Raw genomic sequence first — 72,089 nt, 5'->3', positions numbered from 1 at the left:
TGGGTCGGCGAGTAAAACAGCGTTACGAATGCTTGACCCAGTGCTACACTTGGGGCTTCGTCTCGCCTCGGGTGCTTTTCGCACTAGCCCTGTGGAGAGTCTGTATGTCGAGTGTGATAAGTGGAGCCTTGAGAACCAACGAACGTATATGGACTTGCTTTATGCTTTTAAAATTTCATCACTCAATAATCATCCTTTTTATCCTGTCTTTAACGACACATCCACATGTGTGCTTTTTGTAAATCGGCCATCCGTTCCTCTGCCCTTTTCATTTAGAGTGAGAGAGCGAGCCTCGGATCGGAGCGCTTCGTTTTTAGATGCGTACAGGTCATCCTTTGGTAACAGTTTACCACCTTGGCGAGTTCGCCCTGTGTCGTGCGACCTTTCTTTTATGAGACTTGACAAAAATCGTGTACCACGAGCTGCAATACTGCAGCACTTTCTGTCTTTGCAGTTTAAATACACATGTGCAGAATTTTATAGTGACGCTTCTAAAACCTCCACTATGGTGTCGTGCGCTGCTCATGGTCCAAATTTCAATGCAGCCAGAACCATGAGCGTGCACACAACAATTTTTTCAGCAGAAGCGTATGGAATTTCACTGATTCTACGACACATTCTTGAAACTCAAATTCCCAATTCCATCATTTATACAGATTCTTTGAGTGTTGTTCGCGCACTGTCATCGCACAAGCCCCCCAAAAACCACATAGTTAATCTTGTATTCAACACTATCATGTCCGTGTATGCACAAAAGCATGAGCTGGTCCTCTGCTGGGTCCCAGGACACGCAGGGATCGCTGGAAATGAGTTGGCAGACGAGAGGGCCACTGCTGCTGCACTCGGGAACACTGTAGACATTACAACGATACCCTACACAGACCTCAAGCCACACATAAGACAACACCTGCGCAGAACATGGCAAACACACTGGGACGAACAGACAGACAACAAACTACATGTAATAAAGCCCCACTTGGGATGGTACACATCTGACTCACACAACAGACACACGGAAGTCGCTTTGGGTAGGCTACAGATAGGGCACACGCATGCAACTCACTCGTATCTGCTGACGGGATCTCCTTGGCCCCAGTGCAGCAGGTGCGGAGAGGCCCTATCTGTAGTACACATACTAATAACATGCAAGGCACTTCACAAACACGACACAAACACTTCAGAGAACTCTACAGACAACATATCCCCCTACATCCATCGCTGTTTCTTGGTGACGATGCCATGGTTTCTGGGAAACGTGTCTTTGAGTATTTGTCAGACATTAAGTTTTTAAACCTCATTTCTTATCATGCATAATCAAAACAGGCCCTATACACCAGCCATGCTCATTCTCGTTTTGTGATCGTACTTTTGTTTTTGCTAAATTTACTTAGTGTTTAAGGTTTCACCCCTCATATATGACTATTGTTTTGGCGCTCTTTGCCCCAGTTGGCCTTGCGCCATAAACATACAACCATCATCATCAGCAGCATATGGTCTCAGTTCTTTGGTGTAACAAGCGGGCGGCAGTGCCCCCACTTTCGTTGCCCATAATTCGCAGTGACTGGGAAGCCGCGGAAAGCCAATGCCATGACCTGCTTGGGAAGCTTGCCCGGTCGCCCGGGCGTACAATAGTCTTATGTCGACAAGCAGATGTTCATGATGCCCACGGCACAGGGCTGGCTAGAGCGAGTCAAACGCTGGCTTTTAGTGGCAGAAGGTCGCCCATCTCGGGCATGTGGTTAACTGAATTCTTTTAGAATTTCCAAGTGCGGTTTTGCAGGCGAATGCATTGCGGAAATAACTGCGCCCAAGGGGCGAGCGAGCAGTAGAAGACAAAAATTATACCCAGTTCCAGTCAGTGTGAAATGTGCAGAAACCGGTTTTTATTCGGTGTGTTTTATGGTTCATTGGCGTGAACATATATGCTGCAATATGCGGCAAGTGCTAACAAACTGATCAGAGGAAGTGCCTCTTTCGGTGCCCGTAGATCCGCTGTGCTGACTTGTTGGTCTGAGGTATTTGAAAATGGATTGGCCGAACCTATGACGACGTCATTGCGAGAATTTGCAATTACATTATAGCGAGCTTTCTACACCAAACCTGACATCGAAACATCGAAACGCTGCACCCCGTATCCTTATAAAGAGGAACTGTATAATACGCACAAGTTACGTGTTAGTAGGCGTATGAGCAGGCATTTATTAGTAAAGTTGATGGGTAAAATTCAGAATTTCTCTTTCGTTGCAATAAGTAGAAACGTTTGTGTCCTTTCTGTCCGTCCCTCATTTCTCGTGCGATTTTAAAAAGGAACACGTGTCCTTTGTTTTTATTCGGTGTGTTTTTCACGTTTTTTTTGTTATCGGGGGTGGCTAATCGTGTCTTTATTTTCATATTTTTGCAGTTTGGTTAATCGCGTGGGGTCGTAGACTAGGTAGATTTCGTTGATATTGTTAGTTTTTTTTCTGCACGTATTCACTTGAGCATCTAACAGGTTAAAACCATTGCGGCAGATATAGGGTCGGTCAAGGTGGTGGAGGAGGGGCATCGCTGTAAACTTTTTAGCGGTGGGGTGGTCCCGAGGCCGGCTTCGCGAAGAAACGCCAAGGTCCTTCTTTTAGACGCGAAGCAGCTTATGGTTGAGCCTGTTCCCTCCACTCCCACTGCGCATGCCTGGCCAGGCACCGCTGATGATGACTGTGGCGGGATGCCTCTAGGGATTGGCCAACCAAAGAATCCATCACGAGATAGCTTGGCGTTCAACCCCCGTCATCTTCCCGTAGGACAACCTTGAGTACCCCCCCCTGCGCATGCCTGGCCAGGCACTGCTGATGCTGATTGTGGCAGGATGCCCCTAGGGACTGGCCAACCAAGAAATACATCACGAGGTAGCTTCGCGTTCAAACACCGCCGTCATCTTCCCGTAGGGGAACCCTGAATAGTATGCGAGGCATTCCTCCTCTCCTCTCCGGCATTCCTCTTCTCCTATCCTCTCCGAAGCTCCTCTCCTCTCCGGGATTGCGTAACGAATGGCAACACCTGCGGCTCCACGCGCGATAATGCGAAGCAGCTTAGGGTTAGAGACGCGACGGTAGCCGCTGCATACTCCGCTGGGGGCGCCACTGTAGCTCTGCGGTATAAATGACGCGCGCGGGCGCTCCGCTCCCCTCATTTTCCTCCCGCAACGCTGCGATCGAAATGCAAACCAATGGGAACTTGAGTCGACCCCATGGCTGCTCCGCATAATACTCAGGGTTCCCCTACGGGAAGATGGTGAAATTGTTTCCTTAAAAAAGTGAAAGAGGGCCCACCAGAGCCGGAGTGCGTCCGATGGGCCGATGTGCGATGGCGGATCGATCCACTCTGCATGGTGCGAGGTCGATGTCCGCCGCGGGACTGAAATGTTAATTTATTTATTTATTTATTTATTTATTTATTTATTTATTTATTTATTTATTGAGGGGTTTAACGTGCCGACGCAACTCAGGTGATGAGGCGCACCGTAGTGGAGGGCCCCGGATTAATTTTGACCACCTGGGGACCTTTGACGTGCGCCGAAATCTCGAACACACTGGTGTTTTGCTTTTCGTCTCCATCAGAAAAACGGCCGCCGCGGCCGGGAATCGAACCCGCGACCTCGTCCTCAGCAGAGCAACGCCTTAGCCACTGAGCCACCGCGGCGGGTTGACTGGAATACTCTTTCCCGTAGGGCTGTGCAGGCAGGGCAACACAGCAGGAGATGCTAAGTCCATTTCGAGGTGTTTCATAACCGGCTTTACCAGTACACACAAGTCGTTGCTTGGAAGGCATTGTTCTAGGGGCAATGTGAAACAAGGCCCCATTCCCATGGAGCGCTATAGGCCGAGCTGCTTTAAGTCGGCTTCGCTCATCGTAATCTTTGAGTAGCTTTTACATGCAATCTACATTTAAGTTCATCTGTGCACCTTGACAAATCATGCGTTTATTTTGCAAAGGAAGGCACCACGCCAAGTGCGTCCCACTTTCGCGTTGCTGTTCTTGCCATAAATGGTCAAGCACGAGAAGAAAATGATCGTAAAGCTTTTAGCACAAGCTTGGGGGCTTTTTACGACTCAATATTTTATTGATCTGCCGCTGCCACGAGTGGCACAGCCAGAAATAGTTTTTGGGGGGTGTTATACACCGGAGATAGAAAGCAAAGAGAGAGATCCTGCGTCCCAACAAAGTTTAATTCATTTTTACGCTGCAATAAACAGATACCCTTCTTATTTTTGTATTTACATTGTAGTGTATCGGATCAGTGTGTATACAGAAAAGGCGAAAACAAGGTCGAAAGGAAAGCCGAGCGAGAGATGCGGTGCTGAGAAAGTTTTTGGCGGCATTATGAAACTGAGACCCCCACCCTGGTTACGCCCCTGTCTGTCGCTATTGAGGAGGCGCGGACCATTTGTTACAGACCTGGCATTTTCAGAAGAAGGGTGAGCAACTACATTCAATGAGCGGGCACATCGACCGTATCGCTGCATCATACGAGCGAACACATCCGAAGTTAGATGTACTCGTTGGATGTGTGGCGCTCGCTGCTGCCCGGTTCTCATAGCGCCCACAGTTTCTGACCCGTCTTGAACCGTGGTGAAGACCAATCGTGTCTACGCATGATTACGTGACTCGTGATCAAGCCTTACGGGATCAAAGCCGCCTTATTGAAGCGGCAGTGGAATACGGTGCTAACTTGCTTTTCGGAGCCGTATGGAAGGGTTTTAGGCGTCTGAGCAGCCGCTGCCTACACCCCTCTTGTCTCTGACCCTCAAACATCCTGCAGAGCGTACCAAGCGGGTAGAACTTAACGGCACGCACTTGGTCTTTCTCCGAAAACTCTTCAGAAGCACGTCAAATTAGTGTGGAACACAGCCGTTCTGTTCTTCGAAGCAACCAGACGGCACACGCCTTGGCCTTCAAGAACGCCTGTCCCACCAGAAGGGTTTTGCACTGAAGACCCTGACCACAAACATGCTCCCTCCAGATCATATATTAAAACGGTTTATCTCTATCTTTCGCTCTCTCTGCGTGTGTTCCTTGTTTGCAAACATTCCATTAACCTTTTTGGCCAAAGTGAAGCATTCCTAGCCTGTTGCCCAATCCCCTGCGCATGAGCTGCTCGGCCAATTCGAACATGAACCAGAAGCTGAAGGGCACAATGAGGGTCTATTTCCATTGTGGGCGAATACCCAGACGTAGGATGGCCCCTGTCCTCTCAGCTCTGTTTTTTTTTTTGCTTTGCCGTGAACTGAATGCTTTAGAATGCGTCAGGTCCCAACAAACTGATCCGGGAAAGCGCCTATTTCGGTGCCAGTAGATGTGCTGTTTTGGTCTGTTGACTTGGTTTATTTAAACATACATTGACTATAGAGCTGTGACGATGTCAGTGCGACAATATGCTATGGAATTATACGCGAGCTTTCGAAATTAAACCTGTCTTGGAAACATCGAAAGACCACCTGTAGCCTCATACGAGTGATCTATGGTACGAATAGGGCGCATATTTTTACGTTCCAATTTACCACTACAGCTAAAACCCGATTTAACTAACCGAGAACACCGAATTATTTCGTTAAATAGAGAACTTCGTAAAATCGGCATAGTCAATTTACAAGCAGTTGACTCCATAAATTCGATGTGTAAAGACAGGCGCAACGTAATTGCGGTGGCCGCGGTTTTCGCCTGCCGATAATTTAGCAATGCACGAACAGTTCACGATAAAAATGATGATGATGTTTGAATGTCAATGGCGCAAGGCCAACTAGGGCAAAGAGCGCCAAGAAAGTCACGATAAAAAATAACAATCAAGCGCCACAGGTCATGCAAGAACTACTTTATTTTCTGGTAAAAAAGCCTGCTCTTTTCGCCTGCGTGCGCTTAGTTGGCGTTTGGCAGTCAGACTTTTCGTAGCACGCAAGCGCGTTCAACGCATCCTCGGTTACTTCGTTAGCCCCAGCAAAGCGCCTGAGCAAGTCAATATCGTCTATGAGCTGGTCTGGAGCGGGCACAGGCGATTCAGCAGCTTCTGGGTCGTCAGCATCACCTGACATCTCTGGTGCGCCGTAAAATAACTGTGCGATTTCTTCATCGTTCGAAACCTCCATCGGGTCGGCGTTGCCTCTGCGTCAGCGCTCAGGTAGTCTTGGAAGCCGCGAGCCTGCTTCCCGGAGCTTGGCGGGATTTCTTCTTCTTGCTCATGCTGAGGGCTTGGGGAACTCGAAATACTTTGTTAAATCGGGAATGGCTTTGAATCAGTTTCAATAGTTCGAGTTCATAAAAACAATGTGCCGTATCACCACATGCGGAGGAATCCGAATTTGTACGTTAGATCGCGAAATTCGTAAGAATGCGATGGAGAGGTTAGCTTTGTTTATTAACTTCCAAGGAGAGCCGCTCCGCACGCCTCTTAGGATGATATAATTTTTTATTTTTCCTATAGGCCATTGGATCACCAGAAGAGACATTTTGCACCTGATCCTCGGGTTTTTAAGGGACACACGCCTCAGTGACTCCTGGAGATTTCTCGCGTATAGCGGCACGAAGGTGTTGATAGGGGGAGCAATTGCGGGCATATCAGGCAAGGCTAGATCCACCCGTTAATAAGCATCATCACCACTACCACCACCAGATCAAGTTTTGACTGCATTGGCTGAGAAACTCTGGTTCACCGTGATTCAGTGTAACTCTCTAGCTGTTACCGTGCACAAAAGAAAAAGTCGCCGTGTGGAAGCTAATCTATTCCGTAGAGCTTCCTGAGCCCGCAGGTCATGGATTTTCCGTGGCCCGGGGGGATGTCTTAAGTTATCGACATCGGTGCTTTGCTGATTCGGTGGCCGAGCGCATACGTGGACGCTGTATTGCATTCGGGAAGGCTAAATCCCCTAGACCTGTCGAACGATGTGAATACTAGCCCGTATTGTATGGTAAGTGTGCAGGACTGCCTACCTGTGTTCATACCTTGGGCTTTGAAAATGCCATGAAGAAAAAATACAAGTTTTGTTTTATTCGAAAGATTTCTTGTTTTATAGTGCCCCCACTGCTTGACCGCCAGCAAACAATGCTTTATTCAGTGAGAAATTAAACAAGTTAAAAGAAAATATGAATTCTCCCGCTAAATCGTTTGTTTTGTTACGTCAGGGATGACGTATACAGGGCAGGTACTCAAAATGATTCTTAGTACGGTGACTACGGCTGCAGTAAACACCCAAACGTGTTTTGTGCCCGCTTACCGTCCGTCCTCCAAGTTAGAGGGCGATACTGCTCAGGACCGTCGTACGCTCTCGCTTTGTTTTTGGCCAGATTCACACCTGGCTAATTTTTGCCATTGTTGATGGTAATCGTTGCGTGAAATATTAAGTGTGCTCGATAATCAGAGTCACAGAAGACATTCTCGCGTATGCCAGTTGCCGAGTGTATACGCTCAACGCGTCGGACGGCTGTGCAGTTTTTACAACTATTCTGTGTGCAGTACGCACTCGTGCTTCTCTGTTTATGTGTTCTTTCTTAACTTCTATTGTTTAGCACACCATTAAAAAAGAACATGCATTAAATGTCAGCGCAAATAGATCGTTCCGAAAGCTTGTAAGCCCTGCCAAATTTGCCTTTGCTTTCGGGGGCCTGAGCCAATAGCACAGCTGCCCACAATACGTCATAGGTTACAGTGCGGGTAATATGAGCTGGTGGGTAGCCTGGTCCTTCTCCATGTTCCTAATTATAAAGCTTATTTGAGTGAAGTTCGCGATAAAGTGGTATCAGTGTATTTTAACGAAGGAATCCCTAAAATGAACCACCACGGAAAGCGCATGACGGGTTCCGTGCTCTACACCACAGCAACTACGCCTTTTAAATATAAACGCCAGAAGCGTTTTGAACAAAAGTGTTGAATTAGAAAGCGTTTTCTTGTGCCATAACCCCCATGTAGTTGTAGTAACCGAAACTTGGCTTAGGGAAGGCATTAGTGATGACGATATAGTTACTCCTCTCTACAAGGTTTATAGAAGAGACAGAGCCTCTCGTGGTGGTGGCGTAGCCGTTATTGTAGACAGAAACCTGTCTGTCACTTTGCTTGAACAGATACCTGACCACGAAAGCTTGTGCCTCAAAGTATATTGGTATGGATGTGCGTTTAACCTTATGCAGTTTATCGTTCACCGTCCGCTGACCCGGACTTTATGCCAAAGCTTCAGGATCACACAGTCAGGCTTTCTAAAAACTGCATAATCGTTGCCGGTGATTTTAACCTTCCACATATTGACTGGTCTAAGTTATCATCTCCTTCTCCATCTGACGAAATTATCTTCGACGAAAAGCAAAAACGCCCGTGTGTACGAGATTTCGGCGCACGATAAAGATCCCCAGGTGGTCAAAATTAATCCGGAGCCCTCCACTACGGCGCGCCTCATCGCCTGCGTTGCGTCGGCGCGTTAAACCCCAAAATCAATCAAATTATCTTCGATATAATGCTCGCCTCCGACCTTTGCCATGCGGTATACGTTCCAACGCGCGTTCAGGGAACTTCGTCCACTACACTCGATCTTGTATTTCACAACCGGTCATTATCTCATGTTCAGGTTAGTGTCGAAGAAGGCATCTCTGACCACAAGCTAGTATATTTTTCATGTCATTTGGGTAATTCTCACCCCCGCGTTTCAGAAAAATGAAAATTGGTTAAAAATTACTCCAGAGCAAACGATGAGTCTGTTCTCGACTACCTTGAATTGGCATTGGATGGTTTCACTCATACCGATGTTAATATCCTTTGGGACAAATTTAAATCAGCCTGTCATTTCTGTCTCGATAACTTTATTCCAAACCGCACCAAGATAGTACACCGCAGAAATCCCTGGATAAACCGCGACATAATTCACCAAATACGCAAAATAAAGCGACTTACAAAACACAAAAGTAATAACAAAGTAAACTTGCAAACCTTGCGACGAAGGTTGACAGCAAGTATACGTGCCAGTAAACAATTCTATTATTCTGAAATGGTTACAAAACTCTTAAAGGCTGACTCTGCAAAGTTTTCGCACCATCTTAAAGAAAATGGCAAAACATCGATTGATTACGTTTCGATCGACGGAGAAAAAATTGACGACCGCAAAGAACTTGCGCCGCATTTTAACAGTTACTTTCATTCCGTCTTTTCAAAAACCAGCCCATGTGACACATATCACAATAAAACGGACGACCTTAGCTCTGATTTCATAACCTATGAGGGTATCTTTTCGATGCTGTTGAATCTAAAGCCGAAATCGTCATGCGGCCCTGACTAAAGACATTTCTTCGCCGCTATGCTGAATCACTTGCACGTTTCCTTGTAATCCTCTTTCGGTTGTCTTTTTCGAGTGGTACTGTGCCCCTGGACTGGCTAATCGCTCGTGTTGTCGCTGTATTTAAAAAAGGTGATCAGACAAAAATCGAAAACTACCGTCCGATATCTCTCACGTGTACATCCTGCAAGCTGTTGGAGCACTGTATTGCAAATTTTATGATTACATTTCTAGAAGACAATAATCTTTTAACTCCGTTTCAACACGGCTTTCGTAAAGGCTTCTCGACCACCACCCAACTCATTTCTACCGTTCATACACTCGCGTCCACTCTCGATAAATCTGGTCAAACGGATATAATACTTATGGACTTCAGCAAAGCATTTGATCGGGTTTCTCATTCTGGTCTGATATTGAAACTTAACCGATTACACTTCCCTTCCAACCTAGTTAAATGGATATCGTCCTACTTAAACACGCGCCGTCAGTTCGTCGATGTAGATGGCCACTACTCTGACTTTCTTCTCGTTAATTCTGGCGTCCCACAAGGAAGCGTCCTAGGCCCGTTGCTTTTTTTAATGTACATTAATGATCTAACAGCCTGTATTGTTGAGAGCGTTTCTATTAGATTATGCCGACGATTGCTTAGTTTACAAGGAAATTAAAAATAGCAATAACCAGGTTGTTTTAAATGGTAGTATAAGGGCTATTTCTGACTGGTGCGATAAGTGGCACATGAAACTTAATCTCGAGAAAACAGTGTTCATGCGCGTTACCAACAAAAAATGTCCCGCTGAATTCCAATACCGCATTAATGACGTTGTAATTGCTCAAACTGAAAGCTCAAACATATCGATGCTGTCTGCGCATCTTCTCGTTGAAAACTTGGTCTCGTCAGACACAGGCTCAAATACTCGCCCCGGCATGTTAAACTGTTGGCTTACAACTCGTTAATTAGGTCTAGACTAGAATATGCATGTATTGTTTGGGACCCCTTCTATAAGAAAGATATTAACAAACTTGATCAGATTAACAGACTGGCAGTTCGTTTTACGAATAATCGTTATAAAAGGTCTGATTCTCCTACCGAACTAATGAACGCAAATGGAATTAGCTCCTTAGAATCTCCGAGAAAGCTTGCTAGGCTAAAATTTCTTTTTCATCTCTGGCATCAGGACTTAAAGCTCGACTCCTCTACCTACCTTCAGCCTTCAACCGCTAGACCCACACGACATCACCATTCCTGTAGGTTAACTCCCATTTTTGCACGTACAGATAAGTTTAAACATTCCTTCTTTCCAAGAACCATAACAGATTGGAATGCCCTCCCCAGCCACATTTTTCTTTCAAATGATGTACCCCGATCAATTGAAAATTTCCTTAACATGTAAAATTTCAGCTGTCTTGTGTTCTCCCCATTTCAGTTGCTTGTTGTATGGCATTATAAATGGTCTTCTTTATTTCCAGTTCTTCATGTTTTTCATGCATGCCTTGTATGCCAAACCTCAGCTTTACTATACCCTTGCTTTTTCCCTTGCGCTGCTTTTATTACTTATTCTTTACTTTTTGCTTGCAATGTTAATGTGTATCAGAATATTGTATCTGTACCCCACTACTGCTTGGGCCTCAAAAAGGCCTGCAGTATTTTGTAAATAACAAAAAATAAAAATAAAGACCTGGATTTTTTCTTCATGCTCTATTTACGGTGGGTATGGTTGAAATGGAAACTGGTGGTTGCATTTACGCCCTATCAGAATATTCCCGTGTCTTTTTACTCCAGAGGATGCTTGCAAACTCCCAGCACACCGTCAGGTTGGCAGCTGTTTAACGGGCTTTTAAATGACAACTTTGGTTAAAGTGTTAAGTTCGCATGCAACACGGTCAATGCCACACTTGGCTGTAGCTATTCGAACAAGCGAAGATCCATGCATACCTTGCGTAATACTTTGCGTTCCGACGGAGCAGTCAATGGCCAAGAAAGAATCTCTATGGCTTTAATGAGTTCAGGTGAACGCTAAGACAGCGATGTTTTGGCACTCATTTTGCAGACAACTATTTCTAACTTACTGTAAATGCAGTTTTCTTTGCTAATTTATACCGTCGTGCCCGTACTCTGGTCTTCAGCTATTTATAAATCACTGCAGAGTCGCTTGAGCGAAGGGCTCGTCCGCCACCAAAACGAACCCCAAACCGCCACGGTGGTTTTGCTTGCCCCGAGAAGTTTTTCAGTTCATACAGTTAAATCTTCCATGTTGGACCAACTTAACGCCGGATCAAGTGACAGTTCAAGTGTTCCCCCACGTCGCAGACAAAGTACGTTGGGCGCGACGAGGTGAATCAATGACAGATGCACCACAAACGTTAAGCACTCTCTCGCAAGGCGAGTTTGCGGCACAGTGCTGAATCTGAATTCGCACCCTCGCTAAGCTTGGCAGTTCGGGTATACGCCTAGTCGAGGCACAGCTGGTTCAGAACTTGCCGAAATCTTTTGTTGAGACCGCGGGGAAAGCTTAATTCGCGACGGGGGGCGGGCGGCGAATACCTGTTGCACCAGCATAATAGTGCGCGAGCGAAATTTCTCCGTGACTTTTTGGATGAGAATTTCAGGTCGAGTTGTATGTGATAGATTTTGGTTGAAGAGAGATTTGATGGTAATTGGCAACGTTCGAGACGTCGTGAAGCGTGAATGCCCGGCAACGTTCAAAGTGCGCCGTACGCGAAACGCTTCCTGAATGCGCGATGCTGGGCTGGGTCTGTGCACGACAAACGGACGGGCATTGCCCCTTGAATGAGGTACAGCTCCACTCATTCGCAGGGCGGAATGGCCGTTGACATGTACATTACTAGGCATGGCATGGTAGGCGGTGCAAGAAGTACCGTATTTTCGCACATATAACCTCCCCTGTATATAACCCGCACCCCCACTTTCCGTCGACTAATATAAAGTATATCCCCGCGTATTGCCCGCATATTTCATGCATAAAAAGGATGTACCAAATCTACTAACTCATGCAACATTTCACATTTGTTTAACACCTGTGCTACACGGCCGTTTCAAAGGCCTTCCGAAGGCCGTTGAACCAATTGTCTATCGGGTGTGCCATTGTAAATGCAGAGGGTGCACTTGCAGGCGAGCCTTCAATTGTCAATTGAAAGTCGCCGTGTAGCACAGGCATAAGCAAAATAACTTACCTAGCTGTCTACGTGACTAGATGACTTGCCGCATACATTTTTTCAGTTGGTAAATTGTTTAGCTGTGTTTGCAATATAAGCACTGTCATTGGGATAACAGTGGCTTAGTCACCATTACTGCTTTAGGGGCATCACGACTCAACGCGCATTGCGGTGAAGGTGCAACAGAGGAAATGCCGTGCATATAATCCGCACCTCTACTTCACCGCAGAAATGTTCGTATTTTTGGTGCGGAGTATACGTGTGGTAATACGGTAATAAGCTTTTCCTGAAATGTTTCCCTGCAGTGCTATGGCCCATAGTTGAAGGTAAAAACTCCCGTGCTCACCAAAGCACGGTCGCGCGCTTTCCCGGCAGTTTAGCACTAAGGCCACGTAGGCCTCCAAAAACTTATCACCTCCTGCCGTAACAGCGTTTTGCAGGAAAGACAAAACGACAATTGAGCTCTTTTTTTTTCATTTCTTTTGTGCGTGATGTCTACCGTCTCTTCTATTACTCTAAAAATATCAAATCACAAGCCACAGCCACGTCATCGTATGCCAGAGCACTTGGTGAAGTTCTCGGCCGAGGTGTAGTTATCGTAGACGAAGCTGCCCAGTTTCTCGAGCAGGTAGAGCCGACTGTACCGAGGATCCAGCTTAATGTCCACGCAGCCTCTTCGGAGGCTATCGAAATCGGAGTCGATGTCGTACACCGCGATGGCGTAGTTGACGTCCAGCGCGTTCCGCTTCATGTCGCAGACCTGCAAAGGAAGTGCGGGCACATTGCTTTCGCGTCGGTGGACGTGGTACACGCTATGCTTGCGGAGAATGTCTAGATGTCTTTTACTGCTCGTTATTAGATAAAACATCGCTAATCTGCTTTTCCGACAGCTTGCCACTACCTCTAGACGGAACTGCTCGACTGACTGACATGTTCTCTTGGCACAATGAGACGAACGGACGGAGCGACACGTAAATTCATCATAGCCCAGACAAAACTGCTGAAACTAGAGAAATGAAATTTCGGTAGTACATGGCTTTGGGGTCGAGGGGAACTAAGGCTGGATTTCCGGAAATTCCACCCCCAAAGTGGCAAAAGTTAAAATAGTGTTGACTAATTGATTAGTGATTATTCTCTTGTGTCGATTGAAACATCAAAGGGTGTTTTGCGGCTATATGTGGCCCGTCAAAACTTCAACAGCGGTTTCAGCATTTCGCCGTAACCAACCCGTATGGTGAGAATCTGCATTTAGGTATAACTTTTGTGTTTTTATATATTCCTCAATTAATGTTCTACCGAATGATATACAGAATTTGTTGTAGCTGGTAAATGTTGCTCGCACAAATCCGCAAAAACAATTTTAAGTTCACGAGGATGGCTTGATGGGCTAGTTGGTGTAGCATCATAAAGGGATGAACAGCGCCAACAACAAGGTTAACCTTGTAAACTTATTTAACAAGGTTAACAAGGTGCTGTTAACAAGGTTAACAAGGGGTTAACCTTGTGTGTCGTCATCTTTGTGGGCTGTTAACCCCTTTACAATTTTGAGGATATCACAACAAGGTACTACTGAAAGCGCGGGGGGATTTAAAACTTTTGGGGTAAAACATGATAGTGAAATGTGCCTTCATAGGAGCAGTTGAATGTTTATTGTGCGTCATTATGAACTTGCACGTCGCTATTTATATTTCGTCGGTTTGGCACCGTTATACGCATCAACGTTAGACACTGGATTGCGCCGGAGCATTGCGTAAATCCAAATGACACCACAGGCACTCGCAAACCGTCCGTGCGAACGAAACAAAACGGGTTGTCAGCGTTGTTGTGGTGAACACACGGTCCGGTGCAGCGAAAGGAGCAGCGGAAAGTGTCAAGGGCGCGATATCCGCATGTCGGCTTCTCCACAGCTTACGCTGCACGTCTCCCGTGCACGTAGGCGCTGGCATCGAGGCGACAAGTGGCGGCACTCATTTGCGTCATGATGATCTACTCCGCTTCACCTCTCCTAGATGGCAGCACCATCTTAAGGGAAAGATATAAGGCGCGTTCGTCTTCTTATGCACGCGTCTATTTGCAGCCGGAATCGCGTTTCATACCTCCCGTTTCGGCAAAAGAGTTCGTGGCTCGAATCCCGGCGCAGCCGCGTGAATCGAAGTTTTTCAGGCGATGTCATTTCGGTGAAGGATATGACGACAGTTATATCTTGGTGTACCCCGGCATAAAACACTTTCATGTCAGAAAACACCCCTCACGGAATGTCCAGGCCTACCAAGTGATATCATGCTGGTCCTGGACGCTTGAAATTTTGAGCACACATTCCTATCATAATGTATATACGCAGAATGGCAGAGTGGCTGATCATCCACTTTCTTCAGTCGATAACTTTTCACATGCCCAGGACCGGGATATCTGGAGTGTGGTACTTGGCAGTTGCTGCACGCGAATTCCTGAGTCAGGCGCTGATCGCTCAAGTGGTGTTCTGAACACTTTGCATAGGTACATCGACCACGGCAGGAGTTGTTTGCGTTCTCGAAACGCTTTCATTTGAAGAAACGGCGCTGGGTTAGGATATAAGCTATAAGCTCTGACAGAACAACGGATAAAGATTGTAGAGGTCGGAAATACACCAGTTGCGGAACTCTCCATGGGCCCCACGTAACGAAAACCCGGCCGCGGGTGGCACTCCCGCGCTGGTGGCAAACAGAGGCAGGCATGGAGATGGATGGATGGAAAACGTTTATTAGAGGGTGGAAAAACGAAAGGGGAATATAAAAGAGGAGCAACAAAAGAATAAGAAAAAATTAGCTGTGGCTTAGCTCGGCTATGCCAGGATATACGTAGCGTGAGCTAAGGTTCAGCAATCCAATCCAATCCAATCCAATCCAGTCCATTCCGGTCCAGTCCAGTTCAGTCTAGTCCCTGCTCTTCACGCATGCGCAGCACAGCTCTCCAGGAGCCACGCAAAAGCGCCTATCAAGCAGCTCCGGCGCAGTGTCAGACTTTGCTACTGCGCAACGGAGGCGCACAGCTGCGCACGCGCCGGCGCCAGTGCGTCTGCCGCGGCTATGACGTCACTAATCTGAAATTTGAAGAAAGAAAAGAAAACGAAAGAGAAGAAAAGAAAAGGAAAGAAAAGAAAGAACGTATACCTTGGTGCAGCCTCTTTCAGGAACCGTTCATTTGTGGAGCGGGGTATTGGGTTTTCTTCGTGGCGTACGTATAAAAAGCAGGGAACGGGTAGAGTCCTTCGGGGCTACCCTGGTACCTAATAAGGTCGCGGTGCTCTTTGCCTTGTCGACACACCAGGACGGGGCTGCACTAGGCACCGACGGCCCCCGTCTGCGCATTCTCTCTCTGCCTTTCAGCTATGCCACAGCAGGTTACAACGTGAGTGGGGCAGCTCGGAGTCCGCGGTGCCGCCAAGCAGCCAACATGAATACTCAAGGTGCTTTGCACGCAGCTTTTCGATTGGTCTTCTCCGGCTTTGGATTGCTATCTCAGTTCGCCTATATTTGACATGCGGCTTACGCGCAATGTGACACTGCACTGCCAACCACATTCAGTTCCCCATCCCAAACTTGAGCTGTACAACTCAACTGAAACGGTAAGGTGCTGCTTTAAGTGCGTAGTCATAAAACGATCGATGGATTGATTGATTTACTAATTGACTTATTCTATTGGCACTCCGCACTCCAGGCGTTACGAAAGGGTAGTGTGTGGACACGAACCTTGAAGCGCAGTTCCTTAGTGGTGTCGAACGTCATGGTGCGCTGTGCGTTCTGGTCGTAGGCGAGCGATGAAAAAACAGCATCGTCGTACTTGTAGTTGTTCTTCAGGTTGGTTTTACCAAGGAAAGTAGAGCGGTCGCAGGCCTGAAGAGAACAAAACAAGCGCGTAAGTTTTCTGTTTCGGTCATGCTGCACAAATGTGCAGCATATTGTGAATATCTGGGTGCCCACTCGAAAATAAAAGGTAGGACAGGGACACCCGGTGCAGTATGGAACAGCACGCAGTTTTTTTCCGGCAAAACACGTTGCGAACCTGCACACCTCAGTTCATCTCCGTAGTATACAATCGGTTGTACCCAGAACTATGGAGTGTGATACATCGATAACTCAACGTCATTAAAAGGGTTTTTTTCGCGCCAACCGCTCCCCCGTTCACGCACACCACGGTCGCAATCTGTGGTTCCTTGTTTTACAAGCACACGAATGGCGCTTGCGTGCCTATTTAAAAACAAATAAAGCAGTTTTCGCCTATGGGAAACCAGAGGGCATCTTGGCGTCCTTGACCACCGTTGTAGTGTGGCGTTATATCGGGAATCCGCAATTTAACACGCGATTCCGGTTCGCGGCAGCTTCGTGGGGCGTCGCGTGTTTTGTTTGGTACCAATGCGTTCCAGTGAAAGAAGCGGATGCAAGATGCTAGATTCAAGTGGAGGAGTAGAAATGGGTAAATAGAAGATATGAAAGATAGGTGTGTGGGAAAGGGAGAGCTAGGTAGCCAGTGAAAATTTTAACTGAACAAGAAGAGCGTGTGCCGCAGCGTCGGGAGATGAGATGAAACAAGGGAGTTTCTGGTGGAGGAGCGCATTCAAAAAGGGGCTTCTTGGCGATGGCGCCTGGGAGCCTTCACCGGAATCGTCCTCAACTAAATTACTCGCGCCAGATAACTCTCAGCTGCAAAAGTGCCACTTCGTCGCAATTAAGATTCGCCTGTGTACACGCCTCGTCATGTGAATATATGGTATTAAGGTTTCTCAGGGGTTCCTCGGTTATGTTCAGCAAAATGTGGGCACGTCCATGGACGTCAGAATAGTGGGGGCAGGGGGAGCGATGGCTAGCCCTCTTTTACAGATGGAACAGCACGGCTTCCCAGTTAAGGGACACGTGAAGACTGCTGCTGAGCCAATGACGGTCCACGAAAATATTTAGTTTAAATCTCGGTGGCGCCGCTCACTAATTAAACAAAATTTTTCGTTTTTGTGAATCACGCTCATACCGAAGCCCGGGAAGCCAGTCACCCTAGAAAATCTTCGTCCAATATCTTTAACATCTTGTGTAGGCAAGTTATACGAACACCTAGCAGCGTACCTCGAAAAAAACAGCTTACTTCCTCATACCATGTTTGGCTTCCGCGCACACCTATCCTCGCAAGACGTCCTGTTACAGCTAAAAGACGAAGTCCTTACACCGCTGAGCTCACAAACAAAACGCGCTATCCTAGCTCTGGACATTAAAGGCGCCTTTGACAATGTATCACATCAGGCTATACTCGAAGGACTCCAATTAACTAACTGCGGCACACGTACATACAATTACATACAAAATGTTCTTACCGATCGCACCGCCAACCTTAACCTCGGCCCCATCCGATCAGTCTGCTGTCGTGCCCGACCGCGTGGTACACCCCAGGGGTCAGTCATTTCCCCACTCCTCTTTAATCTTGCCCTGCTACAACTTCCGCCACTTCTACAACAAATTCCACACATACAACACGCACTTTATGCAGACGATCTGACTATTGGGACCACAGGGGGTTCGATTGGGGAACAGCAAGACGCCCTCCAAGAAGCCATTAACACGACCGACAACTACCTTACAGCCCGCGGCCTCAACTGTGCACCAGAAAAATCTGCCCTTCTCGTCCTCCAAAAACGCACGCAAGGCCGTAAACGACAGCCCCTCCCAGACCCACAATTGAGCCTACATGGCGCTCCAATCCTAACCACCCCTACAATTCGTGTTCTGGGACTTACTATCCAATCAGACGGCGCAGGCATTTCTACTATTCATAAATTACAAGGAACACTATTGCAAATCACGCACCTCATCAAACGCATTGCTAATCGTCGACAAGGACTGAAAGAAAATGAACTCGTGCGCCTAATTCAAGCCATCCTAATTAGCCGCATCACATACGGAACTCCATATTTGGCTCTCAAAAATAGTGAAATACAAAAACTCGATATAATCATCCGGCAAGCCTATAAATTAGCACTAGGGCTACCACCGACAACTTCCACTGCCAAATTACTACAGATGGGACTTCATAACACCTGGGACGAACTTCGAGAGGCACATCATGTCAACCAGATCGAACGGCTCAAGCTTTCACACACTGGCTGTCACCTCCTCCGTCGCCTCGGCTACCCACTACCTGCCACCCATCACCCCCGCCAACGCATCCCTCTCGAAATACGCGATTGCATCTCCGTCGCCCCAATACCCAAGAATATGCACCCCCTTCATAACCAGGGTCACCGACAAGCCCGGATTCGAATGCTTCGCAAGATGCTTCAAGTCAAGCCACGAGAAACCCGCTACGTTGACGCCGCCAAATATGCCGATAAACCAGCCTTCGCAATTTCAACAGTAGACCACTGAGGAATTGAATTGGCTTCCGCAACAGTAATTGGCAACGACTCCACAACTGCAGAAGAAATCGCAATAGCCCTCGCAGCCACTACATCTCAAGACATTATCACCATCGTCACAGATTCGCAAGCTGCCTGTCGCCATTACGCCGCCGGTCACATAGCTCCCTTAGCCCTCCGCATTCTACAGTCCATCCCTAACCCTCCTTACCTCTACATTCTCTGGACCCCGGGACATGAGTCTCTGGAGGGGAATGAGGCGGCTCATGCTGCCGCCCGCGCGCATATCTACCGGGCGTTCCCCTCCAACACTCCAGCATCACCGTCGGAAGTCCACCATTCTGTGCCTCAAAAATTCAACGACATCCTCGAACATTACCGCCTCGAACGCCGCATCTTTCCCCCACCCCACGACAAGTTGACTAAGGAAGAAGCCACCACGTACCGCCGCCTTCAAACCAACACCTACCCGCACGGCACCCTCCTCCACGCCATGCATCCCACCTCCTACTCCGCCACCTGCAAGTACTGTCCCCAACCCTGCACACTGTATCATATGATTTGGGCGTGCTCCCACACACCATCCCTCCCCCCTTCTCCCTCCCCCAACCATGAGCAGTGGGAAGGCATGCTAGCCAGCCCGGACCCCGGCGATCAACTTCGGCTGGTTGAAAGGGCCTGCCTGGCAGCGACCGCCCAGGGACTTCTGGACTGAGAAGACCCCCATTGCCACTACTACAAAGACTAATATTGAAATAAAGTTTATTCCTCCTCCTCCTCCTTGTGAATGACCCCCAATCGCAAAAAACAGTGAGTTTGATGTTACCCGTTTTCAGCAGATATATAGTATAAAGGCCTTCGTATGAAGCCTTTGACAAGATAATGTCCCAAATATTAGATGCCTGCGGTGTCAATCAAAGAAAGAACGGTGTATTGGCTTTGCCCTTTCAATCCAGATGATAATATCATGATAATAGCCACCTTCATCTGACAGTATGACCAATACTACTTTAAGGTTAGAGTCTAGGTTTCTTAGGAAAACCGTTTAGAAAACTTCTGTGTCCTAAGCGGTTTCCACCAACCGCATAATCACTCACGCTCTGACAAGTTGTCAGCAGTAATACAACGGTGCGGTTATGAACGAGGAAATATGCATGCGGCCGTGTCACACCACTGGAATTCTGTAGAATACTGCCACACCAAACCATCAGAAATATTCGGTAGAAAAGTGAACTAAATCATCCGTTGTGCATACACGTTCTTTAATATTGTAGCACACGTGGTTCTTTCGAATACACCAAATGTTAAACCGCAAGCTTACATAATCACAACACTGGCCTCACAAGCCCACTTTTAACGCATAGCATAACTACTTTTAACTGCTATGTGTATTTAACTCGTTCGCTTTGTCAATACCCATCGTGTAAGCTTACATTTGGTAGCAAAAACGTGCATCTCGCCGTGAAGTCACAAACAAGCTTTTTAAAGGTAAGCTTGCTATACCTCACTCATTGGCGTCGTTCGTTGCAGAAAACGCACTGGAGGAAAGCCAACTTTGTAAAATGGGTTTCACAAAACTACTACTACTATTACGGTGATGATGATGATGATTAGCGAAGACACAGCAAGAGCCTCATAAAGAAACGCTTCTTGTGTCATGAAGCCGACGTCTGTTCGACTGCACCATCCCGACACGGTCGAAGCAGCCTGGTCTTTGGTCTTTCACTGTAACTCAGGTAGCATGGGCGAAAGCTTCGTGTTTAACCATCTTTCTATTAAGAAAGGGGCTTTGCTTCTTTTACTGTGCTCTCCAGCACCTGTGATGCTGAATGAATATTTGATTGTATTTGATTTGGTTCTATGTTGGTGGGTTGATTGAGATTACGTATGTATACTAATCATTGTAGCGCCACTTTAAGGACCGTCAAAACGTAATAAAGAAATAAATGATGGCGATAATATTTCAGTAGCAACAACAATAATAACGTTGACACGGTATTGATTGATGAAATTGGTGTACAGTGTTGTGATCCAGGAACAGCCAAGCGAACAGACCGGGCTTCAAACACGCCCCGGGACGCGGCCGGCACAGTCACCACGTCAACCTCCTCTTCTACCAAAACCACAACGGGATGGGCCAATTCCTTTTCGTTAGAAACCCGGAAGACATCCCTCGCAGAAACTGCGCTGTAACACGTCCCCGGGGCGAGACGAAGCTCACGAAGTTAGTTGAAGTTGTCGGGGTTGGCAAGGCTTCAGGCGGGCGACGTGAACAATTTGAGGCTTGCGGTATCGATGGTCTTGTAACATCACTTTAGCTATTTTATAACTCAAGTAGCAAGGCGGCGCGCCTCTTCAGCACGACAGAGAGTCTGCGCCACAGAAACATCTTCATGGTGAGAAAAGGGCAGGATAGTGTCGAGGAAACTGCTTGGCAGTTCCATGTAGAGAAAAAGATAGGTGCGTATCCCGTGACCTCGTGCTTAGCAGTATTGTAAGCGTATGTAATGAAAGGTAACACATCGTCCCAGTTTTTGTGATCCGAGGATACGTAAATCGCCAACATGTGTGTCAGTGTACGATTTGTTCGCTCAGTCAGGCCATTGCTTTGCCGATGATATGGCGTGCTGTGTCGGTACTGTGATCCACAGAAACGAAGGAGCTCTTCGATGACATCCGCAGTGAATTGTCGCCTGAGATCACTTTTAACCACACGGGGTGCACCATGGCGCAGTATGATGAGGTGCAGGATAAAGTGTGCGAAGTCGGAAGCTGTAGCAGATGGCAGAGCAGTCGTTTCCACATATCTTGTCATGTAATCGACACACACAATTATCCACCGATTTCCGGCTACCGACTTGGGAAACGGGCCAAGCTAGTCCACTCCTACTTTTTCAAAAGGTGACGTAGGTGGACGCACCGGGTGCAAAGGCACTGAAGAAGGAACTCTGGGATGCTTGTAGCACTGGCACACCTGGCATCCGACGACGTACTGCTTCGTCGACTTCCGGAGCCGAGGCCAGTAGAAACGTTGACGGAGTCGGTAAAGTGTACGGGCTACGCGAAGATGTCCTGAGGTGACGTCGTGGTGCATAGAATGCAGGAAGATATGGCGGAGGCTGTAGGGAACGACAAGCAGAAAACGAGCACCATCGGAGGAATAATTCCGTCTCCAGGACAAACCATCTTGGACGAGGAACGATAATTCGATGATTCAGACGCCTGTGCGGGGACAAAATTAGCAGTGGCTTAGCTCGGCTATACCAGGATATACGTAGCGGGAGCTAAGTTTCAGCTGGTTATTCTTAGGTTTCCTGGGTTTCTTGGATTAGCTGAGTATCATGCTGACTGCTGCTAAAACGATTTCCTATCCAATCCAATTGAATCTAATCCAGTCCAGTCCAGTCCAGTCCAGTTCAGTCCCTGCTCCTTGCACATGCGCACCACGGCTCTCCAGGAGCCACGCGAAACGGCTATCAAGCGACTCCGGCGCAGCGTGCGACTTGGCTACTGTGCAACGGAGGTGCACAGCTAGGCACGCGCCGGCACCAGTGCGTCTGCCGCGGCTATGACGTTATTCCACTGGAATGCGCAGACCGGCGAATGTGCAGACCCAAATCTCTACACAGCCGTACACTAATTGGATTGGATTTAAATCTAACATAATCCAATTTAATCCAATCCAACCCAAGCCAATTCAATTAATTTAATCCAATCCGATACAAACCAATCCAATGCTCCTCGCGCGTGCGCAGAAAGGCCCTTCAAGGTCCAGGCGAAACTGCTCAACCTCGGCCAGTGTAGCTTACGCTACAAAATGGCTGCAAGCTGCAATCTTTTTGTTGCTCTTCCTGAAACACGAGCGCATCGAGGAGCGTGGTCGAAACGGAAGCTAATGAATGGACATGGTCTTGTTCGTCAGATGGCTGCGCTTGATAAAGGGACACTGAAGGGAATTTGTCAAGCTCCTGTTTTTGCTTGCGCTGCGTAGACTGGCTCAAATTAGCACACTTTTCATCGTTTATTCGGTTGACAAATCGGTAATTATTTTACAAAGTGCGAAAGAAGAAAAACTACCATGCGCGGTTTGCGGCGGCCGCACCAACTAAAGCTGTGACGTTAGGAGGAGCGGACACCGTGATTGGACGGATGCCCAAGGTGAGCAACCAAACAAGTTTCGGTTTCGGTTCTGTAAAACACAACCGTTGGCGTTGTTGGATGGGCATTCTCAATAACTCAGTAATCCTCGTACCGCGCTTCTGCCATGTTGTCAGCTGTAAAAATGCATAAGATAAGCCTCCCAGGACGGATCCGAATCGTAGCATTCACTAGCCGAAACCTACGCAGTGCATGAACGCCCTCCGCGTACCCGCAGACGCCCAAATGTCATGCGCTTTTCCCCCATATTTGGAGCTTGCCTCCCTCATGCCTGTGTCGTAAAAAGCGTGTTCACACCAGGCCAAGGGTCTGTTCATTCTGGCCTCTGCCCACTGCCTCAAGCAGTCGGTGCTTATGGCAACAGCACGCCAACGAGAACTCGCTAGCGCGCCAGTGCCAGCCTGCGCGCGTTTTGTGAACTAGTTCGTGGAGCCATGAACGTTGCGGCCCAAAAAACGGTGAACTCAATATAGAAAACATCGGCGGAAAACGAAAAAGTTAACTTAAAAGAAAAAACCACGTACCCGCGGGGATTCGAACTCATGACTTGCAAAATACTTGCGGTGGCATACTTAGCAACCCAGACCGCTCGGCCACGGAGCGGGCTCCGCTGGCAATGGTAATATAGGGTATATATTGTGCAACCAGTTTACACTTTTATTTAGTTTTGGCATTTCAAGCAGCTTAGGTGACTATTTGTTGTATTGCGCTCGTGCAGTAAGCGTCGCCCGAGTTTCCACAATAGCGCACGTTTAGCAATTGCATTTCGTAGACGGAAAAGCGTTCGCAGATGCGTAGTCGTGCTGCTGACCACTGTGCTTGTTCGCCCAGCGCAAAAAAGTGCTTCCCGCACCCTAGTTTTACGCTGTACGGTAAAAAATATCAGTTGATTTTATTTCCTTAGTACCTATATTGACTTCGCTGACTCTTCTCCCGCCTTAAAGAGGCCTTATATTTTCCTACTGGCATACAAGTCAGCGAAGCGTCGCATGTGCGCTTGTGCAGCGCTTGTGTGAAGCGACCTTGACTTGGAGCTAGATACAGTGTACAAACTAACCAAGTAAAGAAAGGCAAATTCTACCATTCACAAACGTGTCCTGGCTTCGTTTCAACTGAGCGAACGAATTGCGACGACCCGTCGGCGGCCGGCGGACGAAACGCTGGGCCGACTGACTCTGTCTGAAGGCCGGGGAGCCGTGCAGTAGCGCAGCCAATTGCCAGCTTATCCCCTCCTGACGTCAAACGAAAACGCCGCAGAAAATGGGCGAGCGTAAAGAGAGGAGGACAGCATTTTCGAATTAATTTTTCTACTAAATAAAATCGCGTAAACGCGCCCAGGGTGGTCGAAACATGGCCTGGGGACTCCGGACTACAATTTGCGCAAGTAATCCCGCAATGTTTACATATCACTTCAGTGTCCCTTTAAGGCAGGCGCGACAAACAGTCAGCGTCGGTGTGGCGGTGCCCGCTGTTGTAGACAACAGTGAAATAGAATTGCTGAAGCCGTAAATACCAGCGAGATAGTCGACCAGAATGATCGCGTAGTCCGGCAAGGGAGTGACGGTCTGTTATTATTGCAAAATGACGACCATAAGTGTAGAGGCGGAACTTTTGACTGGCCAGAGTCATCGCAAGGCATTCTATCTCAGTCACAGTGTAGTTACGCTCTGCTTTCGTGAGGGTACACACTAAACTTTTTTACACCCTTCTTGGTTGAAAATGGTGTAAAAATCTTGTCCCATGGCTAACATCCTTAAAAGGTATTTAAGGCAAAAAAAGGTGTACGGATGAAAAAAGGGTGTTGAGCTTAACACCCTGAAAAAAGGGTGTAGAGGATGCTCAATAGCCTAGAAGAAGGGTGTTGAGCTTGGTGATGGCATGCGCAGTGGCAATGTGAATCGGCGGAGCGTGTGCAGCATTTAACACAATCAATACGTGCAAGTTACAGCTGGAGCACAAATGAATTGAGCAAGAAAACCAACGGGATGCAAGCGGTACAGGGAGTGCATACTTACTTAGTACTACGTGTGCTGTTATTGCTTTTATATTCAGCAGAGGAAAGCCCTCTGATAGAGTCGGTGGGCTTGGCGCAAAAAACAGATATTTTAGCGCTAATTTTGGAATTAGGCGTTTTAATGTAAGCATACATAAATCAGCATGCGGATTCGAAGAACGTTTTAATCGCGAGGTAGTTATGCTCAATCAGTAACAGAATTTTATTAAATTCCAAACAAATATTCTCCGCCATCTCTACATCCTTCAAAAAGGGTGTTCAATATTTCAACACCCTTTTTCCCAAAAGGGTGTAAAGCTACAAATTAGGGTGTTGGAAACTAAGTGAATGTTGTAAAGAAACAAGCGTGTAAGAAAAAGGGTGTAAGAAAAGACCGCCAACTGAGAAAAAAGGTGAAGGGGCTTCCAACTTTGGAGGCATTTTGTACATGTTTACGTGGGTGGACTGAACATTTTCTACAAGCGGGGGGTGTTTTCTACCTCACGATGTTTAAAGCAATATGAATTGGCATAATTTATTACCAGTGAAGCTCTTGAAGCTTGAGCTAGTTTCGGTGGCGTTAGAAAAAAATACAAACAAAAAGAACTGCGGCACCTGTAAAGGGTGCACCACCGCAGATAGGGTATTATAACAATCAAGTCGGCTTTCGAGCTTGTTAGTGTGATCGAAAGGGGCGTATGCGTATGCGCAACTCTTACTATACCATTTCAAAAGGTACTGGTCTTTTTTGGATTCTAAAAGGCAAAAAATTGGCGCAGCTTGCAATACTGGTGCGAGGCTGGAGAAACAGCATAGCTGGGGGCCGACCTAGCTTGTTTCCCCCTTGGATCCCCTGGCAGCGAGGGGGGGGGGGCACACTGGAACAGCTTGTAAAATCCGGTTAAACTTGGCCTCACACCTCAGCGGTCATCCTAACTTAGCAAGAACGTTGCGAAGCTTAGCAAACATAACAAAACTCAGCAACACCGGAAGAAACTAGGTCGACCCCTAGCTCCGCTGTTTTCTTTTTTGCAAGTAAACACCTATTTCACACAGTTTCAACAACCTACGGAAAGCCAAGCTTATTGCAGTCGGTAAACGCCCTTTTCGCCACACGGCTATAGTATTTTGAATTTTGAAGGTTCAAGTTGGTGTTTCATGTGCCAAAGCATAACTTGTGGCGTGAGGTGCACCGCATATGGAAACGAGGGATCATTGCAGAGGAGCAATTATTTTTTTCACGTTTGAAAATTTCTTGCGAGTAGAGGAGTATATGAGGAAATGTCTTCTTCTTTACAGTGCTATTATGCATACAAGCATGGCCTTACTTAATGAAACGTTGAACACCTTTGCCACACCCTTTTAACGCCCTAAGAAAAACAAAGGGTGTTGAAGCTGATCAACACCATTTTTTACACAGAACGGGTGTAGAGTTAGGAAAAGGGTGTTGAGATTCAAGAAAAAGGGTGTAAAGGCCTCCCAGAACCCTTTTTTACTTATGCTACACCCTTTTAGGCAGAAAAGGGTGCAAAAAAGTTTAGTGTGTACGACTTCCGTGGGCGACAGCGCTTTGGCACATGGGGTACGATGAGCACAGCCCCAACACCGATGGCGCTGGCGTCTGAGTGGATCTCAATGAGGGCCGTGGGGGCGAAGTGGCGCCACACAGGACCGGATGTCAACAAATGTTTCAACTCAGCGTCACATTGTCACATGAGTCACATTCCGGAGTCAATCGAAATGATGCGTCTTTACGAAGAAGAGTTGTGAGAGGACAGGCGGTATTGGCGAAGTCTTTGATGAACCAACGAAAGCAGGAGCACAGTCTAAGAAGGCTCCGCAGGTCCTTAAGTGCTCGGGGATTTTGACTATCATGAACCGCAGCGATGTTTTGTGGATCGGGCCTGATTCCATCGCGATCAACAAGGAAGCCAAGCACAAGTGCCTGGCGCTCTCTAAAATGGGATTTCTTCGAGTTCAGGACCAGGCCAGCCTGTGCGATGCGCTGGAGAACGACATTAAGCCGCTGGTTGTGCTCGTCGAACGTCCTGCGAAAATATGACGTTATCTAAATGACACATGCAGATTTCTCACTTCACGCAACGCAGGACAAAGTCCATGAATCTTTCGAATGTTGATGATAATGCTGATAATGATGGTAATAATACTGATGATGATGATGGTGATGGTGATGATGATGATGTAGAATATATAATATTTTAGCTCCTTCACAGGAAAAATAGTTCCAACGCCACTGGGCACGTCCATACTGCGTGTTGGGGATCTGATTTGGCATATGAGCCACAGTAGAGGCATCGTGACATGTGCGTTCGGGTATTTTTCCCATTTCGGTGTAATGTGCGGAATAGTAGGCTGCATTTGAGCAAAATTTGTTGTTGAAAACTTTTTCGTATCTTTTGCAGGAGACGATGTTGGCAAGATAAACAGGGGGGCAAGCTGTGAATAATGCTGTTTCTTATTCTTTTTCATTCGAAGAACTGTGAGGGCTGGATGGGTAGGCGAGGAAGCCGAAAAGGAAACGAGCGAGGCGTAAAGTTTAAACACTCCTGTGTTTAAGCCCCATGGGTGGACTGGTTCACTGGGTCAAATTCACATGCCCTGGCATCCAGTGAATTGTGATGGGCACGTTGTGGCTGTGTAGGTCTAGTTAGAGAGTTGGCGAGTGTGTTCACTGAGTGGTCCCCGCAGTGCTTGAATTGTTTCAAACCAGTCCATCAGAATCTGTATGTTTATTGGTGGTGGGGTCGAAGCAAATATGAATGAGGGTTCCATTGATGGCACAGAGTTCGCTTTTTAGCGCCGTTGCACTGTCATATCGAAGGAAGACGACGGCCAAGTTTTATGTTTGAGGACACGTCCATGCTACGCCAATGCGCGACGTTTCCACGTTTTGATATTTCTAAGTTTCATAAAGATACGTTCGCATTGTCTTTATGGCGTATGCCATGGGAATTCCCGTGGTGAAATTGCTGGTCATGTTTTCATATTTTAATACATTGCCAAGAGTGGTGAAGTAGTGGCAAGGTCTGTGACTGGAATAGGCTTCTGCTCATCTTATGCGTTAAAATCTCTTGTCGTGCTAGCCCGCTGTTGATGTATGCCTGTTTTCGTGTTTCATTTATGTTGATTTCTATGGGAGGGAGTGCAACGGTTTCTAGAGATATTCGTTTTCGCTGTTTTGGGAGGCCTGTTATTGGACGCAATGTCGTCCTGTGGAGCACCTGGAGATGTTTGGCGTTTGTTTTGTTGAGGCTCAAGTCTTCCCGCTCTCAGTTCTATTCCCTTCACCCTCTGCTATTGTCATTCCTCAGCTTGCACCTCCCTAATCCTCCGGCATCTTCTCCTCCTTTGATCCTCCACTCCCGTAGTGTCTGCACCCTCCACCAGTGCCGTTTACCACGGCCCAGGCCCCTGCCTCTTGCCCTCCACACCATCTTCGCTTCATATCGTCCCTGCGTGTAATCCTACTCGCATATCGCCACCTGTCAACGGCCCCACCACTTCCTCTACACTTGCTTCACCATCTCCTCTCTTCGCTCTTCCCTTCTGTCGATGTTTCTCCTCTCCTTCCCCGTCTCTATCTCGCTACGTGCAACCTTCTCTTCTCACTGAGTCGACGAATCCTGTGACCGTCCCCAATTATCCCGGCTTTCTTATCTCGTTCATATTTTTAACTCCAAGGGCTACGTTTCGTCTCCACTCCATTCCCTTCATTTATTGATTTATCGATTCTTCAAAGGTCCCATTGGGGCATTACATGAGAGGTTGACATGACACGGCACTTGAAAGAAGGGTAACAACATAGTAACGGTGACAGACGGTGTACAGTTATTATGGCGGCACTTCTATATGAGGGGTGGGTATGATACAGTACTACAAAGGAGAGTTACAACAACGTATTGACAGCAACAGAATGGGTACACTAATTATGGGGGCACTGCTTCAATGGCGTGTTTGAAACGAATTCGTCAATGATTAGTCAATTATTCTTCTTAGCCCTTGCCGTTCCCTTCGCGCAACACTGTTTTACTTCTCCCCGACACTCTCTTCTGCTACGCTTTTCATCTATCTTCTCCGCTGCTTGTCTCTTCACTCTATATATCCCACGCGGTCTCCTTGCGCGCTTTCCGCTCTACTGTAATACATTTAAAGCTGCCCCTTTCACCTCCCCCCTTCTTACCCTGCACATCGTCCAGATTCATTCCCTACCGAGTCCTCGCCGTTTATTGCCCTGCCCGTTCACACTCTATCTCCTCTCCGATGATGATGATGATGATTGATATTGGTATCCCCTTTGCAGCGGGGGGATGACATGTCATCTTACAAAAAATCTAATATCCCTGTTTTATACTCTTCGTTTAATACTAGCGCTGTTCTTAGGGCAGGAAACTTATTAGGCAAAAAATAGTTCAAAAGGACGTAGAATGGGGCTAGTTGGAGGATCTTGATGATCAATTGCACTACGTATACGTTGCGCCTCGTCCCTGTTTTGTTAGTGTCCTTTCGTCTGTATACGTAGCGCAATTGAACATGAACAACACAAAATGCGTAATTTTTTCTGTTACAAGTGGTAGCTGTTCTAGGCAATATCCCCCTCTCTGCTTTCCGCCCACCAGAATTATAATCTTCATGTCGTCGTCTCGACAGCCTCTAGGTTAATTCCCTCTGTGCTACCCTTAAATGCTAAGGCTTCTGGAAGCCGAATATTTCCCTCATATAGATTTGGATGGATACCCTCGCGTTCTAACACTATGTGCCGTATAGTTTCGGTTTCTTTTCCTCAGACCTCGCATACCCCATCATAGCCCATACGCATACGCATACCCCATCAATACTTCCACACAAAACTCTTAGTTCGCAAGCAACCTGCTCTAGCATCAAAAAGCAAAGCACTGCCTTTGGGATTATCGTAGAAATTTTCTGTTCTGCTGACCAATTTCTCTGCCCTGTACATGTCTAGCGACGCTTTCGCTTCCATTTTTTTCTCTCGCTGTATTTGTTTCTATCTCCTTTGCCTCTGCTATGGTTACCTTGTCTTTTTTGAATTATCCACTGTTCTTTCCGCATTTCGTCGTTAGCCTTCTAGTCTTCCTGGGAAGATGAGGAGGAAGAAACAAGACGGGGCCTTCTTTGCCTGGAGCTGAATATATTCAGGCCTACGCAATGAAGGTGAGCTCAGATCACGTAAAAATTAGGCACAATAGGCCAGTTAATGTTTCGCCATGTTCTGTAAAAGCTTTATCCGGTTTCATACAATGCGAAGCTTCATTCCCATTAAGACATTACAACATCAGCAGTACCGTGGATTTCCCGCATCTTCCCCAACACTCGACATTTAGGCCACGATAGCGCGTTCACCATCGCGTGAGCGTTCCGGCAGCGCGTCAGCTGGTAACAAGGGGAAGAAACAATCACGAAAGGGGTCCAACAATGTTCCTTCTTCGGAGTACCTGAATTGTCTTTGAATTTTCAAAGATCACAGCCATACAAACCGAGCTGTCATCACTGCAGCGAGAATACAAGCACTCCTGCGCTGCACAAGCCCGAAAGACAGCGAAACGTAAAGGACAGCAGGAGAACCACGCCACTGAGGTTCTCAGTCAAAGGAATTCTACGTGCCAGACGTCCAGATTTAATTGTGCCTGGACCGCCGCAGATGTTGAACACCTTATAAGCAGGTTGATCTCCAAACATCTCGACATTGGGCTCTCTCAGTACTGGCCGCAGTTGCCTCAGTCTGCAGATCCCGCTTTGTCCAAAGCAGCACCCCAAGAGACCCCGGCCTTTCAGCATGACCCATCGATACTATCCACCACCGAACATGGCACCAAGTGCTAAAGCTCCGTTGCTGCTGCAGTGGAACTGCCGCGGGTTGCGCGCCAATGCTGCAGAGCTCAATGAACATCTCCGGGCTTTGGATAACAAGCCGTTGGTAGTCCCACACCAAGAGACGAAAGGAAAAGGACCGGGCATACAACGCTACCGTTCCCATGAAGTCTCCACCATTCGCTACACCACCATTTCTCGCCTGGACACCAGCGTAGTGATCCCACAGACAGCTTTATATGTTCAGAAAGGAACCCCTCACTGCCAGGTGCCTACTGCAGGCATGTGCAACGATGTTCAGGAAGTAGTGGCGGTCCGCGTGTCCCCTGGTCGGAGGACCTTACTTGTGGCATCGATCTATGTGTGTCCTCAATTACCCGGTGCAAATTTTGACTGTATGCGCAGTCGCGGGCTGTGTACCCTCGAGACTAAGTTGTGATTGGGGGTGATTTCAATGCCCTCAGCACGACTTGGGGATATCGCGTCACCAACATCCGGGACCGCAACCTGGAGGAATCAGCGGAAGATGCGGACCTCATCCTTGTTAATGATCTGTCGTGCCCCACGCGGCTAGGGCAGTTGCCGAGCCAGCGAGACACCGTTCCTGATTTGACCTGGGCCACTGCTTCCACGGTGTGACTATGAAAATGCGACTCTTCATCTTGTGGAAGTGACCATTGCCCCATTTGGATCACGCTTTCCCGCAGCGTGCAGATAATTACCAAGAAGGTCCATTATGTAGACTGGCCCCGTTGCAGGGAGCTTCACTTCTTCGAGCCAGAAAGACCTCGCAACCTCAACTTATACTCACTCACATGTCTGCTAAATCCCATTTTGATGGCTGCAAATGGTGCTACGACGGTCATCGAAGTGCACCAGGACACCCCTGCTCCGGACCGACACCTGATCAATCTATGGAATGTTTGCGACGATTTGTAGGAGCGCTATCGGACCGGAGATCGCACTTACGTCAACCTGGTGCGCCTCCGCCACCAGACTGCGAACATTAGAAAACACACGAAGCTCCTGGCACGCAAGCTTTGGGAAGAGCACTGCGATTTTTTTACTCTCACACGGGGGCCCCGAAACTGTGGAGCACCTTCCTAAGCCTTGCCGGGCGTACAAAGCTGCAGGGTACGGTGGATACGGTGCTACTTCGTACTGGGTTATACCGTGAGTTCGTCGAAAGAGAGGTCGCACGTATTTTCTTCCCCCAACCCTCGTCTCAACCGCCACCTTATATCTACGCTCTGGAGCCAGTGGACGATAGCGAAGAAATTGAGCTCCCTTTTACTTCTGCTGAGCTCACGGTTACCCATGAGCAAATCAATGTGTCTAGCACACCAGGAAAAGACGGTGTGTCTTGGCCTATGCTTCGCAATCTGCCGGTAGCACAGAAAGAGGAGATTCTTCAGGTACCTAATGACATACGGATCAGTGGCGTCATCCCTTGAGCCCTCAAGCACGCTGTTGTTGTACCCATTCCCAAGGCAGGCAAAGATTCTGCAGTCCTGGCAAATTTACGTCCAAGCTCGCTAACATCTACCGTCTGTAATGTGATTGAGGGCGTGGCCACGAATCGACTTAGTCATCACTTGGAAGAACAAAACAACTACTTCCACCCGGCTCAGACAGGATTCCGACCAAGTTTAAGCACCAACGACAGTCTAACTTCTACGAAAGTTGCTGCGAGCAAACTGGTATAAGCGGCCACACATTCTGGTTGCTATTGATTTACAGAAGGCTTACGACACCGTATCAAACGAAGCGGTAGTCGATGCCCTAAGAAAGGATTATACGGGTAAGCGGCTACGTAATTTCATACGGAGCTTCCTGCCTAACCGCACATACGGGATTCGATCCGGCCGCCACAACACCATTTCCTTCTCCAATTGCTCAGATGTGTCACGCAACGCAACCCTCCTATCGCAGCACAATTAGCACAAAGACGATAAGCAGAAAAACGTCGCTTTTTGGGCTGGGGAGAGGTCCGCTTCGTGCGTGGGTTTGCGCATGGCCGTCGAACATTCAGCGGCGAGAAACTCCTGTTGCGCGCGCAGCTTTGATGGTATTTCTAGTCGGCAAGCCGTTACACATTAACGGGTCCCCTTCGGGTTGGAGAGCGACAGGTGAACACGAGAGATGGCATAAGACAACAGTTGAATAGGAATAGAATGTCTCTGCTCATCCCCCCGCTGCTACTCCCGTCGGTGCCGCATAACAGTTCCAGCAGCCAGTAGTGCGTTGTCGATCGGTCGGGTCGTTGTTCGGTCGTAACTGGCAGTGGAAACACGCTGAAGCTTCTCGTCTAGATTCGGGGTCAACGACGGAGGCGAGTATGGGTGGACCTCTCGTTTTCGAGTCCTCAACACATCTGCCGCGCCCACTGCTGTTCCCGCGTTCCTTCGGGGGTTCCTCTCCTCCTGGCGCCGCACTCAAGCGGGACCAGATCTACGGGCCGCCATTTGGTTCGCGCCGTCCGCCGACTCATTCCAAAGCAAAAAGCGCCCACGGGGACAAACAGCTTACCGTCCCCGAATAGCGGCGGAGGTCTGTTTTCAAGACGGCATCGAAGGAGACGCACGCAGGATGCGTTTATAAGTGGACACAGCTTTCGTCCTCCCGAAAGGAAACAGACGTTGTTGTTGCTTTGTTTCGTGTCTACGCCTGAGCTCTTCACACCGTCTAGGCCTGCTGATTCCCCAGCTCGAAGGGACCTGCTGGGGTCGCGCTGGCCCGGCGGACTCTGCATCCACACTGTGTGGCGTCTAGAGAGTTACGCTACGAATGGAGTCGCGCGGGCATGTAGCTTGCGCAACGCTTGTTGCTCAGACAGCCTGCAGAGGCTACAGCCCAGAGGCGCGGGCTGAAGCCGAACGACCCCGCGAGTGGCCTACAGAACCTTTGAATATTTAAATGACCATATATACGCTGACCATTAAGCGAGATTATCGAGTCGATATCAATCACACTTATGCGATTAAACTTATCCACTAGCTTTATTGAACGGGTAGTCATCGCAATGAACTTCCTTGTCAAGCGCTTTACATTGAAACTTCTGGCAGATATTGTGTATGAGCCCGTAGGGCAGTGTTTAATTTGACAATAATTACATATAACGTCCCTCAGGCTTAAACACTTTACAATGTTCTTCAGACATTATTACATAATTCGCATGACTGACCCTTTCTTATACAGAAACGGGCGCGCGCCGAATCATCTGCGTACTTAGGTGTCCATGTACCGAAAAGACTACCGAAACGACATGTACCGAAAAAGACTGGGGCCGAGCTCGGGAACTTTTTTATGTGGCTTCTTAGGCCCGGTCAAGCTGTGTACCCATGACATTTGGTCCAATACGTCTTCTTATAAATCTCGGGAAAAGAAGGAAGAGGAGTAGGAATAACTAAATTAAATTGAAATAGACTGGAAGGTCGTCAACCATAACATGAGGGGCACCCCACACCTCCACACCTGTCACGAGTTAGTCAGCTTCGGTGTGAAAGTTAGGTTGAAGCTCCTACCTTCAACTTTAAATGCGGGCAGCGAGCACACTCAAGATCTTTTTTTTTCATATGAGTGAGCGGGGCCCCTGACAGGGGGGGGGGGGCCGGGGCTGCAGCCCCTGTAGCCCCCACCTTAATTGGGCCCTGCCTGGGCTTCCCCGCGCTGCACATATCTTCCTTAACCGTCCACGCTCCGGATACGCTTTAACTGATGACGTCGTTGCCAGGTGGAGGCACTCCTCGACGAGAACAACGAGGCGCGGCAATTCCATGGCAGCAGCTTCCGAAAACCTTTCATCTGCGGCGGCATCACCGTCCGACCCTTCGTACGTCTGCTACGCATGTGGGCAGCCGCTGAAGCCAACCATCCGTCCCCCTGTATGGAACTGCATAGGTCTGGTAGGGCCACGTGAGGCACATCGGCCTGTCTGTGTTACGTGGACTGCTTACGAGGACTGCTCACTACTTGCTTACAAAGACTGGATTCGTCCAAAGGGCCGCATCAGACAGACTTTATCCACACTGTGGCGGTTCGTTCTTAACTTCTCCATGTTGGGATAGTATCGAGGCCTTCATTTTCCCTCCCTCTCTTCGCCATGCGGCCTAGAGCCATCGCTTTCAATAAATGTTCGTTTGTCGTGGTTTGTTGCTGTCTAGTCTTCCTTAGCCACTGCGTGTCCTCGCTTTTCAAGTATAGGTACTGTGAGGTCCACACACGAGGTCAGTGGCCCGGCGCCCCGGCTTTGCGCGTGAAAGGAAAGATCCCCGCCGCTCGGTCCTGCGGCACAGCAATGCCGACACTACGCTGCGGCCGTCGCCAATTCGCCGCGGCTACTTCGGGGGACGGCTTGTCTGGACGGAGGAATGCCTCGGGAATAATCCCCTTTAAGAATGCTGACGTCCCCGCCAAGTTCCGAGGATTATTGACATAGCGCAAACGAAGGGGTAATTATCGTCGTCCGACCGGACGGCAGCGGCGGCTTTTCAGCACGATCCCATTGTCGTGCGCCACCGTAGGAACGGTTACCTTTCGGTAGCCGCCTGTTTTCGCCCTCTCCCTTCGGAGGCATGTGTACGTACTCGCCGCCGCGTGCTTGCTCGCCCGCGCGCCGGCTTTTGACCCGGAAGTGGTGGCGCCTTATGGAATATTTGGCAGATGGCTGAGTGACAGCGGTTTACGTGAATTTGGGCTCTCCCAACGCGCGTAGGAAAGCTAGAGGGGCGTACCCGAGAGCGAGTAATACCGAGGTGTTATAACGCCGAACTTGGCCGTTAAATAGCTTTCTTGTGTGAGCTCTCAGCTAAGCAGTTCCTGGCGATGCAAGGGTCTCGACCGTTAAGGCTAGGTTGTGATTTGTGAGCCCCCTAAGAGAGATGTAGATTTGAGGATCGCTTCCGAGGTTAAGGGTACAGCTGCGTATCGCGCAACTAGACGTGTCCTGCGGCAGGAACAGAGTCCGGGCCGCCGTCGGAGCATAGGAGAGCTAGACGGAGTTGGAAAGCTCGAGCTACTTTTTCGCACTTAGAGCTAGCGTATAACTGCAGTTTGAATTTTTTCCCCTTTTTACTACTCATGTACCCAGTTACTCTAATGTAAATAGTTGTATAGAAATTCTTCGTTTCCCTCATCAAATCCAAACGCCTTGAGTTCGTCAATTCGACCGCCATCTCCGAGAACTTCAACACCATCACCCTACAAGCCTCCTGCCAAATCAACCGGAGCCCGGGCGATTGGGTTTCTGATCGGCACCGGGCTTCGCGGTAATTAATGTCATCAATCTTTACTGGTACCTAAAACCTTAGCTGTCCACCTATATTGATCCATGGCTCTCAGCCTCCTCTCAAAACACTTTTTACTCCGTGCTTCTCGAACTTCAGACGATGCCCAGTCCATATCTCCCTGCACTGCCTCGTTAGTCGTTTTTCCTTGTGCTCTTAAAGGAGCCATGAAGACAAAATACAAGTTGGGTTTATTAAAAAGACGGCATAGTCCCGATAACAATGATACCAATATCATCGCAATCTTCCTACAAATAACGGAGATATTAAAGAAAACGTGTGAAGCAGTCGCGACCCCCTAGCCAATTTCTCGCAACTTTTCTATGACGTCACGGAACCTTGTTTGTGCGATTGGCGGCCACCGAACTGACCTGTCGCGACGACTCATGACTGGACGTCTGTAATGGGGCCTCTAGTTCCATTTGACCGCATCACTTGAATGCTAACGCGCAGTTAACGCACTGAAAATTATGTTTTATTGTTGGCCCGTATGACGTCATTCTTGCTCACAACACGTCACTGTGGCGCAAAATTTGAAAGTTTCTAAATACTTCTTCCTTTTTTTTCGTTAAAAAACATCTTTTGGCGCTGTAATGGAGCTGAGTGAGGTACTGAATCCTAGTTCTTTCAAATTACACGAAGTTGTATTTTCTCTTCATGGCTCCTTTAAGGCCAAATGGCCCACCGTTCCCTGGTTCACTTCAAGGCCTGATAGAACGTCTGATTTTAAGAAGAATACTTTTCTCGCAAATGTGAGACCCGGAACAAATTATTCCTTTCCATATTCCTCTCACTACTTCATATTTGTTATACCCCGACAGAGCTCTATGCTTCATTATAGCTGTGTTTTGCTTTCCCTTTTGCTCCTCGTGAGTTCTTAGGTAATTATCCCTTCGTTTATCTACACTCCGAAATATTTATATCCCTTCACTCTCGGCAATTCGCCACGCTGGATTGACACTGCGTCAGGGTTAGGCTCATTGAAAACCATTATTCCTGATTTTTCTGCTCTCAAATTTAACCCGAGGACCGTGGCTTCCTGACCGCTAATATTTATGAGCCGTTGTATATCGCTAAGAACAATGTCGTCTGCGTGTAACATTCCCGGAATATGCTGTTGTACCACTTCGCTTTGCAACATATGCGTTAGGTTGAACTCTAATTTACTTTCCTCAAGTTCCTTTTCTAACCCTGCCATGTAAATAAAAAACAGCATTGGCCTCAAAGGGCATCCCTGTTTCAGTCTCCCATGGCTGTTGACCGGCAGGGCGACTTTCTGTCCTTCCCATGTCAGGTGCACTCTATTATCTTTATAGATTGCGACAAGGAACTGTATTAACTAATCATCGAATCCCTGGAGTTTCCGCATTCCCTACAGCAGTTCTCTGTTTACGTTATCATGTGCCCCTTGAATGTCCAAGAACATAATCCATAATGGCCCATTATGTACTTTCACAATCTGAATGTGTAGCAGCATCCACAACAGCACCATCATCATCGGTAGGCTCTTGTGTGGGCTGAGAAAGACGAGAACGGAGTTGGCCCCCGAAGTTCGAACGCCAGCACCGCGTCTTCGTCTCCTTACTCCACGGCCCTGGCCCGTCGGCCACAGGCGCCGTGCAGAATTTGTGGGCGCGGGCGGCCCGCCTCCTTACGCAACGGCCAGCCCAGCCTACAAATACATTGTGTTATCACAAGCAAATTATCACCCAATCGCCTGTCTTGTCTAAATTCAGTCTGCAGTTCCCTAAGGGTTTCATTTTCTTCCATCGATGCTTGAATTTCTGATTTTATCGCCTGCAATACGAATCTATACACCACTGACATTATTTTAATGGTCTGTATGAATCAATACTGGCATTGGTGCCCCTGCCTTGATATATTAAATTCATCTTACCTTCAACGCAGTCCCCCGGTATTTGTTTGGTTTATGTCCCCTTATCTATTGCCCTCATAAACGATGCCTTACTTGCAGGTCCAAGCAGATTTATTGGTTGCATTGGTATTCCGTTCGGACTCACTGCTGTTTGAGGGGAAACCTTTTGCTCTGCTTTTTTCCAATCAAGGTTGCTCAAACTTAGTTCCCTTTCCGCAGTCTTCTCTGGCGCTGATGTTATTGGACCAGGCATCCCTACCTCTGTTGCCCTAAACTTCTCACTAATCACTCGATGAATATGCGCCAACTTGTGATCTCTTCTAAATATTTCCCGTCCTCATCAATCAAGAATTTTTGATGTATATCGTTTTTTGAGCTCAGTAAATTTACATGATCCCAAAACTTCTCGGACGCGCTTTTGTCCTTCTTCCGTATTTCTGCTATCGAGTGTTCGCTTTTCTGCTTGATTTTTGCTTGCACCATTTTCTGCACTTATAGTTTTTTTCCCCAGCAGATATCCCATTTTTCCTTCACTGCCTCCGATCGCAAACCAGTTCTTTTTGCCTCTTTGTTCTCTGGGCGCCTTTTTTTCGCTAGTCAATAGCCTCTTTTATTTCCTTATTCCGCCATCTTCTCGGCTTTCTCTTCCCTTTCCATCGCTTTCGTTGCTTGACTTCGTTCATCTCACGCTTTATGAACGCTAGCACTTCGTCGTAATCCCAATTTTTGTCTGGGTCTTTATTGATTTCGTCTTCCATCATATCAGCGATGCTCTTTAACGGTTCAGTGTTCAAATAATGTTCCTCCGGTCGTACCTATTTCTGAATTTGCCGGGGTTGCGCCTCCAAAGTGCAAGGTAATCCGCTTGTGGTCGCTTCCTAAGCTGTCTTTTCCGTTTTCATCGAGCCTCATTTCCCGCAACCTTTCGTATACTGTCTCGGAAACTAGACTAAAGTACATGCTGGGCTGTCTGTTATCGCTTTCGCAAATTATTTGTCCGTCAGACTTCTTTTTCATGTTTACTATTATAAGGCGGTTTTCCTGGCATAGATCTACCACTAGAGAACCGTTGTGGCTTGTGTATCCATCCAAATCTTCTATGTGGGCATTCATACCTCCAACTAATCTTATTTCACCCGAATCTTTGAACTCATTTATATCTCTTCTCCAACAATTTACCATTTCCTCCTTTTCCTCCCTAGCTCTGCTTCCGGTCCACAGATACGCAACTCCTAACCGTGTATTTTCCCCCACTGTGGTGCCTCTAACCCATAGATGCTCTTTACAGCTTCCTGCACTCTCTGCCAGTCGGTCCCTTGTTTAATAAGCATGGCATAACCTCCACCTCTCTTGATTCCTGTGGTTCTATTGCATCTTTCCCAGACATAATTGTCTATTACAGGTGGGGCTTCCAGGTCTCAAAGGTGAATCTCGGCTCACCTCGGAGTGCACGTTTATTTCTTCCCGTTCAAGTTCGTTTTGAATTTCTACTCACTTGTCAGGCTTTCTGCCACCCTGCATATTCATGTAGCTGATTAAATATTTATTGCATTTGTTTTCCCTTTCGCTTTCAACTAAGGGGCCTCTTTTCGTATTTTACAAAATTGCTCGCTCTATTGTTTCCACTTAAAAGCCTCTGTCAACGTTCGCAGTTAAGTCTATAGGTTCTTCGGTTAGCTGCAGTCATGGCTGCCACCCAGAGTTGAGTACGCAATTTTTCCTCACTTTTCCTCACATTTGTCTCCTAGTCTGCCTTCCTTAGCTGCGCGGGCCCCCCTAAAAAAGCTACCGTTCTCCCTACTAAACCCCACCCCACCTTGTTTACTAGGCTAGGGCTGAAGTTTATCCCGTCCCACTGAAAGGCTTGCCTATGTCCAATGCTTCCCGCTGCCCTGCTGATGTCTATCACTTCAAGGCCAAGTTCCCTGCCGCACCTCACTATTTCGCTGTTAGAAGCGAGTACGGCCCGTTTGGTGTGCACGCCCTGCTTTGTCACCTCCGGCACGGTGCAGACTGCAATGAGCCCTTTTGGGGCCGTCGCCCGTCATTTACCCCCTTCGCTATCTCCTAGCCAAGTTTTCGCTCCTGTCCATTGAGAACATCGTTAGCCCCGCGGCAGTAATCACAAGGTTTCTAGCTTTACGGGACAAGACCAGCTGCCCCTCCGCTCGAGTCATCACCGCCTGCATCTTCTCACCGGGGAAATACGCCACCTTCATACGCTTATCCCCTCCGCCCTTTCCACTATGACAGCGCTGGTTATCTTCATGTTAGAATTTCCTGCAAGTACCACGCTACCTGGCACTTGGTGCTCTTTACTGGTACCCGGCTCATCGACTGGTTTTGCTGGCCTATCTTGCAGCACACGAGAAGTTGCCTTTCGTATCTTCCGCCGCGTGTGTCACCTCGGTGCCTGCCGGTGCTGCATTACCCGAGGGGTTCGTCATTTTCTGGCGAAATGAGGATCCTTTCTAGCTTTCTCTCAGCTTATTCGAACTTTCACTTAACGGCCCTTTGTTCGTCGCGTTCGTTACTTAGCGTTGCCTCCAGTTCTGCAACCCGCTTAGCTAACCCCGAGCTATCCGCTTCTACGCGTTCTAGCCGCGACACCACTAAGCATATGCGGCATGTATCTGCCCCTTAGGTTGCTTCGTCGCCATCCCGCTTAAGCTCCTCTGCATCTACTTGCCGCGGACCGCTACCTCACTGTACAAACTTTCTACGCGTGTTCACCATCTCGGCTAAAAACCCAACACAACGAGAAATAACCGTGCAGGTAAATACTCAGCTTCGGCTGTCCTCCGCTGTCTCTGCCGTTCCGCTGTTCTTCATTGTAGACACGCTGTTGTCGGAGCAAAATAAAGCACGACCGCACATGTTCACGCGCACTGCGCAGTACACTCCCGATCGCCCACCCTCTATTGCACTCCAAATATTCTCCTTTCACTCCCCCTTCTCCTCATACCGTCTCAACCCCTACCAATAACTTCGGAATTAAAGTGACTACCTAGTGAACGGGCTTGCCAGTAACATTTCTGGATGGGTCAAGTGAAACAGACGAACTCTTTCGCGTTTAGCAATCCCAAGAAAGAGTTACTTCATATGGCACCACGAACTGGTCGAAGGTGGCAGGACTGCACCGCTTGAAGAAGCCGTAGCCGCCGACATTCCTCCCTTCAGTGGCCGGGTTGAGGGGCTGGTACAAGCGACCATGCATGGAGAACGCCATCGACAGGGACAGACCTTTCGCTACACCTTGGGTACTCCTCAGGAGCTCGAGTGCGTCGTTCTGCAGGTGTGTGAATAAAGGACCCTGAAGCAAGCTCACGGTTGATTTAGGAGCGTCTGGATTGCTCCGCGCAACATTCATCCCCTTTTTTCCCACAGAACGGCGGAAAAAACAAAATCAGCTTTTCAGCATTATCTGAAAAGTGCTTCTTTCTCTTGGGCTGGGCTTGATTTCTCTGTTTCATATTTCGTTTATGCGAGCTGACAGACTGTGTTTACCTTTGCCGAGGTCTCTTATATGATACCCTATTGGCAAATGCACAGCTGAGACTAGTGTTCGTCAATCGCGGGTGCTGACCCCCGTCGGAAGCATTACTGCCCAATATTTTCCTTCTTTTGTTGAATCTATCACCATAGGATGACCTTTTAGCTGCGGTGTGTGCAAATGTGTCAATATATAAATTTCCTCGCTACATCTTAGCATCGAACCTGCTGTTATAAAGAGGCATATTTACTGCATTTCGCTCCGGCTTGGTGTTAGTAGTTGCCAAAAGTTAAAACACACCAGGACAGCTGTATCTTATTGAAATTCATTCCAAGGGCTTGCCAAAGTGTGCAGCTAAGTTCTGGCTGAGGTAAAACGTGCATAAACTAAGAAATGGTACATGAGTTACCTCTCCTTACTGTCTCGTTATCTCCCACATGCCTCACAGAATTAGCTGGTGTGTGCAAGATGTGCTAATAGACTAGACTTTAACAAAAGAAACTGTGCTCTCACCAGTGTGTGTCCGTAGGGCAAGGCTGATATACCCGACGGCAGTTTGTAGATGGTGGGCGGTAGTATGAGGCAGTCTTGCCTGGTATTGTCGGTGTAGGTGATGGCCGCGACAGCAATCAGAATGTGAGGTGTGAAGACTCGACTGCAGAGACAAAAAAGGAAAAACACTGCCTGTTGCCATATTGCCGCGAACCATGCATTGAGTTTGTTTATTTGTGTTTTGGTTTTACCGCCCGGCTGCGCCGGTCCGTGTTATCTCGGTGCCAAGGGTAGCGCGTGTTCCATTCTTTCTTTCTGTGCCGCATGTGTTATCTGCTCAGATAGGGAGAGCATTCCGATCTAACAGTTGCGGGAACAGTTCACGGTAGTAAATGATTATACGTGGCCGCTGTCCCCAGTCACTTTGGGTGTGCCTCAAGGCAGCGTTCTCGGTCCCCTACTCTTCTTAATATTTATTAATGATTTGCCTTCACGCGTCACATCTTGCATGCGCCTTTTTGCTGACGACTGCATAATTTACCAGAAAATAAATGACCCCACTGACCACGTAACGCTTCAAAAAGACCTAAACCTTATCTGCGATTGGGGTAACACATGGCAAATGTCTTTAAACTTAACTAAATGCCAGAAAATATCTTTTAGCCGAAAACACAATAACTCTAACTTTTCGTATTTCCTGAACAACCATTTAGTTTCTGAGGCACTAACATATAAATACCTAGGCGTGCTCCTAACGGCAAATCTTTCATGGTCCACCCACATTAACGCCATATGTGCTAAAGCCTCACGATCATTAGGATACTTACGCCGAAATTTGCTTGCTTCTCCGTCTAACATTCGTCAACTAGCCTATAAAACATTTGTATTACCACAACTAGAATTCACGTCCTCAGTTTGGTCCCCCTATCAAAATTATTTAGTTGACAAACTAGAAGCCGTACAAAATCGCGCAGCCCGGTTTATATCCAAATCATATGACTTCAGTTCAAGCATAACAAAAATAAAACAATCTTTTACTAGAACCATTGCATATCCGACGGCAAATCGCGCTTCTATGCATGTTCCACAAATACATTAATCGTGCCAGACCCTCCCCATTATCCACTGTAACCCCTCTTTCCACATCACGCAGATTATTTAATCAACGCAGCTTCACCAGAATCTACGGCACCACAAACTCTTTCAATTCATCTGCTCTCCCACGTGCTATCCGGTTGTGGAACGATCTGCCTGATAATATCGTATCGCTGACTAACCCAGAAACATTCCGTCATCAGCTGCACAAGCATTTTTACATGTGAAACCACCAAACAGGAACGCTGGCATTCCTTTCTGTTAGCACCATGATGTTTTCTTTTTTCTTTCTATTTTTTTTGCGGTTGCGGCTACCACACTAGATGTTATTATTGCTTGTTCTTATTGTCTTGCCACTCTTGCTAGCTGTTATCATGTTCTTTTTTTCTTGTTTCACTGACGTGTTGCTGTATTATATATCTAGTTTTTGTATAATTTCTCTTGTTATTTTTTGTTTTATCTGCTGTTTTTGCCCCCCTTGCCCAATGCCCCCGGGCCTGTAAGGTATTTTGAATAAATAAATAAATAAATAACGTGAACAGCCCGGAAAAATCTTCTTGGATCTACAATGTTCTCGATGCGAATCGACGGTTCGAGAACTATGCGCGCCGAAAGATAAAATGCCGGCAGAGCAGACGCCAGGGTATTCGATTCTGCGACGCTCGCCGACGCAAGTCACTTTGTTGACCGCTGCTTCGCCGCCTCTGTATCTTTTGAGTTGTTAGGGGAGCACAAGTTCGCTCCAATAAACTTGTTTCTCCGTCAAGACAACTGCGTCGTCCTTGGCTTCGTAACATCTGGTGAAGGTGCGGGGTACTCACCCTCTATGCTCTCTACGACATCTGGAAGCCGCCAAGCCAGCCCAACCAGAGAAAGCCGCCGACTGTAAGGATTGCTACCCGAGTTCGGTCTCATGCCAGAAGGGCCCAAGAGAAGGAACGCTGCAACCAACACCACGGTGCAAGAAACAACGTCGCCAATCGTCCTGCAGCAGCCCCGGGAACCGCCATCGTTCCGGGGAGCCCCCGCTGAAGACCCCGAAGAATGGTTGGAGAAGCTGGAGCGCGTCCGCATCTTCAACAGGTGGGACGACGAAGAAACTTTCCGGCATGTCTTCTTTTACTTAGAAGATGCTGCTCGAGCTTGGTTCGAGAACCATGAGAGTTCTTTGACCGACTCTACTCAATTCAAAAGGGAGTTCCTTAAGACATTCACTACCGTTGTGAGAAAAGAGCGAGCTGCGCTTTTGCTTGAAACCCGGTCACAACACCTCAACGAAGGGGTCGTGATCTTCGTTGAGGAGATGAAGCAACTATTTCGCCGAGCGGACCCCGAAATGACGGAAGAAAAGAAGTTACGCTTCTTGATGCGCAGTGTGAAGGAGGAGCTGTTTGCTGGACTTGTCCGCAACCCACCCAAAACCATCGCTGAATTCGTGACCGAAGCCAGCATAATTGAGAAGGCTCTCGAAATGCGTGCTAAGCAGTATGACCGGAACTTTGTTGGCGCGGCCAGTGCGAACTACGTCGACAACATGCGGATTCCGGCTGATAGCCTGCGCGAGACCATCCGCGCAGTAGTGAGAGAGGAGCTGCAGAAACGTTTCCCGACGACGCCGCAGCCCCAAGTCGCTTGCCTAACTGACGTTATCCGGGAAGAAGTTCAAAACGCTTTGGAACTTCTGTGGCATCCGAAGTACACTGCGAGCCCCAAGCTATGACGTACTCCGCGGCTGTTCATTGACCCCGCCCTGCTCCAACACGTCGTCAAGAGGCACGTCGTCAAGAGGCCCCGCCCTACCGCCGCCCACTGTCGCCCGCCCGACCCCCCCTAGCACGATCCCAGATGCGGAGGAAGACTGACGTATGGCGAACACCGGATAATCGTCCTCTGTGCTACCACTGCGGAGAGGCCGACCACATCTACCGTCGCTGCTCATACAAGAGACTCGGACTACGTGGTTTCTCCGTCGACGCACCACGCCCCCGACCCGTCCAGCACCCATCTGAGACTGAAGAATACCTGTCGAACACCAGCCGTGGACCAGCCCGTTTCAACCGTTCGCCGTCGCCCTACCCGTACCAGTCGCCGGACCGCCGTAGCAGTGCTGACTTTGCACGTGGAAGGTCTCCCAGCCCACGCGGGGAAAACTAAAGGTGGCAACTTCTGAAGGTGAAGTTGCAGAACGGCGAAAAAATGAAAACCCTCCAACGACGCAACGATTCGCCGAAGACTGTGACTTACGACATGCCCTCATCCCGACGACCCGACCTAACCCTGACGTGACTCCTGAACACGACGATAACCACACGGCGCGACGCTTACTTGACATGACCGAGCCTGCCGCTGAGACGACGACAACGACGACGCACAGTACCCGACCGTCAACACACACAAGCCGAGATGCGACGCCCCGACGCACCCGGAACTCGAGGAAGGCAGCGTCCGACGTCCAGTTGTCCATCGACGGCTTTGACGTAGTCGCCCTCATCGACACGGAAGCAGACTACTCGGTGATGAGCGGGTCATTCGCGTCTAAGTTGAAGAAAGTTACGACAAGATGGGACGGTCCGCATATACGCACAGCAGGAGGCCATCTCGTAACGCCAAGGGGAACGTGCACATCCCGCGTCACCATAGATGGCATCACGTACCCTGCTGCGTTCGTAATTTTACCTAACTGCTCCCGCGACGTAATACTCGGAATGGACGTTTTGACGGACAACGGCGCTATAATTGACCTGCAGACCAAGTCGATAACTTTTTCCTCCGATCACTCCACGACGCCGCCACTGAACCCCGATCACCTTGCTGCTGTAAGGATCGCTGGCTACCACGTCACCCTGCCACCCCGCGCAAGCTTAATGATCGCCGTCTACTGTGAGGATGCTGCTCCTGACATCGACGCTATCGTAGGGGGTGACCAAAGGTTGCTTCTCAACCTTGGTGTCTCCGTCGCAAGAGGCATTGCGCGCTTTAAGCAATGCAAATCCCATGTTTTGGTCACCAATTTCCGAGGAGTACCAGCATCTAAACAAGGGCGCTGCAATTGCGTTCCTTGAAGAAACGCAAGAAGCAAGTCAAGTGATCGCGGTCGCTAACTTTGAAGGCGCACGCGCAGATGCTTCGAAGCCGCCGCAACCTTTCGACGTAAACCCGGTGCTGTCGCAAGAAAATCGGGACAGATTACTGGACTTGCTCCGTCGCTACAGCGAGTGTTTTTCGGCAAACTCAAAATTACGTCAGACACCCCAAGCGAAGCACCGAATTATTATTTATTTATTTTTTATTTATTTCATACTCCAGACCACAACACGTGGTCCAAGCAGGACGGGCAATCACGAATCACAACGAGCAAAGCAGTGAAATAAGATTGATCACGAACGCAAAAAATAACAAAGTGAGTAAAATAAGGAAATATATACAGTGCTACATAAACAAATATACACAATGCGACAAACATACATACTATGCAAGGCGGTCACGCTCTGACAAGGAGTTCCACTCAGACACTGTGTGCGGAAAAAAGGAAAATTTAAACGCATCTGTTTTGGCAAAATATGGTGTTAAAGAGTTTGGTTGGTGATGTCGTGTATTTCTGGTTGACAAAGGGGTTAAATACAATGAAGGGTCAATCGCAAATCCATGGTTAAGCATGGAGCTCAAGAAGTCTATGCGGAGTTGCCTTCTTCTAGATTGAAGTAGTGGAATGTTGTTAGCTGACATTAGTTCCGATGGAGAATCCGTGCGACGAAATTTAGAATATATAAAGCGAACTGCTTTTCTCTGAATTCTTTCCAATTTATCTATGTTACATTTTGTGTAGGGACCCCACACTACGCATGCGTATTCTAATTTTGGTCGAATGTAGGACTGATAACACAGAAGTTTTACATTTGGTGGTGAATTGCGAAGCTTGTGTCTCAAGAAGCATAATTTTCTAAAAGAATATGCACAAATGTTATCAATGTGTGAATTCCAAGACAGGTTAGCAGTGAACGTAACACCTAGATATTTGTAGTTATAGACCTCTTTCACAGTAGATGAATCAAGGGAATAAGCATAGTGCAGGGGATATTTTTTTCGATTTATACACATGGAAACTGTTTTTTCTGTATTTACAATCATATCTCATTTGTTGCACCATTTGTATATGTAGTCTAGATTTTTGTTTAGCACTATTTTATAATGTATGTTATGAATTATAACCGAAGATGGAGCCCGACCTACCTGACAGACACCGTACCGCGTCTCTTCACACGAGCGAGAAGCCATCCGTACTCAAGTCGACGACATAATACAGCCATCGAAAAGTCCGTGGGCTGCGCCGGTCGTACTCGTGAAGAAAAAAGACGGCACATTAAGGTTCTGCGTTGACTACCGGCGACTGAACAAAATCACCAAAAAGGACGTGTACGTCCTGCCACGAATCGACGACGCCCTCGACCACCCCTGCCATGCGAAGTACTTCTCATCGATGGATCTGAAGACCGGCTACAGGCAAATTGAAGTGGACGAGAGAGACCGAGAGAAGACCGCATTTATAACCCCGGATGGCTTATACGAGTTCAAGGTGATGCCTTTCGGGCTGTGCACGGCGCCAGCAACGTTTCAACGAGCCATGGACACGGTGCTAGCTGGCCTGAAGTGGCACACCTGCCTCGTATACCTCGACGACGTTGTCGTATTCGCCCGGACTTTCGACGAACACCTCGCAAGGTTGGAGTCCCTACTCGAGGACATTCGTACGTCGGGGCTAACGCTGAAGCCTGAAAAGTGCCGTTTCGCGTACGAGGAACTAAAGTTCTTGGGCCACGTCGTCAACGCCGCGGGAGTCCTACCTGACCCAGCAAAAACTTCAGCCGTTGTGAACTTCCCAAGGCCGAAAGACAAGAAGGGCGTGCGAAGATTTCTCGGACTGTGCGCATACTACCGGCGCTTCGTCGCAAACTTCGCACGCATTGCAGAGTCACTCACCCGCTTGACGAAAGATAGCACCCCTTTCAGCTGGGACAACGACCAAGAAAAAACATTCGGCGAGCTGAAAAAACGCCTGCAAAGCCCGCCCGTGCTCGCTCATTTCGACGAAAACGCCGAAACGGAAATACACACGGACGCCAGTGATATAGGCTTGGGTGCCGTCCTCGTCCAAAAAAAAGCGGGTGCAGAAAGGTAATCGCCCCATCCAGCCGTGGTCTGTCGAAGGAGGAGAAAAACTACTCTGCCTCTGAGAAAGAGTGCCTGGCAATTATAAGGGCGACTTCAAAATTTCGACCATACGTGTATGGAAGACCATTCAAGGTTGTGACAGACCACCACGCGCTGTGTTTTCTCGGCAATTTGAAGGACCCCTCTGGCCGTCTTGGGCGGTGGAGCTTGAGCCTACAGGAGTTCGACGTTACAGTCGTTTATAAATCCGGCAGGAAACACTCCGACGCCGACTGCCTGTCCCGCGCCCCCGTCGACCCACCAGCACAAGACTCTGATGAAGACAGCGCGTTCTTCGGAATCGTGACGGAGAGCGACCTAACCGCCCAGCAGCGTGCCGACCCCGACTTGCGCGTCATAATCGTCTACCTCGAGGGATGCAACGTCGCCGTACCTAGGACCTTCAAACGCAGCTTACCAGCGTTCAGCCTGAGAAACTCCGTTCTCGTGAAGAAGAATTTCAGCCCCGCGACGAGAACGAATTACCTTCTTGTCATCCCCGCACACCTTCGTGACGAAATTTTGGAAGCGTGCCACGGCGACCCGTCTTCCGGACATCTCGGAACAGCCCGCACAATTGGAAGAATCAAGGCGAAGTACTACTGGCCCCGCCTTACATCCGACCTCACCCACTACGTCCGGAGCTGCCGTGACTGTCAGCGACGAAAAACGCCACCGACGAGACCCGCCAGGCTTCTGCAGCCGATCGCCATCCCATCAAGGCCCTTCCAACAGATTGGAATGGACCTTCTGGGCCCGTTCCCTACGTCACGATCCGAGAACAAGTGCGTTGTCGTAGCAACAGACTACATGACGCGCTACGCGGAGACCGCCGCTCTTCCGAGGGGGACTGCACAAGAAGTTGCCAAGTTTTTCATAAACCAAGTTGTGCTGCGACATGGAGCCCCTGAAGTCCTCATCACGCACCACGGAACGGCCTTTACTGCGGAGCTCATGCAAGGAATCTTACGCTACAGCAACACGGGTCACCGAAGAACGATGGCGTACCACCCCCAAACGAACGGACTAACGGAACGTTTGAACAAGACGATTGCGGATATGCTGTCCATGTACGTCGACGTTGAACATAAGACTTGGGACGAAGTGCTCCCGTATGTCACGTTTGCGTACAACACGGCTATCCAAGAAACCACGCAGATGACACCGTTCGAGCTCGTCTACGGAAGACTGCCGACCACAATGCTTGACGCCATGCTGCCTCACGTAGAAGACGACGACCTGAACGCCGACGTCCAAGGATGCCTTCAGCGTGCGGAGGAGGCCCGCCAGCTCGCTCGAGTTCGTATAACGGACCAGCAGCTGGTGGATGCCGGCGGCTACAGCCTCCGACGCCGAGCCGCCGAGTACCACCCAGGGGTCGAGTGTGGGTTTGGACTCCCATCCGAAGACGCGGGCTGAGTGCGAAACTTCTGCGACGATATTTCGGGCCCTACAAAATTCTACGACGCGTTGGCCAACTTACCTACGAAGTGATCCCCGATGGTGACTCCGGCACAACACGACGACACACGCGACCCGAAGTCGTCCACGTGGTTCTCTTAAAACCTTTCTACGGACGATGACGAACTTTTATTTTTATTTGTTCGGACTGTCGCTTATGTTAGCATCGGGTCGATGCACTCTTAGAGGGGGGGTAATGCCGCGAACCATGCATTGGGTTTGTTTATTTGTGTTTTGCTTTTACCGCCCGGCTGCGCCGGTCTGTGTTATCTCGGTGCCAAGGGTAGCGCGTGTTCCATTCTTTCTTTTTGTGCCGCATGTGTTATCTGTCCTGATAGGGAGAGCATTCCGATCTAACGTGAACAGCCCGGAATAATCTTCTTGGATCTACAATGTTCTCGATGTGAATCGACGGTTCGAGAACTATGCGCGCCGAAAGATAAAATGCCGGCAGAGCAGACGCCAGGGTATTCGATTCTGCGACGCTCGCCGACGCAAGTCACTTTGTTGACCGCTGCTTCGCCGACTGTGTATCTTTTGAGTTGTTAGGGGAGCACAAGTTCGCTCCAATAAACTTGTTTCTCCTTCAAGACAACTGCGTCGTCCTTGGCTTCGTGACAATATTGGGGTAATTGTAGTAAAAATCAGATTGGTTTGCTTATTTGTTCGCGAAGCGTTGATTCAATCAATACCTTTTCTGTTATTGACGGATTGATTGAACGAATGAATGAATGAATGAATGAATGAATGAATGAATGAATGATTGATTGAGTGCGGTGTTCAACGCACCAGAGCGCAGTGCTGGAGCGCATCTATGTGGCGCGCAGTAGTGGAGGACCCCGATTAATTTATTCCCATTGGTGACCTTTAACGTCTGCCGCAATCTTGGCACATGGACGTTTTCGCTTTTCGCCTCCATCAGAAAAGCGGCCGCAGCGGCAGGAAAACAAACCCGCGTCCTTAAGCTCAAAACCATTTCCTTTGATCGATTGCGAGAAATGTGTATTAAAATCAAACCAACTTTGCCTAAAGTGTAATTTTTATTGTTGTCGGCGTTGTATTCCGGTGCGTTGGTCTGCAGTATTGTGTCAATTAACAGGCACAGTGGTCCATCGCGTGAATGCCGGAGAGAAAGTTTTTTGTGCAGAAATGTAAATGGTTGCAACAAAATAAGTAGAAATAGAAATGGACAATGGGCACGGCGGCACCGCAAGGATGCAGAACGCTAATCCGTTCCTGTATATTCTACAGATCGGAACTTTCCTGCTGCTGATACCGGCGGGGCGTGAAGGAGCGGGCAACTCGACGACAGCGTGGACAGCAAATCCAGACCACGATAAAGCCCGCAACGTGCCAAATGCTCCGGTTGGTCTGGATGGTCGGCCGTACAAGCTGGATCCCCTTGGTCTTGCGGTGTACTGCGCCGACGCAGCCTTCAGCGCCCCCGCGGTACCCCACTCAGCATCGACAGCTTCGGACCTAAATACGGCTCCCGAAACCACGGCGATCAATGGGCACGGCGGCACCGCAAGGATGCAGAACGCTAATCCGTTCCTGTATATTCTACAGATCGGCACTTTCCTGCTGCTGATACCGGCGGGGCGTGAAGGAGCGGGCAACTCGACGACAGCGTGGACAGCAAATCCAGACCACAATAAAGCCCGCAACGTGCCAAATGCTCCGGTTGGTCTGGATGGTCGGCCCTACAAGCTGGATCCCCTCGGTCCTGCGGTGTACTGCGCCGACGCAGCCTTCATCGCCCCCACGGTACCCCACTCAACATCGACAGCTTCGGACCTAAATACGGCTCCCGAAACCACGGCGATCAATGGGCACGACGCCACCGCAAGGATGCAGAACGCTAATTCGTTCCTGTATATTCTACAGATCGGCACTTTCCTGCTGCTGATACCGGCGGGGCGTGAAGGAGCGGGCAACTCGACCACAGCGTGGACAGCAAATCCAGACCACGATAAATCCCGCAACGTGCCAAATGCTCCGGTTGGTCTGGATGGTCGGCCCTACAAGCTGGATCCCCTCGGTACTGCGGTGTACTGCGCCGATGCAGCCTTCAGCGCCCCCGCGGTACCCCACTCAACATCGACAGCTTCGGACCTAAATACGGCTCCCGAAACCACGGCAATCAATGGGCACGGCGGCACCGCAAGGATGCAGAACGCTAATCCGTTCCTGTATGTTCTACAGATCGGCACTTTCGTGCTGCTGATACCGGCGGGGCGTGAAGGAGCGGTCAACTCGACGACAGCGTGGACAGCAAATCCAGACCACGACAAAGCCCGCAACGTGCCAAATGCTCCGGTTGGTCTGGATGGTCGGCCCTACAAGCTGGATCCCCTCGGTCCGGCAGTGTACTGCGCCGACGCAGCCTTCATCGTCCCCACGGTACCCCACTCAACATCGACAGCTTCTGACCTAAATACGGCTCCCGAAACGACGGTGATCAATGGGCACGGCGGCACCGCAAGGATGCAGAACGCTAATCAGTTCCTGTATATTTTACAGATCGGAACTTTCCTGCTGATGATACCGGCGGGGCGTGAAGGAGCGGGCAACTCGTCCACAGCATGGACAGCAAATCCAGACCACAACAAAGCCCGCAACGTGCCAAATGCTCCGGTTGGTCTGGATGGTCGGCCCTACAAGCTGGATCCCCTCGGTCCTGCGGTGTACTGCGCCGACGCAGCCTTCAGCGCCCCCGCGGTACCCCACTCAACATCGACAGCTTCGGACCTAAATACGGCTCCCGAAACCATGGCGATCAATGGGCACGGCGGCACCGCAAGGATGCAAAACGCTAATCCGTTCCTGTATTATCTACAGATCGGCACTTTCCTGCTGCTGATACCGGCGGGGCGTGAAGGAGCGGGCAACTCGACGACAGCGTGGACAGCAAATCCAGACCACGATAAAGCCCGCAACGTGCCAAATGCTCCGGTTGGTCTGGATGGTCGGCCCTACAAGCTGGATCTCCTCGGTTCTGCGGTGTACTGCGCCGACGCAGCCTTCAGCGCCCCCGCGGTACTGCACTCAACATCGACAGCTTCGGACCTAAATACGGCTCCCGAAACCACGGCGATCAATGGGCACGGCGGCACCGCAAGGATGCAGAACGCTAATCCGTTCCTGTATATTCTACAGATCGGCACTTTCGTGCTGCTGATACCGGCGGGGCGTGAAGGAGCGGGCAACTCGACGACAGCGTGGACAGCAAATCCAGACCACGATAAAGCCCGCAACGTGCCAAATGCTCCGGTTGGTCTGGATGGTCGGCCCTACAAGCTGGATCCCCTCGGTCCTGTGGTGTACTGCGCCGACGCAGCCTTCAGCGCCCCCGCGGTACCCCACTCAACATCGACAGCTTCGGACCTAAATACGGCTCCCGAAACCACGGCGATCAATGGGCACGGCGGCACCGCAAGGATGCAGAACGCTAATCCGTTCCTGTATATTCTACAGGTGAGAAAACGCTACGGCGAATGCACTAGGTCTGACTACCCCTGCTTGATTGTGCTGCCGTGCCCACGGTCGCTTTGTGAACCACTGTGTAACTTGGCATTGTATTTGAAGGAACGGTTGTTGCTGGGAGGTGATATCGAGACAAACCCCGGTCCCGACTAAGCTCAAATTTCTCTACAACTGACGCAAATTGCTACCGACCTTAAAGAAATCAAAGAAGAACTACTAACGGCTATCGAGGCAAAAATAGAAAGCTTGGCTGCCATGGATAAAAAAATAATGGATTGTACCACTAAAGTTTCCGCCTTACAAAAAACCGTGTCAGACTTAGAACTGAAGCTGGATGACTTAGAAAACCGGTCGCGAAGATCAAATTTGATTGTGTATGGCATTCTTGAAGATGAGCAAGAAAATGACGAATCTTTAGAACAAGTAATAAATGACAAAATTGCTAAAACTATTCTAGAAATCGAACCCGTTTCAATCGAAAGGATACACCGACTCGGAAAACCTAACTCGAATAAAACCAGGCCGATAATCCTCAAACTTCTTGATGATCGCGACAAAACAAAGATTTTGAAAAACTGCAACAAACTAAAGGGTTCTGAAATATCAATTAGCGAAGACTTTTCGCAGCACGTACGCCATATAAGAAAAAAACTGTGGGACTCGGCCAAACCAAACAAGGAATCCGGACAGAAGGTGCACCTAGTTTACGACAAAATAAGTATAGATCGTACTCTTTACCGCTGGGACGATTCCATAAACAATAAAGTTTTAGTAAACCAGACAACAAATTCCTCACACGATAAAAAAAACCATCAAAGCGCAGGACCGGCGACACGTTCTAGCAATCAACAGAAATAAGATTTATAAATGTGAATTGTCGAAGCGTTGTGAATAAATTAGAATGTCTTGAATGCCTACTCCTCGACATCGATCCTGACTTCGCTGCACTGACAGAAACTTGGTTAAATAATGACATTGTAGATAGTGAACTAACGCCCCCAAACTAAAACATAATACGAAAGGACAGATCGACACGAGGCGGTGGCGTAGCCTTACTGATAAAACGTGGAATACCGTTCACGGCGCTGCCAGATGTCTAGGGTGTTGAAGCAGTATTTTCGAAGCTAATATTTGGCCCTCATACCATAATTGTAGGATGCTGCTATCGTAGTCCTAGCTCTGGCGAAGATACCCTGCAATCCCTTTACAACTATATTGAACGAAATATACAGAACACGAGATTCATTTTGCTGGGTGATTTTAACCTTCCCGATATCGACTGGCAGTCTATGACTTTTCATTCCGCATGCTCAGAGGTTATCATCGACACAATGCTGCGCTTTAATCTTCACCAAGTTATAGATCAACCGACACGTGTTGAGGGACCAACTACAAATATTCTTGATCTCATATTCATAAGTAACCACTTCCCAGCCGATAAAACTAAAGTAGAAATAATGAATGGCATATCAGATCACAAGCTTGCATTGTGCACTGTACCCTTCCAAGAAAAAAAGGAACCGTCAAACGTGGAAACTACATACCCAGATTTTAATTCTGCTGACGATACCAGCATAGTTAACCACCTAATTCTCAAGTTTTCTCCCTTCGAAGTGCTGTCAAATGATAGTTCCACGACCATCGAAATATTATGGCATGAATTAAAAACAATTATTCATGAGTGCATTAATGATTATGTACCTACTCGAGTGAAAAAAATTAAGAAACACAACCCGTGGATTACGCGCGAGGTAATCCACGCAAAACGCAAAGTAAAGCGAACAAGAAAGAGACTTAAGCAGAAACCAGGAGCAGTAAATGAACTTAACTCTGCACTGAAGGATTTAAAAAGGAAAGTAAAATCAGCTAAGAACAACTATTTTAATAAAACACTACCTAACTTTCTAAAAAGTTCCCCTAGCAAATTTTGGAACTACCTCAAACCAGCAAAAAATAATACGATCAACACACCCCTGGAAGAAGAAAACCCGATCAATGTAAGCACTCTGAACAGCTACTTTCAATCGGTATTCACTGTAGATGACGGAAACATTCCGGCCATCGACACTAGCGTGAAAGCTACCCTAGAATCTATCATCGTAACTGAGACGGGAGTGCTTAACTTATTGCTAAACTTGGACACGAAAAAAGGAGCAGGCCCCGATAACATTCCCAACATTTTTCTTGTCAGATATGCGGAATTACTGGCTAAGTATCTATGACTCATATATAACAAATCACTGTTAACGTGTTCGCTACCCGAGGATTGGAAAAAGGCAAAAGTAATTCCTGTGCATAAGGGAGGGCGCAAAAATGATATTGCTAATTTTAGACCAATCTCTTTAACTTGTACAATTTGTAAAATCCTGGAGCATATCATCCTTAAACACATAACCGTTTATCTAGAAGAACAGCGTATATTATCTCCCTATCAGCATGGCTTTCGTCGAGGTCTATCAACCATAACTCAATTACTAGAATTAACACATGAGGTAGCCTATAATATTGACAATCAAAAGCAAACATACCTGATTTTCTTAGATTTTGCGAAAGCCTTTGATAAAGTATCACACAAGAAGCTACTAAAAAAACTCGAAGTACCACTAGGAAATTCAACCGTTATTAAATGGATCGATAAATATTTCACTAACCGTTCTCAATACGTGGAATTTAACAATAAGACTTCAGATGTTACCCCCGTCACATCTGGAGTCCCGCAAGGCTGCATCCTGGCTCCCGTTTTGTTTCTTCTTTATATTAATGACCTGCCTACGAACCTTAATGTGAAAGTCAAACTGTTTGCAGACGATTGCGTACTGTATCGTGAAATAAACTCCCCCGACGACCACGCAGCTTTAAATACAGCTTTAAAAGACGTTTCCCGCTGGTGTCGTAAATGGCAAATGTCCCTGAATATAAACAAGTGTACCATTTTGTCGGTAAGCCGAAAAAAAACAAGGTCAAATTTCCATTACACTATTGACAACATTCCCATAGCTAGAGTAAATCAGCATAAATATCTTGGAGTAATTATAACTGAAGAACTAAGGTGGGATTCTCACATAAATTATGTAACTTCAGCTGCCTTAATGCGCTTGTCCACACTTAAATATCGGCTCCACCAGGCGCCGCCACCACTGAAGCACCTGGCATACACTTCGCTTGTGCGATCATTACTAGAATATGGTAATATCATTTGGTCCCCCTTCACTAAACAACAAATAACTAAACTCGAAGGAATACAAAGAAAAGCAGCTAGGTTCATATACAATCGGTACAGACTTGCAGATTCACAACCGAACTACTAAAAAAATGCTGATTTACTTACCATAACGAATCGAACGCGATTGGCACGTGCAAAATTTATGCATCAGCTGATTCACGGTCATTTCAACATTGATTTATCTGCCTACATCACGTTTGATCAAAGTAGAACGACACGCCTAAAACATTCAATGAGACTAAACGAATATTCATTTAACACAAATTGCTTTAAGTACTCTTTTTTTCCGTTAGCAATTACTGAATGGAATCAACTAGATCCGAATATCTCGAGCAGTACCCAATTAGATAAATTTTTAACACTGGTTGAAAACGAACTTAACAAAATGCAAGGGGAAACAGTTTGGTGATATTCGTTTTGTGTATTTGTGTGTATATTTTACCCCACTGATTATGTACTCTTAAGTTACGCTTAAGATGAAATACCCTTCAGTATTGTACGTTGCACTTAAAAAATTATTCCTGAGCTCAAATACTCTGTTTTCAGATCATGTTCTTTATGTACTTATATTACACTTATCTTACTGAATTCTTTACCCATGCAGTACTTTTGCTTATCATTGTTTGCATGACATTTATCAATAGTTCATACAATTTTTCAGTATGTGAATTTGCTTTGTACTTGCACATTATTAGTAACCCACATGTGTGTATCCTGTTCCGATTTTGTTTTGTTAAACCGATTCTGTTACTAGATTTCAATTGTTAATGTGTGTGTCTTATTGTACACCTACTCTGTAACTTTATGTCTCAAGCCCTTCCTGCGAAAATCCCTGATGGGATTGGCAGTATGTTTAAATAAATAAATAAATAATAAAATAAATGCCTGAAGCATATTTTAGTGATGTTTGAGACAACGAGAGATTTCTGTACTTCAAAAAATTGATTAAATTAACAAAGTGCTTCCAAAACAACTGAAAACATAACAGATTAGGAGGAGCTATAACAGTAACACTTAACTCGCCGTTCCTGTTTTAAAAAAAGTTGTTTTAGTCTCTTTCTGCACCTTCGTTTCTTTGTTGTTAGCACGAGTTACTTCGACCTGCAGGGTTCCTACTGCAGCATCTTTGAGTCTTTATTTGCATCTTTCTTCATCGTACGGTGCGAATCACGTCCACAAGCAGACTAGCCTTGCTAAAATCATAATTCTGCGCGGCTGGCGAGCACACGTTCCAGGTGCAGGGCAGCACGCACTATTATAAACATTTTACGTCATGTTAACATTGTAAAGCGGCCACATTAGCACCGCAAAGCTCCGGATTCATGTCCAATATCCCAATTGTGTTAGTGCTACGATGAAATCAATGACAACAACGGCAGCAACTTTTTTCTGCTGCTGACAAAGTGCAGAGATGGCGCAGTGGTAGTGCATTGAGCTGCTACTGTGGAAATCCGGATTCAGATCCCATGGGATCACTCAGGTTTTTTTTATATACTGCTTACAGTGGTGGCCATTGTTTTGACTGGACAACAACAACAACCACAATACTTTCACACCCACATCACTAGAACATAGATTTACCTAACCAGGTCTCCACCTCCTTACTGTCCCCACTGCCGGATGACCGTATTCGCGACCTTTTACCACCTAATCTGGCGCTGCTCCACGTTTTCACTCTACCGGCCTATCCTCACCAATGCTATGACTCCCGATGCCTCAGAAGATGATCCTCCATTTGAAGATTCAAATGTTATCAGAGCCCTTAAGCTGTTCGGTGTAGATCGTGGTCTGTCCAGATTAGTGTAGACTGGGGCCTACTCCGGTTGTGAAAATCCCCTAATAATAGATATTCACCTTAGCCTGGCCACCTTGGTCTAAAGGGAACCCCTGTGCGGTCTTCATGGACGCATCATATTTTTAACTGGGCTACTCCTTCCATTCCTTCCTTCCCCTACCCCTACTTTGGCTGCATGGCCTTTCCTCTTCTAATAAAGGACTACAACAACAACAACCTCCACAGCAACAACAAAGACGACGACGTTTTTTTGATGAATGAGGCATTGAAGGTTTTGGCTTTAAAGGGACGGACAACCAATTTTGGTCGATTATACTTTCCTTATTGCAAATGAAAAGGCATCAATTGAAACACTTTAGCCTGAAACTGTTTTTCTGATAGCGCTCTGGGACTTCTGCAATCGCTATTTTTAGATCTGCCAGCCATATGCGTCCCACCAAAAGGAATGCGGGGAAACAGTGAGCCGTGTGGCCACATACTTTTCACTGCACGCGATATGAAAAGAGGTGTTTGAAACTTGTCCCCGACTAAAACAACGATAATGTGCAACCTTTTTGCTCTTTCATGCGGTTTTTAATCACGCGTTGAAGTCGACGAAATTGCTTCGACACATAACGTAGTGCCACGATTAAACACTGCATGCCGCCACCTTTCAGACGTTCGTGCAACAATAAAATTATTTCCGCCTGCTTATTTGCAAATTTTTAGCGCTTAACCCAGTATATAAAACGCTGGCTTTCATAATACCTGGAGGAGATTCCCTCTACAAACATCGCTTGTGTGTCCCTTTGATAAATTCCTGGTGTTTCTGTGGGAACTACATGGTCGAAGCGTTCCAAGGAATCTAAAGCCTGGTGTAGTGGTCTGGACTCATTCACACGACGTGAGGGTTTTCAGCTTGCAGCACACTCCGTTTAATAAAGACAGCCTTGCTTTTCACCTGCTATTGTAAACTTCATGTGAGTGGGTGAGGACAAACTTTGACAGCTCGTGCTTCATCGTATTTGCAGCCTGTCTCCGTAGATATACGTCGTATTCACTGGCGAGGCACGCATGCAGGCAACCATGTGAGTGCGCCGTCACTGGTTACGTCGGGCTCCGCAGGATGGCGGCACTTGTCCATGCTAAGCACATGACGTGTTTTGGACGTTCCAAACTCTGGCCCACCCACCGCAAAGCAATGCCTCCACTCCCATGAGTGAGATAATAACATCTTTGTTGACAACACCAATGACAATCGGGTTGAAACAGAGCAGAAGACGCACGCATGTGTTTTTTTCTGCGCCGTGCGGGCGCAGTGTCCCAAGCCGCGCCATGTCTGTGGTGCTTCGGTCATGACCGCGGCCATTTTTAGTGTTGCCAAGCGAAGAAATTTACAGCTAAACTTTTCAGTGACTATCATCTATAGGTTGTCACATGTTGAATCAAACTAAAAACTTTGTCTTCGGAGCAACAAATATTTTATCCCCTCTCTTATTAACCTTAGCAAGCCGAGTCGGCTGAAAGCGCATTACAAGTAACGTTATTGGGACAACCAACTCACGCCAGTAGCTTCCCAAAGTCGGCGAACTGAGTCTTGTGTTCCGGTGCGACACCCAGTGCTGTAACAAACTGGCGGTCCCCCGTGGCCAAGACCTGCCCGACATCGTCGATTAACTTCCGGAAGAAAGAGAGAGAATAAACATGTTAGAATTTAGGTCGGAAAAGATGCAAGCATAATGAAAATGTACGGTCGCTGTGGGTCATAGTTTGATGAACACCTTATGAAAACATCCGCGAATGTTTAGAAAAATGAAAAGGGTAATCTGCTGGAAAGGGGCCGGATTTGTTATAACATTATTCCGAATAATCTTTTCTTGCCCGTTGGGAAGAAAGCGTCAGGAAATTAAGAACGTTTGACAAGGACAACAGCCAATATGCTGCCGGGACAGTTTTTTTAATTGGTGGCTAGACCCTACTAACGAATGCATGGCTTAAGTAGGCAGAAAACACAACAAAAATCTCTGTCGCAAAACATGAATTTGTTGTACAGCAGAAATATCTGCCGTAGAAGAGGGATCTATGTAGGGACTTCAGGATGACCTACTTTTCGGCAGGAATATCTGTAGTAGAACTACAGCATATTTGTGGTTCTTTCCTGTTGTACAAACGGAAAATTCTGTTGTAGAAACGACAAAATGTCGCATTCCCTTAGAAGTTCATCCTGTGGGTTTTTTTGTTCGGTTGTGTTATCCAACTCGTTCAGCAATAAGATTCTTTGGAAGTCTGAAAACCGGCTGGTATTCAGCGAAACATTGGTGGTCAGGGGCAGTTTATACCCTATGGAATGGAGCAGGGCCACTCCCTTAGTATCCAACGGTGCACACAATGCAAACGGGCGCCCCCGCTCCTATTCTTGTGGCCACCACTAAAACCACAAATTGAAGCACGTGTTGTACTTATTGGTTCAGCAGGCAAATCCCATTCAGGAGAGGGTAAACGTTTAAAGAAGGCGCATGCGCATCTTCATTTGGTCCCTTGGAATTGTGGCCTTTCGAAAAGTCACAATTCCAGGACAGGGCCAGCTGTTCCGCTCATTGCAGTTCACCCGAGACTCATTATTCTGGAGATGCTGAGTGTTATGCAAAGTGTATTTGCATGGGACCTTGGAGGCAACAGCTTTAAGTGTGTTCACTTTTAGTTATAGGAAATGGTCCCACCAGGTTGCAGGCGCATGAGACTGAAGCCTGGACGAATCGGTGACACTTTGTCGATGATATGGCACAGCGCTGAGGGCAAGCAGCGAAACAGGGACCGAAGTCTTCAACTTTGTTTACAGACGAGACCCTAAATGCAAGGGAGTTATCATCGTAAGTCTATCGAAGGTACCTGTCTTATGAGAGATGCAGCAAATTAGTGATCCACATGGGAAAGAATTTTCAGGGGTGGTATTCAAGGTTGACGTTTACTGTTTGTGTGATATTACTTTTCAGTAGTGTCCTGCCAGGTTCGTGGACTGGATGTCCTTTTTAAGACATGAGAGGAATGTTTTTTCACAGTCTTTCGTTGGAAAGCATGTCGTGAACCAGTGGCAGCCAATCAGGCATGTTACTGCGCGGTGGTTGCACCTTATGCGGAGCGGAGCGCCACCCCAAATGAGGTGAATAGAGCTGCTCGAGAAGCAAAAATATATTTTGAGTATTTAAATGTTTTGACCCTTGCTACACTATGAAGTGACTCCGTTTCGGTGGACATACATCATTAGTTCTGCACAGATCCTGAGCCAGGTGTGTACCACTTGCACACTTCCTTACATTTTCCTCTGCTTTTTTCTCCTTGCTACCACCCCCACTATCACAACACCCACCACCACCATCATCATCATGATCATTACTATTTTTAAATTCACTGCAGAAGGAAGGCCTCTCTGATTGACCACCGCCCGCTATTGGTGGAAAAAAATTATGCAGACGAGATATCTTAAAGTTAGCTTGGGGTTCAAAGACTGTGTTCCCTCCTCAAGTGTTTGAAAAATGGGTTTCGGACAAATAAATCTAAAATGGCGTGATTTCCGTTCAGAATAAATGTTCTGCCAGGCCTATACAGACGCCATCAAAGCAAAGAGAAGGGCGTGGCTTTCTGTTGGCTTTGCTCATTGACTTGGGGATCATTTAATTCATTCAACAGTGTTTACCTTTGTTTTAATACCAGAGGATAAAGTCAAGTTTCGCCAGGAAAAAGTTTCCGGTATTTCTAGCATAGCCTCCACGTCGGGAAGAATTTTTGGTGCAAGATGTATCCGGTTATTTTATTACGTTGAATAAGCCGGTTTTTTTAAAGGGAGGGAATGCCACCAGCGGAGAAAGAGAAGAGAATATACACCTTTGGAAGCGTGTGGAAGAAACAAAATTAAGCTCCAGAATGGAAACTAATCGTCTCAAATGTTGGAAATCGAGTGGGTGGTAGAATAGTTTTGAATAGTTCTGAAACGTCTTCCTGAACGTTGGCACCGCTACAGCTGACTTGTAACCACTCGTTCTCTTTCCGCTGCAGTGTCGGTTGCTGAAATGCGGGCATCCCATGCAGGTCGAACATAATACACTGATCACTAAACACGCTTTTTGAATGCCTAAATGTCCGTCCTCTAGTCATAATATATGCCTGGCAGATGGCCCGGGCTAGATTCCGAAGTCGTGCTTACGTGCCGTAACATCAAAAGCTTGAAGGTGTTCTATCGATTCCACATTCAGGAAGCTTGTCGAGCATGGGTAGCAGGCTCCTGGTTGCTCTGTTTCTCAAATCCGATAAAGTTAATGGTCGATCCCGTGCCCCCCCCCTCCTTTATCACTGTCCGCGTCCGTTTATGCACGCAATAAGCTCTCTATAGTGCGCAGAGGAGCAGCACACCTTGAGTATTTTGAGTGCCCCGTTCTCCAGCTGCTTGAGTTTGGAGTGGTCGCCGTGGAGGTTGACGAGACCAAAGTGTGATATTCCCTCCTTATTCCACAGCTCTTTCAGGCCATCCATGAATTCCGACTTCACGTAATCGTTGTGCAGAGTGCTGGAGCCGCTGAGGGGGAAGAGCAGAAAACAAAACTCTGGAAGATTGATCATTTAGTGCATGGTGCCTGCGAGAACATAAAACATACAGATATTAATAGCGTACGCGCACGCACATTAACGTGTAAACATCTGTGTAGGGTTAGATTTTTCCAAGGCTTAGATTTTCTCGTCTAGCTTGGGTCGTCTCGGTATCAGACAAAACCTTTTTGCATACCGTTCAAATGTTAACTGGAAGAATACTGCTCGAGAAGACTGCGAACAACAGCAAAACAAGTTTACACACGGCTGTGAGATCATGGTGATTCTCCGAGGGCGACATTACATGGGGTGTACTCCAGGGAGCTATACAAATTATGCAATCTCTGGCATGCACCGCGGGTGATATGTTGGGAGTGTAGCACGGCTATCGTCGTCTCAAGATACATTGGTAGGGTAAACAGGACATTGGTGTAACCCCGACACCAGCTTCTCCAAGCCCAGAGAGTCTTACAGCCAGTCTTCCCTCCTCGCCATGTTTAACCATATTCACCGCAACATTTTCACTGTACCGCACTATCAAAGGGGGTGGTTCTCCAAGCGCACCCGCCGAGTGTGCCACTGGTATCTGAAGGGCCACCTGCCTACGCAATTTTTTTTCAGTCATAGACGTAACTTATTCGTTATTTGTAGCGATCTCCGCAACCAATAGAGCACGTGTAACGTTTCGCTTGATTTCTGTCTCGCCGCCGTAGAGCTCCATGATCGGCCAGATGGCCTAGCAGCTGACCTTCACGGGCAAGGCATCACTTACTCGATGGCGAAGGAAATGCCGAACTTCGTGTACTTGTATTGTGTTCTGCGTGAAAGAAAGCCTCTGGCTGAGTCGTCAAACCTGTCTGGAAACGTGTTGTTGTTGTCCTTGTAGAACGAGTCGTAGAAGATGATGCTGCAGACTTTTTCTCTCGGAAGGTTTACGGAGGTCTTAAATCTGTTGCTCACTGTGCACACCAGGTAGTGCTTCGGTTTTCCTGCGTTGCGAAAGGAAAGGAAACAGACACTTGCTGCGAGAACAGCAGTGATCTAGGAATCAAATCGCCGCTTAGGGAAGAATCGCTACCCTCAAAAAGTCAGTATATTTTAAAAAGCAGATGCGTCATTATTTGAACTTGGTGTCGCAGCGGTCGGTGTAAATAGTATCGGCAAATGTATTCATGCGGGGATATCTGGATACTGAGCAGCTCCCAACATATAGACTATAGAAAAAAATATACCTACACCTTTCACAAAGAACGTCCTTACGTAGAAATTTGTGTGCGCTGCTCGCCCGCGCAATCCGAAGTTGGTGAAATTAGGAAAAAAGGAAAGTTTTTCACAAAAGGAAAATGAAAGCCGTCCAATATTCTTGCATGACGTCTACTTGTATGCACGTGATGTATTAGATCACAAGGGAAGAATGAGACGTGAGAGGTTGTGAAGTGCATGCATAAATGGTTATAGATGACTGTCGCTCGTGGTGTACATACATTCCCAATGCGTCGACGGGGCATCGAAATAGGGAGTGACGATGTATGCGTTTACGAAGGCCAGACACATCGGCGAGCAGACGAGTTGACACTGCCTGCCAAAGTTTTTTTTAATGCACTGCTAGCCTCTTGACTACGCGAGGTGGGCACATTAAAGATGAACCTAATCTGCTTCAGTAACGGCTTGGCGCTGCCTGAGAACGTCATGAAGGAGGAAACGTAACACAAATTTACTTCCTCGATACTTTTAACTTCTGTAGACGCGAAAGCACCACGCTTTCGTTCGCGTCCTCAGAGTTCCATAACAACCTTTGCTCATCTCTCGCTCTATGCAAGTGTGCTTCTACTATTTCTAACGTGACTTATGTGAGGAGCAAAAGGAAATGACATGCGATTACAAGTCTCAGATGTCACACATCAACTAGTGGGAAAATTGTCCATTGTTCCCACACTACAAATCCAAGAACGTTGTATTCGGACATAATACATGAAATGCAAAGATGGATGTCCAACGTGCAGCGCCAGCCATAATCATCGTCATCTGCATCCACTGCCTCCAACAATGCATTTCGTATTCATATTATTGTAATTATTGATACGACTGTGGGGTGATTGCCGTTTATTTGCCAGGCGACCTTGTGCCTACAAGCAACGCGCTACCACTAAACCAAGCGCTCGATGGTCTGCTTCCACCTCTTCTTTCCGCACCCGTAACGCCCTGCCCCTTCCTTTTCCATGCCTTTGAATAACCTGCTAATGGTGCGTAAACGTGAAGGCGCGCAGGCATGGCCGTGGCAAGAAGTTCGAACTGTACCACAAGAGTTGTAATATCCTGTCAATATTTTCTGCTAATATACCGGGTGAATAGCGCTCTCCCGTTACCATTTGGTACCTTGCTTCGGGCGTCGACCTTCATCCGCCCTGTGTATAATTTCCAGTCCCCATTGGGCTGGGGGCACAGCTATATCAGGGATCCTCGTAGCGGCCGTCACCTCGTGGGCACCGCCACTACACCGCCTTCCAACCCAACAAGCGCCCTGCGCCGCTGGTCCGGTACCTTATGCGACACCGAAGATGTCAACGAGGAAGGCTGGATTTGTCTATACGAGCACACACAACCGCTGGAAACCTACCGTTATCTGAAAAATATCATTTTTACCCCAACGGTACGGCGACGGTGTGGTACGGGACAGACGAAGAGCACCTTCCTCGCTAGAATAGCTGTGGAGCAAAGTTAGTTGACCACTTTGGATGCTAGTTGACAGCCTGTGGTAAAAACAGCTTGTGTCAGGAGTGGAGACTTCAACTACATACAAGGTGTGCTGGCCATTTGGCACAAAACAAATGAACATGTCAAAGTCGGCCAAGTATTAAAAGGGGACTGTGGATGATCTACTCAACCTGTTTTTGTACACTACTGCCCTAGTGTAGACTCTTCTTGACCGAGTGCAGAGGCTTCGAACAGCGGAGCACCGCCGAATCAGTGCACCGTTCATGGCCTTCGCAATACTTCTGCGAGGTTTTCACTACCCCGCCAACAGCCAGCAGAAAGCACCGCAGAAATCGTGACGCGCATCGTACTCCGCGAGATAAAGGCTACGACTTCGGTCACCGTAGCTGATGGTACCTCCCGCGCCCTCGGTCATACAAGAAGTCATCCGCGACCAAACTGCGAGCATGATACTTGCAGCCAATCTCCTATGGGAAGCAGCCACTCGGCCGTGAAGTTCAAGTCCCACTTCGCAACCCGTATGAATATGTTATATCCTCGCCCATACCCACGTCTATTACGGAACAAAGTCTCGCACAAATACGGCGCGGTGAAGAACGCCCAATGACGAGCGCATATACATCAACTACAGCTGCATCATCCACATGGTACGGTACCGCCGGAACCACTAGTATGTTCCTGATTGAAGTAACTTCGAACTAGCACTCTTCCGACCGTGCGTCGCGCCGCCTGGCTTCCAGCTACCAGCAACTGAATACCGAAAACGCCGGTATTACAATTCTACGATTTGGCCACTGACCCTCGCCGCTATCCAGACAGTGTCGCTCCCAGAAACACCCCCGTACATTCTCATCGTCCAACTGCGGGCGTTCCAAATAAGAAAAGCCAGCGAATTCAGGCCCTCGAGCTCAAGGTGCATTTCTTAACCCAACCTTTTCACGCGACCCACACGAAAATTGCTGAAAGTTAAAATTTACGCTGTCTTTATCTGCGTTCCTTGTACATAGCAATGTGTACATACTACCTTTAAATACTGTTCTACTCCTTACTAGTATTTTAGACCAATGCTTATCATTCCTTGCTATGATGATGTACGTGCATGCGAAGGGTTTACGATGATCGTGTATGCTTGTAATGTATCCTTGTAATTGGAAATACATAAATTACCTGTCAACTTTCTGAAATTCATTTGCAAATATAATAGCAAAGCCACTCCTTCCTCAAATACCGTCCCTTTGGAAGTGTTTCTAGCAAAGTAAGGAGCGAAAATTCCAAATTTTTTTTCGCGCCTTCAGAAAGCGTAAGTCTTAAGTACCCGTTTTCGAAGGAAGCGTTGCTGTTGTCCGGCGCTAAAAATGGCTACCACTGCATGGAGTAAATGCACTAACAAAGGTACCCAAAAAACGTTTTAAAGTGAGTAGAAGTAACTTGGGGCGTTAGAGTGCGTATACGAGTCGAACCGGGGCATACATGTAGGAGACGAGCCCGTTACCACAACGCCACAGAAGCACGTCGCGAATTTTGTTACAAGGCTTAAGCAGTGCGTGTGGTGCTTACGTCACATCACCTGAGAAGTGAGTGCAACGGCAGGTAAGCAGAACAGCTGCATCGGAGTCGCGGAAAGCTTCTATTTCGGGAAACGGTGATGGGAAGTGCACCGTGTCAGCATGTGTACTAGGCGTGTGTACAACGCTGAAGGCCGTGACCACAGAGAAAACAGGCAGAGCTTTACGCACGAGCCGTTCCCAGAATTTATGGTGACGGTGTGACATTATTTCAAGATACCTTAAACTTTACGCCATAAAAATAAGGAATAAATGCTTTCAAAGAACAAGTACATTCACTGATTTCAATCATTTTCTCCCCACCAAACTCCCTGCTCGTGACATGTGGATCTTTACTTGGAGGATATGTGCCGCGGCTACCTTCCGTGCGCGTGACCGAGCTGGCGTCTGGGGAAGTGAATCTGAAGCAACAGAGAAGCTGTTACAGCCAGGGAAGTTAAAACACGCATGAACAAATGAGAAGCTCACAAAAATCAGTAACGCTGAACTATGTGGCTTAGATGTCTTTTCGAGCCGTTTTATTGCGCCTTTGTCTTAATTTTATTGTGATCAGCTGTGGCATTAGATATCCGGCCGGGCTAATGTAGTTGCCCATAAACTGCAGCTCCTACGGCAACATTGTTGCAAAGCAAAGCAAAGGCGTTCTGTTAAACTACCATGTGGCCCGTAACACTAGTATGGTTGTCCCTTTCGGAATTCGCGAATCGTGTTGCAGAAGTTTACAAACAGCAAGCTTACTGCTGATAGCAAGTTCCACTAAAGCTGCACCATGGGGTACGCGAACCACTTTGGAAGTGAAGTACCTTCAGATCACCTGCATACCTGCCAAGCTACCTTGAGTGTCCAAGGATATTTATTGGCCATATTTTTCTGTAAGCATTTCTGTCTGTTGAGCCGCGAGTCGGCACCGAAACACGCGAAATCAAGGCTAATATTTCATTCAGAATCTTGATAGCATCAACCTGAATCAATACAGAAATTTATTACTTTTCCCAGACGCACATTACCACACCCCAGTTTTTGAATACCTCATTGGACGGCTTCTTCATGTGGATACTACTGACATCTTCTCACGTGTTGGGAAATTGTGGCAAGTGTGCAAGAAAGCGGGGCAACTGAGAAGCAGTGGAGACGGCAGTGAAAGAAGCCCTCTTTTCCTCCTCTCTGTCATGCCAGCAATTTCTGTACTTACTCGTAGTGGTAGTGCTGGGAGTCGATCTCTTCGTGGTTTTCTCACTGGTTGTTGTCGAAGTCGGTGTCGTAGTGGTTTTTCTAGGGGTAGTTGTCGCAGGCGGTTTCTTAGTGGTGGTTCGACGGGTAGTTGTCGAAGTGGATGTCGTAGTGGTTTTCCTACGGGTAGTTGTCGTGGTCGGTTTCGTAGTGGTGGTCCGACGGGTAGTTGTCGAAGTAGGTTTCTTAGTGGTGGTCCGACGGGTAGTTGTCGAAGTCGGTTTCTTAGTTGTGGTCCGACGGGTAGTTGTCGAAGTCGATGTCGTAGTGGTTTTCCTACGGGTAGTTGTCGTAGTCGGTTTCTTAGTGGTGGTCCGACGGGTAGTTGTCGAAGTCGATGTCGTAGTGGTTTTCCTACGGGTAGTTGTCGTAGTCGGTTTCTTAGTGGTGGTTCGACGGGTAGTTGTCGAAGTGGATGTCGTAGTGGTTTTCCTACGGGTAGTTGTCGTTGTCGGTTTCTTAGTGGTGGTCAGACGGGTAGTTGTCGAAGTCGGTGTCGTAGTGGTTTTTCTACGGGTAGTTGTAGTCGGTTTCGTAGTGGTGGTCCGACGGGTAGTTGTCGAAGTAGATGTCGTAGTGGTTTTCGGACGGCTAGTTGTCGAGGTCGGTTTCTTAGTGGTGGTTCGACGGGTAGTTGTCGAAGTCGATGTCGTAGTGGTTTTCCTAGGGGTAGTTGTCGTAGTCGGTTTCTTAGTGGTGGTCCGACGGGTAGTTGTTGTAGTCGGTTTCTTAGTGGTTGTCCGACGGGTAGTTGTCGAAGTAGGTTTCTTAGTGGTGGTCCGACGGGTAGTTGTCGAAGTCGGTTTCTTAGTGGTGGTCCGACGGGTAGTTGTCGAAGTCGGTTTCTTAGTGGTGGTCCGACGGGTAGGGGTCGAAGTCGATGTCGTAGTGGTTTTCCTACGGGTAGTTGTCGAAGTCGGTTTCTTAGTGGTGGTCCGACGGGTAGTTGTCGAAGTCGATGTCATCGTGGTTTTCCTACGGGTAGTTGTCGAAGTAGGTTTCTTAGTGGTGGTCCGACGGGTAGTTGTCGAAGTAGGTTTCTTGGTGGTGGTCCGACGGGTAGGTGTTGAAGTCGATGTCGTAGTGGTTTTCCTACGGGTAGTTGTCGAAGTCGGTTTCTTAGTGGTGGTCCGACGGGTAGTTGTCGAAGTCGATGGTGTAGTGGTTTTCTGAGGAGTAGTTGTCAAAGTCGGTTTCTTAGTGGTTCTCCGACGTGTAGTTGTCGCAGTCGGTTTCTTAGTAGTTGTCACGCGGGTAGTTGTCGAAGTCGGTTTCTTAGTGGTTTTCCGACTTGTAGTTCTCGCAGTCGCTTTAATTGTGGTTTTCCCACGGGTGGGTGTCGAAGTCGATTTCGTAGGGGTTGTCACACCAGTAGTTTTCACAGCAGGAGTCATAATCGACGTTTCTGGTAGTTGGGAACCTTTTCCTTCGGGTTCGCGCGGTCGCACTGGCGTTCCGTCACCAGAACGGTTCTTTCCTCCGGGGATATCAGGGAAACCGGGGGTACTTTGTTTCCCCCTAGGAGAAGTTGTTGGCACCACCGTGACGTTTTTGCGGGAAGGCTCTTTAGGCAACACAAATACCGGTGGAACGAGGGTGCCACCCGAGTCCACGTCTACGTCGTCTTCACCTGTAATGACAATAGCCGAAAGGGCTTAAAGCGTGTTCTTTGCTGCCCACCTGTGGAGCATGTAGACGTGACAAATATACGCTTGTAGAAAGGGTATTTTAAAATATTTAGATGACACAGCAAACCAACTGAGGGTGTCTTTTAACGGTGGTAGAGAATGCCTTTTATGTAGGGTTGTGCGAATATCAATTTTTTAATACGAATAGAATACGAATATCTAGCTTCGAATATCGAAATGAATATCGAATAGTTAAGGGGGTATGTGGCTTTCAAAATCAACTTTTTGTTGCTATATGAATTTTGATGAAAATTAGCCCAGCAACTTGAAATACTTCTGTGATAACACCTTAATAGTTTTAAAGTAATATTTTGAAAACATTTTGGCTATAAAATTTTCTTTCTGTCCACATTGTACCGAGCCTGATTGGCCTATAAAACATGATAGAAAACTTCTTCAAAGTGTTTTGCATTACCAAATGAATGGTTGAGGTCGTGACAGTTTTACAGTTTTTATTAGAGCACATTTTTTTAATTTTCAGTTTTTTAGAGGTGACTGTACAACAAGCATGCAGACAATGAATGACTATTTGAATAAAAAATTCACAAAAAGGAAACCTGAAAAACCAAGAGTGTCACAACCTGAACTGTTCATCAAGGAATGCAACGCAAAAAACGGAATCAAAAGTAGGCCTGCAGGTCACGGAGAAATCACTGGAACAAGAGACGTAGGTGACAGAAAAAACTGTTTTGGGAAAACGGCTTTCCATGTTTCTGCATAGATTTCATTCATCAAAAGTCGCTAGGGTTGTAGCCTTTCGTGTTCGTTTGAACACGGGTCTTCTTGGGTGCTTTGCCTTCAAATCGGAGGTACCTTTTGGAGCTTTTATCCTTCCATAAAATATCATTTTCAGCTCATCTTTGAGGTGTTCATAGCTCCGTTTGTGAACTAAACGGTGGGGCAATGGCTTTCAGTGCAAAGTAGGTTATCTGGTTGCTTGTATTGCGCTGGATAACTTCCCTCTGCAGTGACCATGGCAACAAATGAAGCACTCTTTTCATTTACCTAAATTTGAAAACCGAGTTACAACTTTTTTGCTTTTTGGCTTTTCGCCTCCATCCGAAGAACGGCCGCCGCGGCCGGGAATCGAACGCACGACCTGTGCTTAGGAGGGCAACGCCTTAGCCACTCAGCCACCGCGGCGATTCAACTCCAACTTTAATACATGCACAATTTGTTGGTACTCCTAAAATTCCCGGCGTCCAATATTCCTCACAGCATAGCCAATATGCACTACACTATAGATGTATGCATTGGTATTATTATTTGCCTAAAAAATTGAAGTTGTTAAATTCAACGACAGTAAGGTACATTTTTAATGCCTTCAAAACGTTTTCATTCCGACCTCAGACCTGTTTGCATGATTACTCGAAGTGCACGCGAAACGTTGCGTAAGAAAGCGATATGGCTCTCCGGCATCGCGGCGCTCATAACGGCAACTTTTCATACTTCGTTTATCCCTGACAGGGCCCATCAGGTCGCTCTCAAGATTAAATCTAAAGTCACCGGCATTAATTATAACTGCTGTCGTTGAATCGTTCCTGGTTGCGCAGTCTGGCGATGCTCCAACGTGGAGCCGTGCGTGCCGCAGCTTTTGATGCGTCGGACATTTCTTTCCGAAGGCTAGCAGGGCGTACTGTCAACCTTAGCAATAACTAAGCGTGTAAAAATTGTAGATAAGACGAAAAGTTCACTGCGTGAACCACTATCACAAGCGCGCACATCGCGTGTCACCTTCCCGCCACCCTCCCTAGTGAAGTCACGCGCACCACGAAGCGTTCGATGACCTCCGCCTTTCGAGCCACGCAACTTCCCGTAATATGACTTGTGATCTCAGGCATTCCCATCGCGATAATGTCCATGTTGAATACCACATCGGATAACATGATTGAACAGAAACTTGGCCCAGCGAAACAGTGCAAATGAACTCAGCGAATGCGTACTAGGCAGTTCAGGCTTGCAAGGCCGCATCGACTCCCTATCAAGGATGGCTGTTTCAATGCGCGCTGACCGGAAGGATAACCGCGCTACGGAATCTATTTCTGGCTTCGTTAAAGCGCCTTTCTTTCTCTGCAATTCGTG

General features: G+C 47.7%; 1 protein-coding gene across 1 annotated transcript; it reads right to left on the bottom strand.

Annotated features, from left to right (window-relative positions):
• Nucleotides 1-12,953: 12,953 nt before the first annotated feature.
• LOC144166543 (uncharacterized) lies at nucleotides 12,954-50,050 on the bottom strand. The gene is made up of 5 exons (XM_077696042.1): nucleotides 49,768-50,050; nucleotides 42,003-42,144; nucleotides 41,094-41,285; nucleotides 16,190-16,333; nucleotides 12,954-13,221 (listed from the first exon to the last, which is right to left on the bottom strand). Exons 3-5 carry the CDS (start codon nucleotides 41,223-41,225, stop codon nucleotides 13,009-13,011), a joined length of 489 nt encoding a protein of 162 aa, XP_077552168.1. The 5' UTR covers nucleotides 41,226-41,285; nucleotides 42,003-42,144; nucleotides 49,768-50,050; the 3' UTR covers nucleotides 12,954-13,008.
• Between the last annotated feature and the right edge of the window lie 22,039 nt (nucleotides 50,051-72,089).

This window comes from Haemaphysalis longicornis, unplaced genomic scaffold (assembly GCF_048455015.1).
Source record: "Haemaphysalis longicornis isolate Haplotype H1 unplaced genomic scaffold, Haemaphysalis longicornis Haplotype H1 scaffold_18, whole genome shotgun sequence".
NCBI classification, from domain to species: domain Eukaryota; kingdom Metazoa; phylum Arthropoda; class Arachnida; order Ixodida; family Ixodidae; genus Haemaphysalis; species Haemaphysalis longicornis.
Note: the sequence above shows the minus strand (reverse complement) of the source record. Positions and strands in the feature narration are given on the sequence as shown.

What these genes read in the sequence shown, in the direction of transcription:
- LOC144166543 (XM_077696042.1), bottom strand. Translation starts at nt 41,225, where the DNA reads ATGGCGTTCTCCATGCATGGTCGCTTGTACCAGCCCCTCAACCCGGCC. An exon ending in AGTTCGTGGTGCCATATGAA is followed by an intron (nt 16,334 to 41,093) that starts GTAACTCTTTCT and finishes TGTTCTCTTCAG; the next exon opens with GCCTGCGACCGCTCTACTTT. An exon ending in CTAAGGAACTGCGCTTCAAG is followed by an intron (nt 13,222 to 16,189) that starts GTTCGTGTCCAC and finishes CTTCCTTTGCAG; the next exon opens with GTCTGCGACATGAAGCGGAA.